Source organism: Electrophorus electricus, chromosome 9 (assembly GCF_041902795.1).
Source record: "Electrophorus electricus isolate QZ-2024a chromosome 9, ASM4190279v1, whole genome shotgun sequence".
NCBI lineage: Eukaryota > Metazoa > Chordata > Actinopteri > Gymnotiformes > Gymnotidae > Electrophorus > Electrophorus electricus.
In genome coordinates this window covers 4,740,253-4,812,341 of record NC_137505.1, presented here as the reverse complement: position 1 = coordinate 4,812,341, position 72,089 = coordinate 4,740,253, and positions in this window count along the sequence as shown.

Sequence of the window (72,089 nt, the reverse complement as noted above, 5' to 3'; positions counted from 1 at the left end):
CTTGATATCTCTTGTCTCATTGGGAGTAGAAAGTCTGTTCATGGCTCTTTGGAAAGGGCTGCATCTCCCCTGTAATCGCCTTCGAGCGGCACGCGGATCGAACCCACGGTTTTCACGCTATGATTTTTTTAAATGTGTTGCGCGTCGGAGAAAATGCGCGCGTCGGACGTCATTGCGGCTTAATATCTCTTGTCTCCTTGGGAGTAGAAAGTCTTTTCATGGCTCTTTGGAAAGGTTTGCATCTCCCCTGTAATCGCCTTTAAGCGGCACGCGGATCGGACCCACCGTTCTTACGCTACGATTTTTTAAATGTGGTGCGCGGCGTAGAAAAGACGCGCGTCGGACGTATTTGCGGCTTAATATCTTTGGGCTCCTTGGGAGTAGGAAGTCTGTTCATGCCTCTTTGGAAAGGGCTCCATCTCCCCTGTAATCGCCTTCGAGCGGCACGCGGATGGAACCCACGGTTTTCACGCTATGATTTTTTTAAATGTGCTGCGCGGCGGAGAAAATGCGCGCGTCGGACGTCATTGCGGCTTAATATCTCTTGTCTCCTTGGGAGTAGAAAGTCTTTTCATGGTTCTTTGGAAAGGGTTGCATCTCCCCTGTAATCGCCTTTAAGCGGCACGCGGATCGGACCCACCGTTCTCACGCTACGATTTTTTAAACGTGGTGCGCGTCGGAGAAAATGCGCGTAATATCTCTTGTCTCCTTGGGAGTAGAAAGTCTGTTCATGGCTCTTTGGAAAGGGCTGTATCTCCCCTGTAATCGCCTTCGAGCGGCACGCGCATCGGAACCATCGTTATCACGCTTCGATTTTTTAATGCCGCCAGGGATAGGCCGAAAGCGTGGCAGGTGGCGTTCGTTAGCGACAGTCATGGAGGTGATGCGCACCGAGTTGCACGCCATTTGGAGTTGGCCCGGCCTAGATGTGAGCGTTCAAAGTCAGCGCGTTTGTTTAAACTTTCTCCTCCAATTCGTTGCAATTGTACAAGCGTTTCTCGTTCATCCGACTGGAGCGTAACGATTTATATGTTAATATTTCTGGTCTCCTTGGGAGTAGAAAGTCTGTTCATGGCTCTTTTGAAAGGGATGCATCTCCCCTGTAATCGCCTTCGAGCGGCACGCGGATCGAACCCACGTTTTTCACGCTACGATTTTTTTTAAATGTGTTGCGCGGCGGAGAAAAGACGCGCGCCGGACGTATTTGCGGCTTAATATCTCTTGTCTCATTGGGTGTAGAAAGTCTGTTCATGGCTCTTTGGAAAGGGCTGCATCTCCCCTGTAATCGCCTTCGAGCGGCACGCGGATCGAACCCACGGTTTTCACGCTGTGATTTTTTTAAATGTGCTGCGCGGCGGAGAAAATGCGCGCGTCGGATGTCATTGCGGCTTAATATCTCGTTTCCTTGGGAGTAGAAAGTCTTTTCATGGTTCTTTGGAAAGGGTTGCATCTCCCCTGTAATCGCCTTTAAGCGGCACGCGGATCGGACCCATCGTTCTCACGCTACGATTTTTTAAAATCCGCCAGGGACGGAACGAACGCTTGGCAGGTGGCGTTCGTGACGGACAGTCAAGCAGTTAATGCGCACCGAGCTGCAGGCCATTTGGACCTGGCCCAGCCTAGATGTGAGTATTCAAAGTCAGCACGTTTGTTTCAAAGTTCTCCACCAATTCGTTGTAATTGCGTGTGTGCGCGTGAACACCAGGTTTGTGGAGGAGTTCGTCCTTGGACTGTACAAGGGGAGACAGTGTGTGGCCTGGCTGCGTGAGGTTGCAGTTTGCTGGGCATGAGAGATTGGCATGTGGTGCCCTGGAGGTGTGGTTGTTCCAGGACGGGCAAGGTGGGGTAGTGTGGCTGGGTGACGGTGCGCTTCACTGGGGATGTGGTTGTGAGTTGCAGGCCCATTCCTTTGAATGACAGAAAGGATCTGATTTGTTTCCAGGTTTAAACGTACTTTGCTGGGTATGACTGTGACCTCTTGGGCCAGGAAGTCTGTTTCTAGTTTTATTTAAACGGTCAAACTGCGTGAAGTGTGCCCAGGCCCAGAGCTACTTTGCTGGGCATGGCTGTGTGACCTCTTGGGCCTGGAAGTCTGGTTGTAGTATGATTTTAAAGGGTCAAATGCTCTCCATTGTGTGTCCAGGTTTAAGGCTACTTTGCTGGGCATGTGATTTGGACCGATCGGGTACGGAAGCCTTTCCGTCACGTGCTCGTTTTCCACGCCTTCAGCGCAGGTAGCCTGCGAATTTAAAACCGACGTGCATTTTATTCTTTTCCCCTTTTATCCTTTCATATCTCTCCGCTACCTTGGAGAAGAGAGACGCACGCGGGTAAATAAAATGTAAATATCTCTAAATATCTGTATAATATGTAAATAAAAGGAAGATGTGGTTGTGTAGTGTAGTCGTTTGATTATAAATAATCTCATAATAATTTTATCCACAAATTCTTATACATTTATACATGTTTATCTCTCTCTTTGTGTGTGTGTGTGTGTGTGTGTGGTTCTGTGTCACTAGTGGGGCCTGTGGCCCGATTGGAGTGTTTGCGGTGTGAGAAGGAGGAGTTGGAGAACAGTTTGTTGGAGCAGCTGAAGGAGTTGAGGTTGCAGAAGCAGAAGGAGCTGCAGGTTCTTCAGGAGATGCTGAAACACAAGCAGCATGAGGAGACAGAGCTCCTGCAGAAACAGCAGGAGGAGGAGGAGCATAACAGGTCCATCAAGAGTAAGTACTATGGAAATGCAATAATACTAACATAACTAATAATGAATGTTAGCCTTTAGGCTCCAATAAAAGTGATACTAATATATGTATAGTACTATATATATTATATTTTATATATTCAGTAGTAATTATGTAGTATATACAATCTATGTTATATCCAGCAGTAATGATACTTGCTCTGGCAGATATGAAAATGGCCTGTGAACAGGAGAAGAAATCTCTGGAGGAAGAACTTGAGAAGCTCAGACTGTCACTGCAGGTAGAGATCCCTTATAGTGTCAGTACACATCCACCAGTACCACCACCTCTCACTTATAACGTCAGTACACATTCAGTACACATTCCCACCTTTCCATTGTACCTGCTGTAATGATGATTCGTGTCTGTGTTATACCAGCCCATAGAGGAGGACATTATGAGTCTGAAAGTGGCGCTGGAGATGAAGAACCAGGAGATCAAAGATCAGCACGATCTTTTGGTCAAACTATATACTCTGTATGTATACTATATCGAACCCACGGTTTTCACGCTACGATTTTTTTAAATGTGGTGAGCTGCGGAGAAAAGACGCGGTCCGGACGTATTTGTGGCTTAATATCTCTTGTCTCCTAGGGAGTAGGAAGTCTGTTCATGGCTCTTTGGAAAGGGCTGCATCTCCCCTCTAATCGCCTTCGAGCTTCAAGCGGATTGGACCCACGGTTATCACGCTACGATTTTTTAAAGCCGCCAGGGACGGGCCGAAAGCGTGGCAGGTGGCGTTCGTTAGGGACAGTCATGGAGGTGATGCGCACCGAGTTGCACGCCATTTGGACTTGGCCAGACCTAGATGTGAGCGTTCAAAGTCAGCGCGTTTGTTTAAACTTTCTCCTCCAATTCGTTGCAACTGCTCAAGCGTTTCTCGCTCATCCGACTGGAGCGTAACGCTTTATATGTTAATATCTCTTGTCTCCTTGGGAGTAGGAAGTCTGTTCATGGATCTTTGGAAAGGGCTGCATCTCCCCTGTAATCGCCTTCGAGCGGCACGCGGATCGAACACACGGTTTTCACGCTAAGATTTTTTAAATGTGGTGCGCGGCGGAGAAAATGCGCGCGTCGGACGTCATTGCGGCTTAATATCTCTTGTCTCCTTGGGAATAGAAAGTCTTTTCATGGCTCTTTGGAAAGGGTTGCATCTCCCCTGTAATCGCCTTTAAGCGGCACGCGGATCGGACCCACCGTTCTTACGCTACGATTTTTTAAATGTGGTGCGCGTCGTAGAAAAGACGCGCGTAGGACTTATTTGCGGCTTAATATCTTTGGGCTCCTTGGGAGTAGAAAGTCTGTTCATGGCTCTTTGGAAAGGGCTGCATCTCCCCTGTAATCGCCTTCGCGCGGCACGCGGATCGGAACCATCGTTATCACGCTACGATTTTTTAATGCCGACAGGGACGGGCCGAAAGCTTGGCAGGTGGCGTTCGTTAGGAAAAGTCATGGACGTGATGCGGACCGAGTTGCAGGCCATTTGGACCTGGCCCGGCCTAGATGTGAGCCTTCAAAGTCAGAGCGTTTGTTTAAACTTTCTCCTCCAATTCGTTGCAATTGTACAAGCGTTTCTCGCTCATCCGACTGGAGCGTAACGCTTTATCTGTTAATATCTCTGGTCTCCTTGGGAGTAGAAAGTCTGTTCATGGCTCTTTGGAAAGGGATGCATCTCCCCTGTAATCGCCTTTAAGCGGCACGCGGATCGGACCCACCGTTCTCACGCTACGATTTTTTAAACGTGGTGCGCGTCGGAGAAAATGCGCGTAATATCTCTTGTCTCCTTGGGAGTAGAAAGTCTGTTCATGGCTCTTTGGAAAGGGCTGTATCTCCCCTGTAATCGCCTTCGAGCGGCACGCGCATCGGAACCATCGTTATCACGCTACGATTTTTTAATGCCGCCAGGGATAGGCCGAAAGCGTGGCAGGTGGCGTTCGTTAGCGACAGTCATGGAGGTGATGCGCACCGAGTTGCACGCCATTTGGAGTTGGCCCGGCCTAGATGTGAGCGTTCAAAGTCAGCGCGTTTGTTTAAACTTTCTCCTCCAATTCGTTGCAATTGTACAAGCGTTTCTCGTTCATCCGACTGGAGCGTAACGATTTATATGTTAATATTTCTGGTCTCCTTGGGAGTAGAAAGTCTGTTCATGGCTCTTTTGAAAGGGATGCATCTCCCCTGTAATCGCCTTCGAGCGGCACGCGGATCGAACCCACGTTTTTCACGCTACGATTTTTTTTAAATGTGTTGCGCGGCGGAGAAAAGACGCGCGCCGGACGTATTTGCGGCTTAATATCTCTTGTCTCATTGGGTGTAGAAAGTCTGTTCATGGCTCGTTGGAAAGGGCTGCATCTCCCCTGTAATCGCCTTCGAGCGGGACGCGGATCGATCCCACGGTTTTCACGCTATGATTTTTTTAAATGTGGTGCGCGGCGGAGGAAATGCGCGCGTCGGACGTCATTTCGGCTTAATATCTCTTGTCTCCTTGGGAGTAGAAAGTCTTTTCATGGCTCTTTGGAAAGGGCTGCATCTCCGCTGTAATCGCCTTCGAGCGGCACGCGGATCGATCCCACGGTTTTCACGCTATGATTTTTTTAAATGTGGTGCGCGGCGGAGAAAATGCGCGCGTCGGACGTCATTTCGGCTTAATATCTATTGTCTCCTTGGGAGTAGAAAGTCTTTTCATGGCTCTTTGGAAAGGTTTGCATCTCCCTTGTAATCGCCTTTAAGCGGCACGCGGATTGGACCCACCGTTCTTCCGATACGATTTTTTAAATGTGGTGCGCGGCGTAGAAAAGACGCGCGTAGGACGTATTTGCGGCTTAATATCTTTGGGCTCCTTGGGAGTAGGAAGTCTGTTCATGCCTCTTTGGAAAGGGCTGCATCTCCCCTGTAATCGCCTTCGAGCGGCACGCGGATCGAACCCACGGTTTTCACGCTATGATTTTTTTAAATGTGGTGCGCGGCGGAGGAAATGCGCGCGTCGGACGTCATTTCGGCTTAATATCTCTTGTCTCCTTGGGAGTAGAAAGTCTTTTCATGGCTCTTTGGAAAGGGCTGCATCTCCCCTGTAATCGCCTTTAAGCGGCACGCGGATCGAACCCACGGTTTTCACGTTACGATTTTTTAAATGTGGTGCGAGGCGTAGAAATGACGCGCGTAGGACTTATTTGCGGCTTAATATCTTTGGGCTCCTTGGGAGTAGAAAGTCTGTTCATGGCTCTTTGGAAAGGGCTGCATCTCCCCTGTAATCGCCTTCGCGCGGCACGCGGATCGGAACCATTGTTATCACGCTACGATTTTTTAATGCCGACAGGGACGGGCCGAAAGCTTGGCAGGTGGCGTTCGTTAGGAAAAGTCATGGACGTGATGCGGACCGAGTTGCAGGCCATTTGGACCTGGCCCGGCCTAGATGTGAGCCTTCAAAGTCAGCGCGTTTGTTTAAACTTTCTCCTCCAATTCGTTGCAATTGTACAAGCGTTTCTCGCTCATCCGACTGGAGCGTAACGCTTTATCTGTTAATATCTCTGGTCTCCTTGGGAGTAGAAAGTCTTTTCATGGTTCTTTGGAAAGGGTTGCATCTCCCCTGTAATCGCCTTTAAGCGGCACGCGGATCGGACCCATCGTTCTCACGCTACGATTTTTTAAAATCCGCCAGGGACGGAACGAACGCTTGGCAGGTGGCGTTCGTGACGGACAGTCAAGCAGTTAATGCGCACCGAGCTGCAGGCCATTTGGACCTGGCCCAGCCTAGATGTGAGTATTCAAAGTCAGCACGTTTGTTTCAAAGTTCTCCACCAATTCGTTGTAATTGCGTGTGTGCGCGTGAACACCAGGTTTGTGGAGGAGTTCGTCCTTGGACTGTACAAGGGGAGACAGTGTGTGGCCTGGCTGCGTGAGGTTGCAGTTTGCTGGGCATGAGAGATTGGCATGTGGTGCCCTGGAGGTGTGGTTGTTCCAGGACGGGCAAGGTGGGGTAGTGTGGCTGGGTGACGGTGCGCTTCACTGGGGATGTGGTTGTGAGTTGCAGGCCCATTCCTTTGAATGACAGAAAGGATCTGATTTGTTTCCAGGTTTAAACGTACTTTGCTGGGTATGACTGTGACCTCTTGGGCCAGGAAGTCTGTTTCTAGTTTTATTTAAACGGTCAAACTGCGTGAAGTGTGCCCAGGCCCAGAGCTACTTTGCTGGGCATGGCTGTGTGACCTCTTGGGCCTGGAAGTCTGGTTGTAGTATGATTTTAAAGGGTCAAATGCTCTCCATTGCGTGTCCAGGTTTAAGGCTACTTTGCTGGGCATGTGATTTGGACCCATCGGGTACGGAAGCCTTTCCGTCACGTGCTCGTTTTCCACGCCTTCAGCGCAGGTAGCCTGCGAATTTAAAACCGACGTGCATTTTATTCTTTTCCCCTTTTATCCTTTCATATCTCTCCGCTACCTTGGAGAAGAGAGACGCACGCGGGTAAATAAAATGTAAATATCTCTAAATATCTGTATAATATGTAAATAAAAGGAAGATGTGGTTGTGTAGTGTAGTCGTTTGATTATAAATAATCTCATAATAATTTTATCCACAAATTCTTATACATTTATACATGTTTATCTCTCTCTTTGTGTGTGTGTGTGTGTGTGTGTGGTTCTGTGTCACTAGTGGGGCCTGTGGCCCGATTGGAGTGTTTGCGGTGTGAGAAGGAGGAGTTGGAGAACAGTTTGTTGGAGCAGCTGAAGGAGTTGAGGTTGCAGAAGCAGAAGGAGCTGCAGGTTCTTCAGGAGATGCTGAAACACAAGCAGCAGGAGGAGACAGAGCTCCTGCAGAAACAGCAGGAGGAGGAGGAGCATAACAGGTCCATCAAGAGTAAGTACTATGGAAATGCAATAATACTAACATAACTAATAATGAATGTTAGCCTTTAGGCTCCAATAAAAGTGATACTAATATATGTATAGTACTATATATATTATATTTTATATATTCAGTAGTAATTATGTAGTATATACAATCCATGTTATATCCAGCAGTAATGATACTTGCTCTGGCAGATATGAAAATGGCCTGTGAACAGGAGAAGAAATCTCTGGAGGAAGAACTTGAGAAGCTCAGACTGTCACTGCAGGTAGAGATCCCTTATAGTGTCAGTACACATCCACCAGTAGCTCCACCTTTCACTTATAACGTCAGTACACATTCAGTACACATTCCCACCTTTCCATTGTACTGGCTGTAGTGATGATTCGTGTGTGTGTTATACCAGCCCATAGAGGAGGACATTATGAGTCTGAAAGTGGCGCTGGAGATGAAGAACCAGGAGATCAAAGATCAGCACGATCTTTTGGTCAAACTATATACTCTGTATGTATACTATATACTCTGTATGTAGTACCTGGTTTAACACTATATCCTCTGTATATATACTATATACTGTTTATGTAGTACCTGGTTTAACACTATACCCTCAGCTTACTCTAGTCTGCAGATGTGAAGAAATTAAACAGAATGTGTATCTGTGTATATGTGCGCACCTGTATGTGTCTGGTTGTAGTATTATTTAAAGGGTCAAACTGCGTGAAGTGTGCCCAGGCCCAGAGCTACTTTGATGGGCATGATTCTGTGACCCCTTGGGCCTTGAAATGTGGTGCTTTGAATGATTTAAAGAGTGAAACGGTCTGAAGTGTGCCCACGTTTAAAGCAACCTTGCTGGGCATGACTGTGTGACCTCTTGGGCCAGGAAGTCTGTTTCTAGTTTTATTTAAACGGTCAAACTGCGTGAAGGGTGCCCAGGCCCAGAGCTACTTTGCTGGGCATGACTGTGTGACCTCTTGGGCCTGGAAGTCTGGTTGTAGTATGATTTTAAAGGGTCAAATGGTCTCCATTGTGTGTCCAGGTTTAAGGCTACTTTGCTGGGCATGTGATTTGGACCCATCGGGTACGGAAGCCTTTCCGTCACGTGCTCGTTTTCCACGCCTTCAGCGCAGGTAGCCTGCGAATTTAAAACCGACGTGCATTTTATTCTTTTCCCCTTTTATCCCTTCATATCTCTCCGCTACCTTGGAGAAGAGAGACGCACGCGGGTAAATAAAATGTAAATATCTCTAAATATCTGTATAATATGTAAATAAAAGGAAGAAGTGGTTGTGTAGTGTAGTCGTTTCATTATAAATAATCTCATAATAATTTTATCCACAAATTCTTATACATTTATACATGTTTATCTCTCTCTGTGTGTGTGTGTGTGTGTGTGTGTGTGTGTGTGTGTGTGTGTGTGTGTGGTTCTGTGTCACTAGTGGGGCCTGTGGCCCGATTGGAGTGTTTGCGGTGTGAGAAGGAGGAGTTGGAGAACAGTTTGTTGGAGCAGCTGAAGGAGTTGAGGTTGCAGAAGCAGAAGGAGCTGCAGGTTCTTCAGGAGATGCTGAAACACGAGCAGCATGAGGAGACAGAGCTCCTGCAGAAACAGCAGGAGGAGGAGGAGCATAACAGGTCCATCAAGAGTAAGTACTATGGAAATGCAATAATACTAACATAACTAATAATGAATGCTAGCCTTTAGGCTCCAATAAAAGTGATACTAATATATGTATAGTACTATATATATTATATTTTATATATTCAGTAGTAATTATGTAGTATATACAATCTATGTTATATCCAGCAGTAATGATACTTGCTCTGGCAGATATGAAAATGGCCTGTGAACAGGAGAAGAAATCTCTAGAGGAAGAACTTGAGAAGCTCAGACTGTCACTGCAGGTAGAGATCCCTTATAGTGTCAGTACACATCCACCAGTACCTCCACCTTTCACTTATAACGTCAGTACACATTCAGTACACATTCCCACCTTTCCATTGTACTGGCTGTAGTGATGATTCGTATGTGTGGGTTATACCAGCCCATAGAGGAGGACATTATGAGTCTGAAAGTGGCGCTGGAGATGAAGAACCAGGAGATCAAAGATCAGCACGATCTTTTGGTCAAACTATATACTCTGTATGTATACTATATCGAACCCACGGTTTTCTCGCTACGATTTTTTTAAATGTGGTGAGCTGCGGAGAAAAGTCGCGGTCCGGACGTATTTGTGGCTTAATATCTTTGGGCTCCTTGGGAGTAGGAAGTCTGTTCATGCCTCTTTGGAAAGGGCTGCATCTCCCCTGTAATCGCCTTCGAGCGGCACGCGGATCGAACCCACGGTTTTCACGCTATGATTTTTTTAAATGTGCTGCGCAGCGGAGAAAATGCGCGCGTCGGACGTCATTGCGGCTTAATATCTCTTGTCTCCTTGGGAATAGAAAGTCTGTTCATGGCTCTTAGGAAAGGGCTGCATCTCCCCTGTAATCGCCTTCGAGCGGCACGCGGATGGAACCCACGGTTTTCACGCTATGATTTTTTTAAATGTGGTGCGCGGCGGAGAAAATGCGCGCGTCGGACGTCATTGCGGCTTAATATCTCTTGTCTCCTTGGGAGTAGAAAGTCTGTTCATGGCTCTTTGGAAAGGGCTGCATCTCCCCTGTAATCGCCTTTAAGCGGCACGCGGATCGGACCCACCGTTCTCACGCTACGATTTTTTAAATGTGGTGCGCGGCGCAATAAATGCGCGCGTCGGACGTCATTGCGGCTTAATATCTCTTGTCTCGTTGGGAGTAGGAAGTCTGTTCATGGCTCTTTGGAAAGGGCTGCATCTCCCCTGTAATCGCCTTCGAGCGGCACGCGGATCGAACCCACGGTTTTCACGCTATGATTTTTTAAAATGTGTTGCGCGGCGGAGAAAATGCGCGCGTCGGACGTCATTGCGGCTTAATATCTCTTGTCTCCTTGGGAGTAGAAAGTCTTTTCATGGCTCTTTGGAAAGGGCTGCATTTCCCTTGTAATCGCCTTTAAGCGGCACGCGGATCGGACCCACCGTTCTCACGCTAAGATTTTTTAAATGTGGTGCGCGGCGTAGAAAAGACGCGCGTAGGACGTATTTGCGGCTTAATATCTTTGGGCTCCTTGGGAGTAGAAAGTCTGTTCATGGCTCTTTGGAAAGGGCTGCATCTCCCCTGTAATCGCCTTGGCGCGGCACGCGGATCGGAACCATCGTTATCACGCTACGATTTTTTAATGCCGACAGGGACGGGCCGAAAGCTTGGCAGGTGGCGTTCGTTAGGAAAAGTCATGGACGTGATGCGAACCGAGTTGCAGGCCATTTGGACCTGGCCCGGCCTAGATGTGAGCCTTCAAAGTCAGCGCGTTTGTTTAAACTTTCTCCTCCAATTCGTTGCAATTGTACAAGCGTTTCTCGCTCATCCGACTGGAGCGTAACGCTTTATATGTTAATATTTCTGGTCTCCTTGGGAGTAGAAAGTCTGTTCATGGCTCTTTGGAAAGGGCTGCATCTCCCCTGTAATCGCCTTCGAGCGGCACGCGGATCGAACCCACGGTTTTCACGCTATGATTTTTTTAAATGTGGTGCGCGGCGGAGGAAATGCGCGCGTCGGACGTCATTTCGGCTTAATATCTCTTGTCTCCTTGGGAGTAGAAAGTCTTTTCATGGCTCTTTGGAAAGGGCTGCATCTCCCCTGTAATCGCCTTTAAGCGGCACGCGGATCGAACCCACGGTTTTCACGCTACGATTTTTTTTAAATGTGTTGCGCGGCGGAGAATAGACGCGCGCCGGACGTATTTGCGGCTTGATATCTCTTGTCTCATTGGGTGTAGAAAGTCTGTTCATGGCTCTTTGGAAATGGCTGCATCTCCCCTGTAATCGCCTTCGAGCGGCACGCGGATCGAACCCACGGTTTTCACGCTGTGATTTTTTTAAATGTGCTGCGCGGCGGAGAAAATGCGCGCGTCGGATGTCATTGCGGCTTAATATCTCGTTTCCTTGGGAGTAGAAAGTCTTTTCATGGTTCTTTGGAAAGGGTTGCATCTCCCCTGTAATCGCCTTTAAGCGGCACGCGGATCGGACCCATCGTTCTCACGCTACGATTTTTTAAAATCCGCCAGGGACGGAACGAACGCTTGGCAGGTGGCGTTCGTGACGGACAGTCAAGCAGTTAATGCGCACCGAGCTGCAGGCCATTTGGACCTGGCCCAGCCTAGATGTGAGTTTTCAAAGTCAGCACGTTTGTTTCAAAGTTCTCCACCAATTCGTTGTAATTGCGTGTGTGCGCGTGAACACCAGGTTTGTGGAGGAGTTCGTCCTTGGACTGTACAAGGGGAGACAGTGTGTGGCCTGGCTGCGTGAGGTTGCAGTTTGCTGGGCATGAGAGATTGGCATGTGGTGCCCTGGAGGTGTGGTTGTTCCAGGACGGGCAAGGTGGGGTAGTGTGGCTGGGTGACGGTGCGCTTCACTGGGGATGTGGTTGTGAGTTGCAGGCCCATTCCTTTGAATGACAGAAAGGATCTGATTTGTTTCCAGGTTTAAACGTACTTTGCTGGGTATGACTGTGACCTCTTGGGCCAGGAAGTCTGTTTCTAGTTTTATTTAAACGGTCAAACTGCGTGAAGTGTGCCCAGGCCCAGAGCTACTTTGCTGGGCATGGCTGTGTGACCTCTTGGGCCTGGAAGTCTGGTTGTAGTATGATTTTAAAGGGTCAAATGCTCTCCATTGTGTGTCCAGGTTTAAGGCTACTTTGCTGGGCATGTGATTTGGACCCATCGGGTACGGAAGCCTTTCCGTCACGTGCTCGTTTTCCACGCCTTCAGCGCAGGTAGCCTGCGAATTTAAAACCGACGTGCATTTTATTCTTTTCCCCTTTTATCCTTTCATATCTCTCCGCTACCTTGGAGAAGAGAGACGCACACGGGTAAATAAAATGTAAATATCTCTAAATATCTGTATAATATGTAAATAAAAGGAAGATGTGGTTGTGTAGTGTAGTCGTTTGATTATAAATAATCTCATAATAATTTTATCCACAAATTCTTATACATTTATACATGTTTATCTCTCTCTTTGTGTGTGTGTGTGTGTGTGTGTGGTTCTGTGTCACTAGTGGGGCCTGTGGCCCGATTGGAGTGTTTGCGGTGTGAGAAGGAGGAGTTGGAGAACAGTTTGTTGGAGCAGCTGAAGGAGTTGAGGTTGCAGAAGCAGAAGGAGCTGCAGGTTCTTCAGGAGATGCTGAAACACAAGCAGCAGGAGGAGACAGAGCTCCTGCAGAAACAGCAGGAGGAGGAGGAGCATAACAGGTCCATCAAGAGTAAGTACTATGGAAATGCAATAATACTAACATAACTAATAATGAATGTTAGCCTTTAGGCTCCAATAAAAGTGATACTAATATATGTATAGTACTATATATATTATATTTTATATATTCAGTAGTAATTATGTAGTATATACAATCTATGTTATATCCAGCAGTAATGATACTTGCTCTGGCAGATATGAAAATGGCCTGTGAACAGGAGAAGAAATCTCTGGAGGAAGAACTTGAGAAGCTCAGACTGTCACTGCAGGTAGAGATCCCTTATAGTGTCAGTACACATCCACCAGTAGCTCCACCTTTCACTTATAACGTCAGTACACATTCAGTACACATTCCCACCTTTCCATTGTACTGGCTGTAGTGATGATTCGTGTGTGTGTTATACCAGCCCATAGAGGAGGACATTATGAGTCTGAAAGTGGCGCTGGAGATGAAGAACCAGGAGATCAAAGATCAGCACGATCTTTTGGTCAAACTATATACTCTGTATGTATACTATATACTCTGTATGTAGTACCTGGTTTAACACTATATCCTCTGTATATATACTATATACTGTTTATGTAGTACCTGGTTTAACACTATACCCTCAGCTTACTCTAGTCTGCAGATGTGAAGAAATTAAACAGAATGTGTATCTGTGTATATGTGCGCACCTGTATGTGTCTGGTTGTAGTATTATTTAAAGGGTCAAACTGCGTGAAGTGTGCCCAGGCCCAGAGCTACTTTGATGGGCATGATTCTGTGACCTCTTGGGCCTTGAAATGTGGTGCTTTGAATGATTTAAAGAGTGAAACGGTCTGAAGTGTGCCCACGTTTAAAGCAACCTTGCTGGGCATGACTGTGTGACCTCTTGGGCCAGGAAGTCTGTTTCTAGTTTTATTTAAACGGTCAAACTGCGTGAAGTGTGCCCAGGCCCAGAGCTACTTTGCTGGGCATGACTGTGTGACCTCTTGGGCCTGGAAGTCTGGTTGTAGTATGATTTTAAAGGGTCAAATGGTCTCCATTGTGTGTCCAGGTTTAAGGCTACTTTTCTGGGCATGTGATTTGGACCCATCGTGTACGGAAGCCTTTCCGTCACGTGCTCGTTTTCCACGCCTTCAGCGCAGGTAGCCTGCGAATTTAAAACCGACGTGCATTTTATTCTTTTCCCCTTTTATCCCTTCATATCTCTCCGCTACCTTGGAGAAGAGAGACGCACGCGGGTAAATAAAATGTAAATATCTCTAAATATCTGTATAATATGTAAATAAAAGGAAGAAGTGGTTGTGTAGTGTAGTCGTTTCATTATAAATAATCTCATAATAATTTTATCCACAAATTCTTATACATTTATACATGTTTATCTCTCTCTGTGTGTGTGTGTGTGTGTGTGTGTGTGTGTGTGTGTGTGTGTGTGTGTGTGGTTCTGTGTCACTAGTGGGGCCTGTGGCCCGATTGGAGTGTTTGCGGTGTGAGAAGGAGGAGTTGGAGAACAGTTTGTTGGAGCAGCTGAAGGAGTTGAGGTTGCAGAAGCAGAAGGAGCTGCAGGTTCTTCAGGAGATGCTGAAACACAAGCAGCATGAGGAGACAGAGCTCCTGCAGAAACAGCAGGAGGAGGAGGAGCATAACAGGTCCATCAAGAGTAAGTACTATGGAAATGCAATAATACTAACATAACTAATAATGAATGCTAGCCTTTAGGCTCCAATAAAAGTGATACTAATATATGTATAGTACTATATATATTATATTTTATATATTCAGTAGTAATTATGTAGTATATACAATCTATGTTATATCCAGCAGTAATGATACTTGCTCTGGCAGATCTGAAAATGGCCTGTGAACAGGAGAAGAAATCTCTGGAGGAAGAACTTGAGAAGCTCAGACTGTCACTGCAGGTAGAGATCCCTTATAGTGTCAGTACACATCCACCAGTACGTCCACCTTTCACTTATAACGTCAGTACACATTCAGTACACATTCCCACCTTTCCATTGTACTGGCTGTAGTGATGATTCGTATGTGTGGGTTATACCAGCCCATAGAGGAGGACATTATGAGTCTGAAAGTGGCGCTGGAGATGAAGAACCAGGAGATCAAAGATCAGCACGATCTTTTGGTCAAACTATATACTCTGTATGTATACTATATACTCTGTATGTAGTACCTGGTTTAACACTATATCCTCTTTATATATACTATATACTGTTTATGTAGCTCCTGGTTTAACACTATACCCTCAGCTTACTCTAGTCTGCAGATGTGAAGAAATTAAACAGAATGTGTATCTGTGTATATGTGCGCACCTGTATGTGTCTGGTTGTAGTATTATTTAAAGGGTCAAACTCCGTAAAGTGTGCCCAGGCCCAGAGCTACTTTGATGGGCATGATTCTGTGACCTCTTGGGCCTTGAAATGTGGTGCTTTGAATGATTTAAAGAGTGAAACGGTCTGAAGTGTGCCCACGTTTAAAGCAACCTTGCTGGGCATGACTGTGTGACCTCTTGGGCCAGGAAGTCTGTTTCTAGTTTTATTTAAACGGTCAAACTGCGTGAAGTGTGCCCAGGCCCAGAGCTACTTTGCTGGGCATGACTGTGTGACCTCTTGGGCCTGGAAGTCTGGTTGTAGTATGATTTTAAAGGGTCAAATGGTCTCCATTGTGTGTCCAGGTTTAAGGCTACTTTGCTGGGCATGTGATTTGGACCCATCGGGTACGGAAGCCTTTCCGTCACGTGCTCGTTTTCCACGCCTTCAGCGCAGGTAGCCTGCGAATTTAAAACCGACGTGCATTTTATTCTTTTCCCCTTTTATCCTTTCATATCTCTCCGCTACCTTGGAGAAGAGAGACGCACGCGGGTAAATAAAATGTAAATATCTCTAAATATCTGTATAATATGTAAATAAAAGGAAGATGTGGTTGTGTAGTGTAGTCGTTTGATTATAAATAATCTCATAATAATTTTATCCACAAATTCTTATACATTTATACATGTTTATCTCTCTCTGTGTGTGTGTGTGTGTGTGTGTGTCTGTGTGTGTGTGTGTGTGGTTCTGTGTCACTAGTGGGGCCTGTGGCCCGATTGCAGTGTTTGCGGTGTGAGAAGGAGGAGTTGGAGAACAGTTTGTTTGAGCAGCTGAAGGAGTTGAGGTTGCAGAAGCAGAAGGAGCTGCAGGTTCTTCAGGAGATGCTGAAACACAAGCAGCAGGAGGAGACAGAGCTCCTGCAGAAACAGCAGGAGGAGGAGGAGCATAACAGGTCCATCAAGAGTAAGTACTATGGAAATGCAATAATACTAACATAACTAATAATGAATGTTAGCCTTTAGGCTCCAATAAAAGTGACACTAATATATGTATAGTACTATATATATTATATTTTATATATTCAGCAGTAATTATGTAGTATATACAATCTGTGTTATATCCAGCAGTAATGATACTTGCTCTGGCAGATATGAAAATGGCCTGTGAACAGGAGAAGAAATCTCTGGAGGAAGAACTTGAGAAGCTCAAACTGTCACTGCAGGTAGAGATCCCTTATAGTGTCAGTACACATCCACCAGTACCACCACCTCTCACTTATAACGTCAGTACACATTCAGTACACATTCCCACCTTTCCATTGTACTGGCTGTAGTGATGATTCGTGTCTGTGTTATACCAGCCCATAGAGGAGGACATTATGAGTCTGAAAGTGGCGCTGGAGATGAAGAACCAGGAGATCAAAGATCAGCACGATCTTTTGGTCAAACTATATACTCTGTATGTATACTATATCGAACCCACGGTTTTCACGCTACGATTTTTTTAAATGTGGTGAGCTGCGGAGAAAAGACGCGGTCCGGACGTATTTGTGGCTTAATATCTCTTGTCTCCTTGGGAGTAGGAAGTCTGTTCATGGCTCTTTGGAAAGGGCTGCATCTCCCCTCTAATCGCCTTCGAGCTTCAAGCGGATTGGACCCACGGTTATCACGCTACGATTTTTTAAAGCCGCCAGGGACGGGCCGAAAGCGTGGCAGGTGGCGTTCGTTAGGGACAGTCATGGAGGTGATGCGCACCGAGTTGCACGCCATTTGGACTTGGCCAGACCTAGATGTGAGCGTTCAAAGTCAGCGCGTTTGTTTAAACTTTCTCCTCCAATTCGTTGCAACTGTTCAAGCGTTTCTCGCTCATCCGACTGGAGCGTAACGCTTTATATGTTAATATCTCTTGTCTCCTTGGGAGTAGGAAGTCTGTTCATGGATCTTTGGAAAGGGCTGCATCTCCCCTGTAATCGCCTTCGAGCGGCACGCGGATCGAACCCACGGTTTTCACGCTATGATTTTTTTAAATGTGGTGCGCGGCGGAGAAAATGCGCGCGTCGGACGTCATTTCGGCTTAATATCTCTTGTCTCCTTGGGAGTAGAAAGTCTTTTCATGGCTCTTTGGAAAGGGCTGCATCTCCCCTGTAATCGCCTTTAAGCGGCACGCGGATCGGACCCACCGTTCTCACGCTAAGATTTTTTAAATGTGGTGCGCGGCGGAGAAAATGCGCGTGTCGGACATCATTGCTGCTTAATATCTCTTGTCTCCTTGGGAGTAGAAAGTCTTTTCATGGCTCTTTGGAAAGGGCTGCATCTCCCCTGTAATCGCCTTTAAGCGGCACGCGGATCTGACCCACCGTTCTTACGCTACGATTTTTTAAATGTGGTGCGCGGCGTAGAAAAGACGTGCGTAGGACGTATTTGCGGCTTAATATCTTTGGGCTCCTTGGGAGTAGGAAGTCTGTTCATGCCTCTTTGGAAAGGGCTCCATCTCCCCTGTAATCGCCTTCGAGCGGCACGCGGATCGAACCCACGGTTTTCACGCTATGATTTTTTTAAATGTGCTGCGCGGCGGAGAAAATGCGCGCGTCGGACGTCATTGCGGCTTAATATCTCTTGTCTCCTTGGGAGTAGGAAGTCTGTTCATGCCTCTTTGGAAAGGGTTGCATCTCCCCTGTAATCGCCTTTAAGCGGCACGCGGATCGGACCCACCGTTCTCACGCTACGATTTTTTAAACGTGGTGCGCGTCGGAGAAAATGCGCGTAATATCTCTTGTCTCCTTGGGAGTAGAAAGTCTGTTCATGGCTCTTTGGAAAGGGCTGTATCTCCCCTGTAATCGCCTTCGAGCGGCACGCGCATCGGAACCATCGTTATCACGCTACGATTTTTTAATGCCGCCAGGGATAGGCCGAAAGCGTGGCAGGTGGCGTTCGTTAGGGACAGTCATGGAGGTGATGCACACCGAGTTGCACGCCATTTGGAGTTGGCCCGGCCTAGATGTGAGCGTTCAAAGTCAGCGCGTTTGTTTAAACTTTCTCCTCCAATTCGTTGCAATTGTACAAGCGTTTCTCGTTCATCCGACTGGAGCGTAACGCTTTATAAGTTAATATTTCTGGTCTCCTTGGGAGTAGAAAGTCTGTTCATGGCTCTTTGGAAAGGGCTGCATCTCCCCTGTAATCGCCTTCGAGCGGCACGCGGATCGAACCCACGGTTTTCACGCTATGATTTTTTTAAATGTGGTGCGCGGCGGAGGAAATGCGCGCGTCGGACGTCATTTCGGCTTAATATCTCTTGTCTCCTTGGGAGTAGAAAGTCTTTTCATGGCTCTTTGGAAAGGGCTGCATCTCCGCTGTAATCGCCTTCGAGCGGCACGCGGATCGAACCCACGGTTTTCACGCTATGATTTTTTTAAATGTGGTGCGCGGCGGAGAAAATGCGCGCTTCGGACGTCATTTCGGCTTAATATCTCTTGTCTCCTTGGGAGTAGAAAGTCTTTTCATGGCTCTTTGGAAAGGGCTGCATCTCCGCTGTAATCGCCTTCGAGCGGCACGCGGATCGAACCCACGGTTTTCACGCTATGATTTTTTTTAAATGTGGTGCGCGGCGGAGAAAATGCGCGCGTCGGACGTCATTTCGGCTTAATATCTATTGTCTCCTTGGGAGTAGAAAGTCTTTTCATGGCTCTTTGGAAAGGGCTGCATCTCCCTTGTAATCGCCTTTAAGCGGCACGCGGATCGAACCCACGGTTTTCACGCTACGATTTTTTTTAAATGTGTTGCGCGGCGGAGAATAGACGCGCGCCGGACGTATTTGCGGCTTGATATCTCTTGTCTCATTGGGAGTAGAAAGTCTGTTCATGGCTCTTTGGAAAGGGCTGCATCTCCCCTGTAATCGCCTTCGAGCGGCACGCGGATCGAACCCACGGTTTTCACGCTATGATTTTTTTAAATGTGTTGCGCGTCGGAGAAAATGCGCGCTTCGGACGTCATTTCGGCTTAATATCTATTGTCTCCTTGGGAGTAGAAATTCTTTTCATGGCTCTTTGGAAAGGTTTGCATCTCCCCTGTAATCGCCTTTAAGCGGCACGCGGATCGGACCCACCGTTCTCACGCTACGATTTTTTAAACGTGGTGCGCGTCGGAGAAAATGCGCGTAATATCTCTTGTCTCCTTGGGAGTAGAAAGTCTGTTCATGGCTCTTTGGAAAGGGCTGCATCTACCTTGTAATCGCCTTTAAGCGGCACGCGGATTGGACCCACCGTTCTTCCGATACGATTTTTTAAATGTGGTGCGCGGCGTAGAAAAGACGCGCGTAGGACGTATTTGCGGCTTAATATCTTTGGGCTCCTTGGGAGTAGGAAGTCTGTTCATGGCTCTTTGGAAAGGGCTGTATCTCCCCTGTAATCGCCTTCGAGCGGCACGCGCATCGGAACCATCGTTATCACGCTACGATTTTTTAATGCCGCCAGGGATAGGCCGAAAGCGTGGCAGGTGGCGTTCGTTAGGGACAGTCATGGAGGTGATGCACACCGAGTTGCACGCCATTTGGAGTTGGCCCGGCCTAGATGTGAGCGTTCAAAGTCAGCGCGTTTGTTTAAACTTTCTCCTCCAATTCGTTGCAATTGTACAAGCGTTTCTCGTTCATCCGACTGGAGCGTAACGCTTTATATGTTAATATTTCTGGTCTCCTTGGGAGTAGAAAGTCTGTTCATGGCTCTTTTGAAAGGGATGCATCTCCCCTGTAATCGCCTTCGAGCGGCACGCGGATCGAACCCACGTTTTTCACGCTACGATTTTTTTAAATGTGGTGCGCGGCGGAGGAAATGCGCGCGTCGGACGTCATTTCGGCTTAATATCTCTTGTCTCCTTGGGAGTAGAAAGTCTTTTCATGGCTCTTTGGAAAGGGCTGCATCTCCCCTGTAATCGCCTTTAAGCGGCACGCGGATCGGACCCACCGTTCTTACGCTACGATTTTTTAAATGTGGTGCGAGGCGTAGAAAAGACGCGCGTAGGACTTATTTGCGGCTTAATATCTTTGGGCTCCTTGGGAGTAGAAAGTCTGTTCATGGCTCTTTGGAAAGGGCTGCATCTCCCCTGTAATCGCCTTCGAGCGGCACGCGGATCGAACCCACGGTTTTCACGCTATGATTTTTTTAAATGTGGTGCGCGGCGGAGGAAATGCGCGCGTCGGACGTCATTTCGGCTTAATATCTCTTGTCTCCTTGGGAGTAGAAAGTCTTTTCATGGCTCTTTGGAAAGGGCTGCATCTCCCCTGTAATCGCCTTTAAGCGGCACGCGGATCGAACCCACGGTTTTCACGCTACGATTTTTTTTAAATGTGTTGCGCGGTGGAGAATAGACGCGCGCCGGACCTATTTGCGGCTTGATATCTCTTGTCTCATTGGGAGTAGAAAGTCTGTTCATGGCTCTTTGGAAAGGGCTGCATCTCCCCTGTAATCGCCTTCGAGCGGCACGCGGATCGAACCCACGGTTTTCACGCTATGATTTTTTTAAATGTGTTGCGCGTCGGAGAAAATGCGCGCGTCGGACGTCATTGCGGCGTAATATCTCTTGTCTCCTTGGGAGTAGAAAGTCTTTTCATGGCTCTTTGGAAAGGTTTGCATCTCCCCTGTAATCGCCTTTAAGCGGCACGCGGATCGGACCCACCGTTCTTACGCTACGATTTTTTAAATGTGGTGCGCGGCGTAGAAAAGACGCGCGTTGACGTATTTGCGGCTTAATATCTTTGGGCTCCTTGGGAGTAGGAAGTCTGTTCATGCCTCTTTGGAAAGGGCTCCATCTCCCCTGTAATCGCCTTCGAGCGGCACGCGGATCGAACCCACGGTTTTCACGCTATGATTTTTTTAAATGTGGTGCGCGGCGGAGGAAATGCGCGCGTCGGACGTCATTTCGGCTTAATATCTCTTGTCTCCTTGGGAGTAGAAAGTCTTTTCATGGCTCTTTGGAAAGGGCTGCATCTCCGCTGTAATCGCCTTCGAGCGGCACGCGGATCGAACCCACGGTTTTCACGCTATGATTTTTTTAAATGTGGTGCGCGGCGGAGAAAATGCGCGCGTCGGACGTCATTTCGGCTTAATATCTATTGTCTCCTTGGGAGTAGAAAGTCTTTTCATGGCTCTTTGGAAAGGTTTGCATCTCCCTTGTAATCGCCTTTAAGCGGCACGCGGATTGGACCCACCGTTCTTCCGATAAGATTTTTTAAATGTGGTGCGCGGCGTAGAAAAGACGCGCGTAGGACGTATTTGCGGCTTAATATCTTTGGGCTCCTTGGGAGTAGGAAGTCTGTTCATGCCTCTTTGGAAAGGGTTGCATCTCCCCTGTAATCGTCTTTAAGCGGCACGCGGATCGGACCCACCGTTCTCACGCTACGATTTTTTAAACGTGGTGCGCGTCGGAGAAAATGCGCGTAATATCTCTTGTCTCCTTGGGAGTAGAAAGTCTGTTCATGGCTCTTTGGAAAGGGCTGTATCTCCCCTGTAATCGCCTTCGAGCGGCACGCGCATCGGAACCATCGTTATCACGCTACGATTTTTTAATGCCGCCAGGGATAGGCCGAAAGCGTGGCAGGTGGCGTTCGTTAGGGACAGTCATGGAGGTGATGCACACCGAGTTGCACGCCATTTGGAGTTGGCCCGGCCTAGATGTGAGCGTTCAAAGTCAGCGCGTTTGTTTAAACTTTCTCCTCCAATTCGTTGCAATTGTACAAGCGTTTCTCGTTCATCCGACTGGAGCGTAACGCTTTATATGTTAATATTTCTGGTCTCCTTGGGAGTAGAAAGTCTGTTCATGGCTCTTTTGAAAGGGATGCATCTCCCCTGTAATCGCCTTCGAGCGGCACGCGGATCGAACCCACGTTTTTCACGCTACGATTTTTTTAAATGTGGTGCGCGGCGGAGGAAATGCGCGCGTCGGACGTCATTTCGGCTTAATATCTCTTGTCTCCTTGGGAGTAGAAAGTCTTTTCATGGCTCTTTGGAAAGGGCTGCATCTCCGCTGTAATCGCCTTCGAGCGGCACGCGGATCGAACCCACGGTTTTCACGCTATGATTTTTTTAAATGTGGTGCGCGGCGGAGAAAATGCGCGCGTCGGACGTCATTTCGGCTTAATATCTATTGTCTCCTTGGGAGTAGAAAGTCTTTTCATGGCTCTTTGGAAAGGTTTGCATCTCCCTTGTAATCGCCTTTAAGCGGCACGCGAATTGGACCCACCGTTCTTCCGATACGATTTTTTAAATGTGGTGCGCGGCGTAGAAAAGACGCGCGTAGGACGTATTTGCGGCTTAATATCTTTGGGCTCCTTGGGAGTAGGAAGTCTGTTCATGCCTCTTTGGAAAGGGCTGCATCTCCCCTGTAATCGCCTTTAAGCGGCACGCGGATCGGACCCACCGTTCTTACGCTACGATTTTTTAAATGTGGTGCGAGGCGTAGAAAAGACGCGCGTAGGACTTATTTGCGGCTTAATATCTTTGGGCTCCTTGGGAGTAGAAAGTCTGTTCATGCCTCTTTGGAAAGGGCTGCATCTCCCCTGTAATCGCCTTCGAGCGGCACGCGGATCGAACCCACGGTTTTCACGCTATGATTTTTTTAAATGTGGTGCGCGGCGGAGGAAATGCGCGCGTCGGACGTCATTTCGGCTTAATATCTCTTGTCTCCTTGGGAGTAGAAAGTCTTTTCATGGCTCTTTGGAAAGGGCTGCATCTCCCCTGTAATCGCCTTTAAGCGGCACGCGGATCGAACCCACGGTTTTCACGCTACGATTTTTTTTAAATGTGTTGCGCGGCGGAGAATAGACGCGCGCCGGACCTATTTGCGGCTTGATATCTCTTGTCTCATTGGGAGTAGAAAGTCTGTTCATGGCTCTTTGGAAAGGTTTGCATCTCCCCTGTAATCGCCTTTAAGCGGCACGCGGATCGGACCCACGGTTTTCACGCTATGATTTTTTTAAATGTGGGGCGCGTCGGAGAAAATGCGCGCGTCGGACGTCATTTCGGCTTAATATCTATTGTCTCCTTGGGAGTAGAAAGTCTTTTCATGGCTCTTTGGAAAGGGCTGCATCTCCGCAGTAATCGCCTTCGAGCGGCACGCGGATCGAACCCACGGTTTTCACGCTATGATTTTTTTAAATGTGTTGCGCGTCGGAGAAAATGCGCGCGTCGGACGTCATTTCGGCTTAATATCTCTTGTCTCCTTGGGAGTAGAAAGTCTTTTCATGGCTCTTTGGAAAGGGCTGCATCTCCTCTGTAATCGCCTTCGAGCGGCACGCGGATCGAACCCACGGTTTTCACGCTATGATTTTTTTAAATGTGGGGCGCGTCGGAGAAAATGCGCGCGTCGGACGTCATTTCGGCTTAATATCTATTGTCTCCTTGGGAGTAGAAAGTCTTTTCATGGCTCTTTGGAAAGGGCTGCATCTCCGCTGTAATCGCCTTCGAGCGGCACGCGGATCGAACCCACGGTTTTCACGCTATGATTTTTTTAAATGTGTTGCGCGTCGGAGAAAATGCGCGCGTCGGACGTCATTGCGGCTTAATATCTCTTGTCTCCTTGGGAGTAGAAAGTCTTTTCATGGCTCTTTGGAAAGGTTTGCATCTCCCCTGTAATCGCCTTCGAGCGGCACGCGGATCGAACCCACGGTTTTCACGCTATGATTTTTTTAAATGTGGTGCGCGGCGGAGAAAATGCGCGCGTCGGACGTCATTTCGGCTTAATATCTATTGTCTCCTTGGGAGTAGAAAGTCTTTTCATGGCTCTTTGGAAAGGTTTGCATCTCCCTTGTAATCGCCTTTAAGCGGCACGCGGATTGGACCCACCGTTCTTCCGATAAGATTTTTTAAATGTGGTGCGCGGCGTAGAAAAGACGCGCGTAGGACGTATTTGCGGCTTAATATCTTTGGGCTCCTTGGGAGTAGGAAGTCTGTTCATGCCTCTTTGGAAAGGGTTGCATCTCCCCTGTAATCGCCTTTAAGCGGCACGCGGATCGGACCCACCGTTCTCACGCTACGATTTTTTAAACGTGGTGCGCGTCGGAGAAAATGCGCGTAATATCTCTTGTCTCCTTGGGAGTAGAAAGTCTGTTCATGGCTCTTTGGAAAGGGCTGTATCTCCCCTGTAATCGCCTTCGAGCGGCACGCGCATCGGAACCATCGTTATCACGCTACGATTTTTTAATGCCGCCAGGGATAGGCCGAAAGCGTGGCAGGTGGCGTTCGTTAGGGACAGTCATGGAGGTGATGCACACCGAGTTGCACGCCATTTGGAGTTGGCCCGGCCTAGATGTGAGCGTTCAAAGTCAGCGCGTTTGTTTAAACTTTCTCCTCCAATTCGTTGCAATTGTACAAGCGTTTCTCGTTCATCCGACTGGAGCGTAACGCTTTATATGTTAATATTTCTGGTCTCCTTGGGAGTAGAAAGTCTGTTCATGGCTCTTTTGAAAGGGATGCATCTCCCCTGTAATCGCCTTCGAGCGGCACGCGGATCGAACCCACGTTTTTCACGCTACGATTTTTTTAAATGTGGTGCGCGGCGGAGGAAATGCGCGCGTCGGACGTCATTTCGGCTTAATATCTCTTGTCTCCTTGGGAGTAGAAAGTCTTTTCATGGCTCTTTGGAAAGGGCTGCATCTCCGCTGTAATCGCCTTCGAGCGGCACGCGGATCGAACCCACGGTTTTCACGCTATGATTTTTTTAAATGTGGTGCGCGGCGGAGAAAATGCGCGCGTCGGACGTCATTTCGGCTTAATATCTATTGTCTCCTTGGGAGTAGAAAGTCTTTTCATGGCTCTTTGGAAAGGTTTGCATCTCCCTTGTAATCGCCTTTAAGCGGCACGCGAATTGGACCCACCGTTCTTCCGATACGATTTTTTAAATGTGGTGCGCGGCGTAGAAAAGACGCGCGTAGGACGTATTTGCGGCTTAATATCTTTGGGCTCCTTGGGAGTAGGAAGTCTGTTCATGCCTCTTTGGAAAGGGCTGCATCTCCCCTGTAATCGCCTTTAAGCGGCACGCGGATCGGACCCACCGTTCTTACGCTACGATTTTTTAAATGTGGTGCGAGGCGTAGAAAAGACGCGCGTAGGACTTATTTGCGGCTTAATATCTTTGGGCTCCTTGGGAGTAGAAAGTCTGTTCATGCCTCTTTGGAAAGGGCTGCATCTCCCCTGTAATCGCCTTCGAGCGGCACGCGGATCGAACCCACGGTTTTCACGCTATGATTTTTTTAAATGTGGTGCGCGGCGGAGGAAATGCGCGCGTCGGACGTCATTTCGGCTTAATATCTCTTGTCTCCTTGGGAGTAGAAAGTCTTTTCATGGCTCTTTGGAAAGGGCTGCATCTCCCCTGTAATCGCCTTTAAGCGGCACGCGGATCGAACCCACGGTTTTCACGCTACGATTTTTTTTAAATGTGTTGCGCGGCGGAGAATAGACGCGCGCCGGACCTATTTGCGGCTTGATATCTCTTGTCTCATTGGGAGTAGAAAGTCTGTTCATGGCTCTTTGGAAAGGGCTGCATCTCCCCTGTAATCGCCTTCGAGCGGCACGCGGATCGAACCCACGGTTTTCACGCTATGATTTTTTTAAATGTGTTGCGCGTCGGAGAAAATGCGCGCGTCGGACGTCATTGCGGCGTAATATCTCTTGTCTCCTTGGGAGTAGAAAGTCTTTTCATGGCTCTTTGGAAAGGTTTGCATCTCCCCTGTAATCGCCTTCGAGCGGCACGCGGATCGAACCCACGGTTTTCACGCTATGATTTTTTTAAATGTGGTGCGCGGCGGAGAAAATGCGCGCGTCGGACGTCATTTCGGCTTAATATCTATTGTCTCCTTGGGAGTAGAAAGTCTTTTCATGGCTCTTTGGAAAGGTTTGCATCTCCCTTGTAATCGCCTTTAAGCGGCACGCGGATTGGACCCACCGTTCTTCCGATAAGATTTTTTAAATGTGGTGCGCGGCGTAGAAAAGACGCGCGTAGGACGTATTTGCGGCTTAATATCTTTGGGCTCCTTGGGAGTAGGAAGTCTGTTCATGCCTCTTTGGAAAGGGTTGCATCTCCCCTGTAATCGCCTTTAAGCGGCACGCGGATCGGACCCACCGTTCTCACGCTACGATTTTTTAAACGTGGTGCGCGTCGGAGAAAATGCGCGTAATATCTCTTGTCTCCTTGGGAGTAGAAAGTCTGTTCATGGCTCTTTGGAAAGGGCTGTATCTCCCCTGTAATCGCCTTCGAGCGGCACGCGCATCGGAACCATCGTTATCACGCTACGATTTTTTAATGCCGCCAGGGATAGGCCGAAAGCGTGGCAGGTGGCGTTCGTTAGGGACAGTCATGGAGGTGATGCACACCGAGTTGCACGCCATTTGGAGTTGGCCCGGCCTAGATGTGAGCGTTCAAAGTCAGCGCGTTTGTTTAAACTTTCTCCTCCAATTCGTTGCAATTGTACAAGCGTTTCTCGTTCATCCGACTGGAGCGTAACGCTTTATATGTTAATATTTCTGGTCTCCTTGGGAGTAGAAAGTCTGTTCATGGCTCTTTTGAAAGGGATGCATCTCCCCTGTAATCGCCTTCGAGCGGCACGCGGATCGAACCCACGTTTTTCACGCTACGATTTTTTTAAATGTGGTGCGCGGCGGAGGAAATGCGCGCGTCGGACGTCATTTCGGCTTAATATCTCTTGTCTCCTTGGGAGTAGAAAGTCTTTTCATGGCTCTTTGGAAAGGGCTGCATCTCCGCTGTAATCGCCTTCGAGCGGCACGCGGATCGAACCCACGGTTTTCACGCTATGATTTTTTTAAATGTGGTGCGCGGCGGAGAAAATGCGCGCGTCGGACGTCATTTCGGCTTAATATCTATTGTCTCCTTGGGAGTAGAAAGTCTTTTCATGGCTCTTTGGAAAGGTTTGCATCTCCCTTGTAATCGCCTTTAAGCGGCACGCGAATTGGACCCACCGTTCTTCCGATACGATTTTTTAAATGTGGTGCGCGGCGTAGAAAAGACGCGCGTAGGACGTATTTGCGGCTTAATATCTTTGGGCTCCTTGGGAGTAGGAAGTCTGTTCATGCCTCTTTGGAAAGGGCTGCATCTCCCCTGTAATCGCCTTTAAGCGGCACGCGGATCGGACCCACCGTTCTTACGCTACGATTTTTTAAATGTGGTGCGAGGCGTAGAAAAGACGCGCGTAGGACTTATTTGCGGCTTAATATCTTTGGGCTCCTTGGGAGTAGAAAGTCTGTTCATGCCTCTTTGGAAAGGGCTGCATCTCCCCTGTAATCGCCTTCGAGCGGCACGCGGATCGAACCCACGGTTTTCACGCTATGATTTTTTTAAATGTGGTGCGCGGCGGAGGAAATGCGCGCGTCGGACGTCATTTCGGCTTAATATCTCTTGTCTCCTTGGGAGTAGAAAGTCTTTTCATGGCTCTTTGGAAAGGGCTGCATCTCCCCTGTAATCGCCTTTAAGCGGCACGCGGATCGAACCCACGGTTTTCACGCTACGATTTTTTTTAAATGTGTTGCGCGGCGGAGAATAGACGCGCGCCGGACCTATTTGCGGCTTGATATCTCTTGTCTCATTGGGAGTAGAAAGTCTGTTCATGGCTCTTTGGAAAGGGCTGCATCTCCCCTGTAATCGCCTTCGAGCGGCACGCGGATCGAACCCACGGTTTTCACGCTATGATTTTTTTAAATGTGTTGCGCGTCGGAGAAAATGCGCGCGTCGGACGTCATTGCGGCGTAATATCTCTTGTCTCCTTGGGAGTAGAAAGTCTTTTCATGGCTCTTTGGAAAGGTTTGCATCTCCCCTGTAATCGCCTTTAAGCGGCACGCGGATCGGACCCACCGTTCTTACGCTACGATTTTTTAAATGTGGTGCGCGGCGTAGAAAAGACGCGCGTAGGACGTATTTGCGGCTTAATATCTTTGGGCTCCTTGGGAGTAGGAAGTCTGTTCATGCCTCTTTGGAAAGGGCTCCATCTCCCCTGTAATCGCCTTCGAGCGGCACGCGGATCGAACCCACGGTTTTCACGCTATGATTTTTTTAAATGTGCTGCGCGGCGGAGAAAATGCGCGCGTCGGACGTCATTGCGGCTTAATATCTCTTGTCTCCTTGGGAGTAGGAAGTCTGTTCATGCCTCTTTGGAAAGGGTTGCATCTCCCCTGTAATCGCCTTTAAGCGGCACGCGGATCGGACCCACCGTTCTCACGCTACGATTTTTTAAACGTGGTGCGCGTCGGAGAAAATGCGCGTAATATCTCTTGTCTCCTTGGGAGTAGAAAGTCTGTTCATGGCTCTTTGGAAAGGGCTGTATCTCCCCTGTAATCGCCTTCGAGCGGCACGCGCATCGGAACCATCGTTATCACGCTACGATTTTTTAATGCCGCCAGGGATAGGCCGAAAGCGTGGCAGGTAGCGTTCGTTAGGGACAGTCATGGAGGTGATGCACACCGAGTTGCACGCCATTTGGAGTTGGCCCGGCCTAGATGTGAGCGTTCAAAGTCAGCGCGTTTGTTTAAACTTTCTCCTCCAATTCGTTGCAATTGTACAAGCGTTTCTCGTTCATCCGACTGGAGCGTAACGCTTTATATGTTAATATTTCTGGTCTCCTTGGGAGTAGAAAGTCTGTTCATGGCTCTTTTGAAAGGGATGCATCTCCCCTGTAATCGCCTTCGAGCGGCACGCGGATCGAACCCACGTTTTTCACGCTACGATTTTTTTTAAATGTGGTGCGCGGCGGAGAAAAGTCGCGCGCCGGACGTATTTGCGGCTTAATATCTCTTGTCTCATTGGGTGTAGAAAGTCTGTTCATGGCTCTTTGGAAAGGGCTGCATCTCCCCTGTAATCGCCTTCGAGCGGCACGCGGATCGAACCCACAGTTTTCACGCTATGATTTTTTTAAATGTGGTGCGCGGCGGAGGAAATGCGCGCGTCGGACGTCATTTCGGCTTAATATCTCTTGTCTCCTTGGGAGTAGAAAGTCTTTTCATGGCTCTTTGGAAAGGGCTGCATCTCCGCTGTAATCGCCTTCGAGCGGCACGCGGATCGAACCCACGGTTTTCACGCTATGATTTTTTTAAATGTGGTGCGCGGCGGAGAAAATGTGCGCGTCGGACGTCATTTCGGCTTAATATCTATTGTCTCCTTGGGAGTAGAAAGTCTTTTCATGGCTCTTTGGAAAGGTTTGCATCTCCCTTGTAATCGCCTTTAAGCGGCACGCGGATTGGACCCACCGTTCTTCCGATAAGATTTTTTAAATGTGGTGCGCGGCGTAGAAAAGACGCGCGTAGGACGTATTTGCGGCTTAATATCTTTGGGCTCCTTGGGAGTAGGAAGTCTGTTCATGCCTCTTTGGAAAGGGTTGCATCTCCCCTGTAATCGCCTTTAAGCGGCACGCGGATCGGACCCACCGTTCTCACGCTACGATTTTTTAAACGTGGTGCGCGTCGGAGAAAATGCGCGTAATATCTCTTGTCTCCTTGGGAGTAGAAAGTCTGTTCATGGCTCTTTGGAAAGGGCTGTATCTCCCCTGTAATCGCCTTCGAGCGGCACGCGCATCGGAACCATCGTTATCACGCTACGATTTTTTAATGCCGCCAGGGATAGGCCGAAAGCGTGGCAGGTGGCGTTCGTTAGGGACAGTCATGGAGGTGATGCACACCGAGTTGCACGCCATTTGGAGTTGGCCCGGCCTAGATGTGAGCGTTCAAAGTCAGCGCGTTTGTTTAAACTTTCTCCTCCAATTCGTTGCAATTGTACAAGCGTTTCTCGTTCATCCGACTGGAGCGTAACGCTTTATATGTTAATATTTCTGGTCTCCTTGGGAGTAGAAAGTCTGTTCATGGCTCTTTTGAAAGGGATGCATCTCCCCTGTAATCGCCTTCGAGCGGCACGCGGATCGAACCCACGTTTTTCACGCTACGATTTTTTTAAATGTGGTGCGCGGCGGAGGAAATGCGCGCGTCGGACGTCATTTCGGCTTAATATCTCTTGTCTCCTTGGGAGTAGAAAGTCTTTTCATGGCTCTTTGGAAAGGGCTGCATCTCCGCTGTAATCGCCTTCGAGCGGCACGCGGATCGAACCCACGGTTTTCACGCTATGATTTTTTTAAATGTGGTGCGCGGCGGAGAAAATGCGCGCGTCGGACGTCATTTCGGCTTAATATCTATTGTCTCCTTGGGAGTAGAAAGTCTTTTCATGGCTCTTTGGAAAGGTTTGCATCTCCCTTGTAATCGCCTTTAAGCGGCACGCGGATTGGACCCACCGTTCTTCCGATAAGATTTTTTAAATGTGGTGCGCGGCGTAGAAAAGACGCGCGTAGGACGTATTTGCGGCTTAATATCTTTGGGCTCCTTGGGAGTAGGAAGTCTGTTCATGCCTCTTTGGAAAGGGCTGCATCTCCCCTGTAATCGCCTTCGAGCGGCACGCGGATCGAACCCACGGTTTTCACGCTATGATTTTTTTAAATGTGGTGCGCGGCGGAGGAAATGCGCGCGTCGGACGTCATTTCGGCTTAATATCTCTTGTCTCCTTGGGAGTAGAAAGTCTTTTCATGGCTCTTTGGAAAGGGCTGCATCTCCCCTGTAATCGCCTTTAAGCGGCACGCGGATCGAACCCACGGTTTTCACGCTACGATTTTTTTTAAATGTGTTGCGCGGCGGAGAATAGCCGCGCGCCGGACGTATTTGCGGCTTGATATCTCTTGTCTCATTGGGAGTAGAAAGTCTGTTCATGGCTCTTTGGAAAGGGCTGCATCTCCCCTGTAATCGCCTTCGAGCGGCACGCGGATCGAACCCACGGTTTTCACGCTATGATTTTTTTAAATGTGTTGCGCGTCGGAGAAAATGCGCGCGTCGGACGTCATTGCGGCTTAATATCTCTTGTCTCCTTGGGAGTAGAAAGTCTTTTCATGGCTCTTTGGAAAGGTTTGCATCTCCCCTGTAATCGCCTTTAAGCGGCACGCGGATCGGACCCACCGTTCTTACGCTACGATTTTTTAAATGTGGTGCGCGGCGTAGAAAAGACGCGCGTCGGACGTATTTGCGGCTTAATATCTTTGGGCTCCTTGGGAGTAGGAAGTCTGTTCATGCCTCTTTGGAAAGGGCTCCATCTCCCCTGTAATCGCCTTCGAGCGGCACGCGGATGGAACCCACGGTTTTCACGCTATGATTTTTTTAAATGTGCTGCGCGGCGGAGAAAATGCGCGCGTCGGACGTCATTGCGGCTTAATATCTCTTGTCTCCTTGGGAGTAGAAAGTCTTTTCATGGTTCTTTGGAAAGGGTTGCATCTCCCCTGTAATCGCCTTTAAGCGGCACGCGGATCGGACCCACCGTTCTCACGCTACGATTTTTTAAACGTGGTGCGCGTCGGAGAAAATGCGCGTAATATCTCTTGTCTCCTTGGGAGTAGAAAGTCTGTTCATGGCTCTTTGGAAAGGGCTGTATCTCCCCTGTAATCGCCTTCGAGCGGCACGCGCATCGGAACCATCGTTATCACGCTTCGATTTTTTAATGCCGCCAGGGATAGGCCGAAAGCGTGGCAGGTGGCGTTCGTTAGCGACAGTCATGGAGGTGATGCGCACCGAGTTGCACGCCATTTGGAGTTGGCCCGGCCTAGATGTGAGCGTTCAAAGTCAGCGCGTTTGTTTAAACTTTCTCCTCCAATTCGTTGCAATTGTACAAGCGTTTCTCGTTCATCCGACTGGAGCGTAACGATTTATATGTTAATATTTCTGGTCTCCTTGGGAGTAGAAAGTCTGTTCATGGCTCTTTTGAAAGGGATGCATCTCCCCTGTAATCGCCTTCGAGCGGCACGCGGATCGAACCCACGTTTTTCACGCTACGATTTTTTTTAAATGTGTTGCGCGGCGGAGAAAAGACGCGCGCCGGACGTATTTGCGGCTTAATATCTCTTGTCTCATTGGGTGTAGAAAGTCTGTTCATGGCTCTTTGGAAAGGGCTGCATCTCCCCTGTAATCGCCTTCGAGCGGCACGCGGATCGAACCCACGGTTTTCACGCTGTGATTTTTTTAAATGTGCTGCGCGGCGGAGAAAATGCGCGCGTCGGATGTCATTGCGGCTTAATATCTCGTTTCCTTGGGAGTAGAAAGTCTTTTCATGGTTCTTTGGAAAGGGTTGCATCTCCCCTGTAATCGCCTTTAAGCGGCACGCGGATCGGACCCATCGTTCTCACGCTACGATTTTTTAAAATCCGCCAGGGACGGAACGAACGCTTGGCAGGTGGCGTTCGTGACGGACAGTCAAGCAGTTAATGCGCACCGAGCTGCAGGCCATTTGGACCTGGCCCAGCCTAGATGTGAGTATTCAAAGTCAGCACGTTTGTTTCAAAGTTCTCCACCAATTCGTTGTAATTGCGTGTGTGCGCGTGAACACCAGGTTTGTGGAGGAGTTCGTCCTTGGACTGTACAAGGGGAGACAGTGTGTGGCCTGGCTGCGTGAGGTTGCAGTTTGCTGGGCATGAGAGATTGGCATGTGGTGCCCTGGAGGTGTGGTTGTTCCAGGACGGGCAAGGTGGGGTAGTGTGGCTGGGTGACGGTGCGCTTCACTGGGGATGTGGTTGTGAGTTGCAGGCCCATTCCTTTGAATGACAGAAAGGATCTGATTTGTTTCCAGGTTTAAACGTACTTTGCTGGGTATGACTGTGACCTCTTGGGCCAGGAAGTCTGTTTCTAGTTTTATTTAAACGGTCAAACTGCGTGAAGTGTGCCCAGGCCCAGAGCTACTTTGCTGGGCATGGCTGTGTGACCTCTTGGGCCTGGAAGTCTGGTTGTAGTATGATTTTAAAGGGTCAAATGCTCTCCATTGTGTGTCCAGGTTTAAGGCTACTTTGCTGGGCATGTGATTTGGACCGATCGGGTACGGAAGCCTTTCCGTCACGTGCTCGTTTTCCACGCCTTCAGCGCAGGTAGCCTGCGAATTTAAAACCGACGTGCATTTTATTCTTTTCCCCTTTTATCCTTTCATATCTCTCCGCTACCTTGGAGAAGAGAGACGCACGCGGGTAAATAAAATGTAAATATCTCTAAATATCTGTATAATATGTAAATAAAAGGAAGATGTGGTTGTGTAGTGTAGTCGTTTGATTATAAATAATCTCATAATAATTTTATCCACAAATTCTTATACATTTATACATGTTTATCTCTCTCTTTGTGTGTGTGTGTGTGTGTGTGTGGTTCTGTGTCACTAGTGGGGCCTGTGGCCCGATTGGAGTGTTTGCGGTGTGAGAAGGAGGAGTTGGAGAACAGTTTGTTGGAGCAGCTGAAGGAGTTGAGGTTGCAGAAGCAGAAGGAGCTGCAGGTTCTTCAGGAGATGCTGAAACACAAGCAGCATGAGGAGACAGAGCTCCTGCAGAAACAGCAGGAGGAGGAGGAGCATAACAGGTCCATCAAGAGTAAGTACTATGGAAATGCAATAATACTAACATAACTAATAATGAATGTTAGCCTTTAGGCTCCAATAAAAGTGATACTAATATATGTATAGTACTATATATATTATATTTTATATATTCAGTAGTAATTATGTAGTATATACAATCTATGTTATATCCAGCAGTAATGATACTTGCTCTGGCAGATATGAAAATGGCCTGTGAACAGGAGAAGAAATCTCTGGAGGAAGAACTTGAGAAGCTCAGACTGTCACTGCAGGTAGAGATCCCTTATAGTGTCAGTACACATCCACCAGTACCTCCACCTCTCACTTATAACGTCAGTACACATTCAGTACACACTCCCACCTTTCCATTGTACTGGCTGTAGTGATGATTCGTGTGTGTGTTATACCAGCCCATAGAGGAGGACATTATGAGTCTGAAAGTGGTGCTGGAGATGAAGAACCAGGAGATCAAAGATCAGCACGATCTTTTGGTCAAACTATATACTCTGTATGTATACTATATACTCTGTATGTAGTACCTGGTTTAACACTATATCCTCTGTATATATACTATATACTGTTTATGTAGTACCTGGTTTAACACTATACCCTCAGCTTACTCTAGTCTGCAGATGTGAAGAAATTAAACAGAATGTGTATCTGTGTATATGTGCGCACCTGTATGTGTCTGGTTGTAGTATTATTTAAAGGGTCAAACTGCGTGAAGTGTGCCCAGGCCCAGAGCTACTTTAATGGGCATGATTCTGTGACCTCTTGGGCCTTGAAATGTGGTGCTTTGAATGATTTAAAGAGTGAAACGGTCTGAAGTGTGCCCACGTTTAAAGCAACCTTGCTGGGCATGACTGTGTGACCTCTTGGGCCAGGAAGTCTGTTTCTAGTTTTATTTAAACGGTCAAACTGCGTGAAGTGTGGCCAGGCCCAGAGCTACTTTGCTGGGCATGACTGTGTGACCTCTTGGGCCTGGAAGTCTGGTTGTAGTATGATTTTAAAGGGTCAAATGGTCTCCATTGTGTGTCCAGGTTTAAGGCTACTTTGCTGGGCATGTGATTTGGACCCATCGGGTACGGAAGCCTTTCCGTCACGTGCTCGTTTTCCACGCCTTCAGCGCAGGTAGCCTGCGAATTTAAAACCGACGTGCATTTTATTCTTTTCCCCTTTTATCCCTTCATATCTCTCCGCTACCTTGGAGAAGAGAGACGCACGCGGGTAAATAAAATGTAAATATCTCTAAATATCTGTATAATATGTAAATAAAAGGAAGAAGTGGTTGTGTAGTGTAGTCGTTTCATTATAAATAATCTCATAATAATTTTATCCACAAATTCTTATACATTTATACATGTTTATCTCTCTCTGTGTGTGTGTGTGTGTGTGTGTGTGTCTGTGTGTGTGTGTGTGTGGTTCTGTGTCACTAGTGGGGCCTGTGGCCCGATTGCAGTGTTTGCGGTGTGAGAAGGAGGAGTTGGAGAACAGTTTGTTTGAGCAGCTGAAGGAGTTGAGGTTGCAGAAGCAGAAGGAGCTGCAGGTTCTTCAGGAGATGCTGAAACACAAGCAGCAGGAGGAGACAGAGCTCCTGCAGAAACAGCAGGAGGAGGAGGAGCATAACAGGTCCATCAAGAGTAAGTACTATGGAAATGCAATAATACTAACATAACTAATAATGAATGTTAGCCTTTAGGCTCCAATAAAAGTGACACTAATATATGTATAGTACTATATATATTATATTTTATATATTCAGCAGTAATTATGTAGTATATACAATCTGTGTTATATCCAGCAGTAATGATACTTGCTCTGGCAGATATGAAAATGGCCTGTGAACAGGAGAAGAAATCTCTGGAGGAAGAACTTGAGGAGCTCAAACTGTCACTGCAGGTAGAGATCCCTTATAGTGTCAGTACACATCCACCAGTACCACCACCTCTCACTTATAACGTCAGTACACATTCAGTACACATTCCCACCTTTCCATTGTACTGGCTGTAGTGATGATTCGTGTCTGTGTTATACCAGCCCATAGAGGAGGACATTATGAGTCTGAAAGTGGCGCTGGAGATGAAGAACCAGGAGATCAAAGATCAGCACGATCTTTTGGTCAAACTATATACTCTGTATGTATACTATATCGAACCCACGGTTTTCACGCTACGATTTTTTTAAATGTGGTGAGCTGCGGAGAAAAGACGCGGTCCGGACGTATTTGTGGCTTAATATCTCTTGTCTCCTTGGGAGTAGGAAGTCTGTTCATGGCTCTTTGGAAAGGGCTGCATCTCCCCTCTAATCGCCTTCGAGCTTCAAGCGGATTGGACCCACGGTTATCACGCTACGATTTTTTAAAGCCGCCAGGGACGGGCCGAAAGCGTGGCAGGTGGCGTTCGTTAGGGACAGTCATGGAGGTGATGCGCACCGAGTTGCACGCCATTTGGACTTGGCCAGACCTAGATGTGAGCGTTCAAATCAGCGCGTTTGTTTAAACTTTCTCCTCCAATTCGTTGCAATTGTACAAGCGTTTCTCGCTCATCCGATTGGAGCGTAACGCTTTATATGTTAATATTTCTGGTCTCCTTGGGAGTAGAAAGTCTGTTCATGGCTCTTTGGAAAGGGATGCATCTCCCCTGTAATCGCCTTCGAGCGGCACGCGGATGGAACCCACGGTTTTCACGCTATGATTTTTTTAAATGTGGTGCGCGGCGGAGAAAATGCGCGCGTCGGACGTCATTTCGGCTTAATATCTCTTGTCTCCTTGGGAGTAGAAAGTCTTTTCATGGCTCTTTGGAAAGGGCTGCATCTCCCCTGTAATCGCCTTTAAGCGGCACGCGGATTGGACCCACCGTTCTCACGCTACGATTTTTTAAATGTGGTGCGCGGCGCAATAAATGCGCGCGTCGGACGTCATTGCGGCTTAATATCTCTTGTCTCGTTGGGAGTAGGAAGTCTGTTCATGGCTCTTTGGAAAGGGATGCATCTCCCCTGTAATCGCCTTCGAGCGGCACGCGGATCGGAACCATCGTTATCACGCTACGATTTTTTAATGCCGCCAGGGACGGGCCGAAAGCGTGGCAGGTGGTGTTCGTTAGGGACCGTCATGGAGGTGATGCGCACCGAGTTGCAGGCCATTTGGACCTGGCCCGGCCTAGATGTGAACGTTCAAAGTCAGCGCGTTTGTTTAAACTTTCTCCTCCAATTCGTTGCAATTGTACAAGCGTTTCTCGCTCATCCGACTGGAGCGTAACGCTTTATCTGTTAATATCTCTGGTCTCCTTGGGAGTAGAAAGTCTGTTCATGGCTCTTTGGAAAGGGCTGCATCTCCCCTGTAATCGCCTTCGAGCGGCACGCGGATCGAACCCACGGTTTTCACGATACGATTTTTTAAATGTGGTGCGCGGCGGAGAAAATGCGCGCGTCGGACGTCATTGCGGCTTAATATCTCTTGTCTCCTTGGGAGTAGAAAGTCTTTTCATGGCTCTTTGGAAAGGGTTGCATCTCCCCTGTAATCGCCTTTAAGCGGCACGCGGATCGGACCCACCGTTCTTACGCTACGATTTTTTAAATGTGGTGCGCGGCGTAGAAAAGACGCGCGTAGGACGTATTTGCGGCTTAATATCTTTGGGCTCCTTGGGAGTAGAAAGTCTGTTCATGGCTCTTTGGAAAGGGCTGCATCTACCCTGTAATAGGCTTCGCGCGGCACGCGGATCGGAACCATCGTTATCACGCTACGATTTTTTAATGCCGACAGGGACGGGCCGAAAGCGTGGCAGGTGGCGTTCGTTAGGGACAGTCATGGAGGTGATGCGCGCCGAGTTGCAGGCCATTTGGACCTGGCCCGGCCTAGATGTGAGCGTTCAAAGTCAGCGCGTTTGTTTAAACTTTCTCCTCCAATTCGTTGCAATTGTACAAGCGTGTCTCGCTCATCCGACTGGAGCGTAACGCTTTATCTGTTAATATCTCTGGTCTCCTTGGGAGTAGAAAGTCTGTTCATGGCTCTCTGGAAAGGGCTGCATCTCCCCTGTAATCGCCTTCGAGCGGCACGCGGATCGAACCCACGGTTTTCACGCTATGATTTTTTTAAATGTGTTGCGCGTCGGAGAAAATGAGCGCGTCGGACGTCATTGCGGCTTAATATCTCTTGTCTCCTTGGGAGTAGAATGTCTTTTCATGGCTCTTTGGAAAGGGCTGCATCTCCCCTGCAATCGCCTTCGAGCGGCACGCGGATCGAACCCACGGTTTTCACGCTATGATTTTTTTAAATGTGTTGCGCGTCGGAGAAAATGCGCGCGTCGGACGTCATTGCGGCTTAATATCTCTTGTCTCCTTGGGAGTAGAAAGTCTTTTCATGGCTCTTTGGAAAGGGTTGCATCTCCCCTGTAATCGCCTTTAAGCGGCACGCGGATCGGACCCACCGTTCTTACGCTACGATTTTTTAAATGTGGTGCGCGGCATAGAAAAGACGCGCGTCGGACGTCATTTCGGCTTAATATCTCTTGTCTCCTTGGGAGTAGAAAGTCTTTTCAGGGCTCTTTGGAAAGGGTTGCATCTCCCCTGTAATCGCCTTTAAGCGGCATGCGGATCGGACCCACCGTTCTTACGCTACGATTTTTTAAATGTGGTGCGCGGCGTAGAAAAGACGCGCGTAGGACGTATTTGCGGCATAATATCTTTGGGCTCCTTGGGAGTAGAAAGTCTGTTCATGGCTCTTTGGAAAGGGCTGCATCTCCCCTGTAATCGCCTTTAAGCGGCACGCGGATCGGACCCACCGTTCTCACGCTATGATTTTTTAAATGTGGTGCGCGGCGCAATAAATGCGCGCGTCGGACGTCATTGCGGCTTAATATCTCTTGTCTCCTTGGGAGTAGAAAGTCTGTTGATGGCTCTTTGGAAAGGGCTGCATCTCCCCTGTAATCGCCTTCGAGCCGCACGCGGATCGAACCCACGGTTTTCACGCTATGATTTTTTAAAATGTGGTGCGCGGCGGAGAAAATGCGCGCGTCGGACGTCATTTCGGCTTAATATCTCTTGTCTCCTTGGGACTAGAATGTCTTTTCATGGCTCTTTGGAAAGGGCTGCATCTCCCCTGTAATGGCCTTTAAGCGGCACGCGGATCGGACCCACCGTTCTCACGCTAAGATTTTTTAAATGTGGTGCGCGGCGGAGAAAATGCGCGCGTCGGACATCATTGCGGCTTAATATCTCTTGTCTCCTTGGGAGTAGAAAGTCTGTTCATGGCTCTTTGGAAAGGGATGCATCTCCCCTGTAATCGCTTTTAAGCGGCACGCGGATCGGACCCACCGTTCCCACGCTACGATTTTTTAAACGTGGTGCGTGTCGGAGAAAATGCGCGCGTATGACGTATTTGCGGCTTAATATCTTTGAGCTCCTTGGGAGTAGAAAGTCTGTTCATGGCTATTTGGAAAGGGCTGCATCTCCACTGTTATCGCCTTCGAGCGGCACGCGGATCGGAACCATCGTTATCACGCTACGATTTTTTAATGCCGCCAGGGACGGGCCGAAAGCGTGGCAGGTGGCGTTCGTTAGGGACCGTCATGGAGGTGATGCGCACCGAGTTGCAGGCCATTTGGACCTGGCCCGGCCTAGATGTGAGCGTTCAAATCAGCGCGTTTGTTTAAACTTTCTCCTCCAATTCCTTGCAATTGTACAAGCGTTTCTCGCTCATCCGATTGGAGCGTAACGCTTTATATGTTAATATTTCTGGTCTCCTTGGGAGTAGAAAGTCTGTTCATGGCTCTTTGGAAAGGGATGCATCTCCCCTGTAATCGCCTTCGAGCGGCACGCGGATGGAACCCACGGTTTTCACGCTATGATTTTTTTAAATGTGGTGCGCGGCGGAGAAAATGCGCGCGTCGGACGTCATTTCGGCTTAATATCTCTTGTCTCCTTGGGAGTAGAAAGTCTTTTCATGGCTCTTTGGAAAGGGCTGCATCTCCCCTGTAATCGCCTTTAAGCGGCACGCGGATTGGACCCACCGTTCTCACGCTACGATTTTTTAAATGTGGTGCGCGGCGCAATAAATGCGCGCGTCGGACGTCATTGCGGCTTAATATCTCTTGTCTCGTTGGGAGTAGGAAGTCTGTTCATGGCTCTTTGGAAAGGGATGCATCTCCCCTGTAATCGCCTTCGAGCGGCACGCGGATCGGAACCATCGTTATCACGCTACGATTTTTTAATGCCGCCAGGGACGGGCCGAAAGCGTGGCAGGTGGTGTTCGTTAGGGACCGTCATGGAGGTGATGCGCACCGAGTTGCAGGCCATTTGGACCTGGCCCGGCCTAGATGTGAACGTTCAAAGTCAGCGCGTTTGTTTAAACTTTCTCCTCCAATTCGTTGCAATTGTACAAGCGTTTCTCGCTCATCCGACTGGAGCGTAACGCTTTATCTGTTAATATCTCTGGTCTCCTTGGGAGTAGAAAGTCTGTTCATGGCTCTTTGGAAAGGGCTGCATCTCCCCTGTAATCGCCTTCGAGCGGCACGCGGATCGAACCCACGGTTTTCACGCTATGATTTTTTTAAATGTGTTGCGCGTCGGAGAAAATGCGCGCGTCGGACGTCATTGCGGCTTAATATCTCTTGTCTCCTTGGGAGTAGAAAGTCTGTTCATGGCTCTTTGGAAAGGGCTGCATCTCCCCTGTAATCGCCTTTAAGCGGCACGCGGATCGGACCCACCGTTCTCACGATACGATTTTTTAAATGTGGTGCGCGGCGGAGAAAATGCGCGCGTCGGACGTCATTGCGGCTTAATATCTCTTGTCTCCTTGGGAGTAGAAAGTCTTTTCATGGCTCTTTGGAAAGGGTTGCATCTCCCCTGTAATCGCCTTTAAGCGGCACGCGGATCGGACCCACCGTTCTTACGCTACGATTTTTTAAATGTGGTGCGCGGCGTAGAAAAGACGCGCGTAGGACGTATTTGCGGCTTAATATCTTTGGGCTCCTTGGGAGTAGAAAGTCTGTTCATGGCTCTTTGGAAAGGGCTGCATCTACCCTGTAATAGGCTTCGCGCGGCACGCGGATCGGAGCCATCGTTTTCACGCTACGATTTTTTAATGCCGACAGGGACGGGCCGAAAGCGTGGCAGGTGGCGTTCGTTAGGGACAGTCATGGAGGTGATGCGCGCCGAGTTGCAGGCCATTTGGACCTGGCCCGGCCTAGATGTGAGCGTTCAAAGTCAGCGCGTTTGTTTAAACTTTCTCCTCCAATTCGTTGCAATTGTACAAGCGTGTCTCGCTCATCCGACTGGAGCGTAACGCTTTATCTGTTAATATCTCTGGTCTCCTTGGGAGTAGAAAGTCTGTTCATGGCTCTTTGGAAAGGGCTGCATCTCCCCTGTAATCGCCTTCGAGCGGCACGCGGATCGAACCCACGGTTTTCACGCTATGATTTTTTTAAATGTGTTGCGCGTCGGAGAAAATGAGCGCGTCGGACGTCATTGCGGCTTAATATCTCTTGTCTCCTTGGGAGTAGAATGTCTTTTCATGGCTCTTTGGAAAGGGCTGCATCTCCCCTGCAATCGCCTTCGAGCGGCACGCGGATCGGACCCACGGTTTTCACGCTATGATTTTTTTAAATGTGTTGCGCGTCGGAGAAAATGCGCGCGTCGGACGTCATTGCGGCTTAATATCTCTTGTCTCCTTGGGAGTAGAAAGTCTTTTCATGGCTCTTTGGAAAGGGTTGCATCTCCCCTGTAATCGCCTTTAAGCGGCACGCGGATCGGACCCACCGTTCTTACGCTACGATTTTTTAAATGTGGTGCGCGGCATAGAAAAGACGCGCGTCGGACGTCATTGCGGCTTAATATCTCTTGTCTCCTTGGGAGTAGAAAGTCTTTTCATGGCTCTTTGGAAAGGGTTGCATCTCCCCTGTAATCGCCTTTAAGCGGCACGCGGATCGGACCCACCGTTCTTACGCTACGATTTTTTAAATGTGGTGCGCGGCGTAGAAAAGACGCGCGTAGGACGTATTTGCGGCTTAATATCTTTGGGCTCCTTGGGAGTAGAAAGTCTGTTCATGGCTCTTTGGAAAGGGCTGCATCTACCCTGTAATCGCCTTCGCGCGGCACGCGGATCGGAACCATCGTTATCACGCTACGATTTTTTAATGCCGACAGGGACGGGCCGAAAGCGTGGCAGGTGGCGTTCGTTAGGGACAGTCATGGAGGTGATGCGCGCCGAGTTGCAGGCCATTTGGACCTGGCCCGGCCTAGATGTGAGCGTTCAAAGTCAGCGCGTTTGTTTAAACTTTCTCCTCCAATTCGTTGCAATTGTACAAGCGTTTCTCGCTCATCCGACTGGAGCGTAACGCTTTATCTGTTAATATCTCTGGTCTCCTTGGGAGTAGAAAGTCTGTTCATGGCTCTTTGGAAAGGGCTGCATCTCCCCTGTAATCGCCTTCGAGCGGCACGCGGATCGAACCCACGGTTTTCACGCTATGATTTTTTTAAATGTGTTGCGCGTCGGAGAAAATGCGCGCGTCGGACGTCATTGCGGCTTAATATCTCTTGTCTCCTTGGGAGTAGAAAGTCTTTTCATGGCTCTTTGGAAAGGGTTGCATCTCCCCTGTAATCGCCTTTAAGCGGCACGCGGATCGGACCCACCGTTCTTACGCTACGATTTTTTAAATGTGGTGCGCGGCATAGAAAAGACGCGCGTCGGACGTCATTGCGGCTTAATATCTCTTGTCTCCTTGGGAGTAGAAAGTCTTTTCATGGCTCTTTGGAAAGGGTTGCATCTCCCCTGTAATCGCCTTTAAGCGGCACGCGGATCGGACCCACCGTTCTTACGCTACGATTTTTTAAATGTGGTGCGCGGCGTAGAAAAGACGCGCGTAGGACGTATTTGCGGCTTAATATCTTTGGGCTCCTTGGGAGTAGAAAGTCTGTTCATGGCTCTTTGGAAAGGGCTGCATCTCCCCTGTAATCGCCTTCGAGCGGCACGCGGATCGGAACCATCGTTATCACGCTACGATTTTTTAATGCCGCTAGGGACGGGCCGAAAGCGTGGCAGGTGGCGTTCGTTACGGACAGTCATGGAGGTGATGCGCACCGAGTTGCAGGCCATTTGGACCTGGCCCGGCCTAGATGTGAGCGTTCAAAGTCAGCGCGTTTGTTTAAATTTTCTCCTCCAATTCGTTGCAATTGTACAAGCGTTTCTCGCTCATCCGACTGGAGCGTAACGCTTTATATGTTAATATTTCTGGTCTCCTTGGGAGTAGAAAGTCTGTTCATGGCTCTTTTGAAAGGGATGCATCTCCCCTGTAATCGCCTTCGAGCGGCACGCGGATCGAACCCTTGGTTTTCACGCTATGATTTTTTTAAATGTGGTGCGCGGCGGAGAAAATGCGCGCGTCGGACGTCATTGCGGCTTAATATCTCTTGTCTCATTGGGAGTAGAAAGTCTGTTCATGGCTCTTTGGAAAGGGCTGCATCTCCCCTGTAATCGACTTTAAGCGGCACGCGGATCGGACCCACCGTTCTCACGCTAAGATTTTTTAAATGTGGTGCGCGGCGGAGAAAATGCGCGCGTCGGACATCATTGCGGCTTAATATCTCTTGTCTCCTTGGGAGTAGGAAGTCTGTTCATGGCTCTTTAGAAAGGGCTGCATCTCCCCTGTAATCGCCTTCGAGCGGCACGCGGATCGAACCCACGGTTTTCACGCTATGATTTTTTTAAATGTGGTGCGCGGCGGAGAAAATGCGCGCGTCGGACGTCATTTCGGCTTAAATCTCTTGTCTCCTTGGGAGTAGAAAGTCTTTTCATGGCTCTTTGGAAAGGGTTGCATCTCCCCTGTAATCGCTTTTAAGCGGCACGCGGATCGGACCCACCGTTCTCACGCTACGATTTTTTAAACGTGGTGCGTGTCGGAGAAAATGCGCGCGTCGGACGTCATTGTTGCTTAATATCTCTTGTCTCCTTGGGAGTAGAAAGTCTGTTCATGGCTCTTTGGAAAGGGCTGCATCTCCCCTGTAATTGCCTTTAAGCGGCACGCGGATCGGACCCACCGTTCTTACGATACGATTTTTTAAATGTGGTGCGCGGCGTAGAAAAGACGCGCGTAGGACGTATTTGCGGCTTAATATCTTTGGGCTCCTTGGGAGTAGAAAGTCTGTTCATGGCTCTTTGGAAAGGGCTGCATCTCCCCTGTAATCGGCTTCGCGCGGCAAGCGGATCGGAACCATCGTTATCACGCTACGATTTTTTAATGCCGACAGGGACCGGCCGAAAGCGTGGCAGGTGGCGTTCGTTAGGGACAGTCATGGAGGTGATGCGCGCCGAGTTGCAGGCCATTTGGAGCTGGCCCGGCCTAGATGTGAGCGTTCAAAGTCAGCGCGTTTGTTTAAACTTTCTCCTCCAATTCGTTGCAATTGTACAAGCGTTTCTCGCTCATCCGACTGGAGCGTAACGCTTTATCTGTTAATATCCCTGGTCTCCTTGGGAGTAGAAAGTCTGTTCATGGCTCTTTGGAAAGGAATGCATCTCTCCTGTAATCGCCTTTAAGCGGCACGCGGATCGGACCCACCGTTCTCACGCTACGATTTTTTAAACGTGGTGCGCGTCGGAGAAAATGCGCGCGTCGGACGTCATTGCGGCTTAATATCTCTTGTCTCCTTGGGAGTAGAAAGTCTGTTCATGGCTCTTTGGAAAGGGTTGCATCTCCCTTGTAATCGCCTTTAAGCGGCACGCGGATCGGACCCACCGTTCTCACGCTACGATTTTTTAAACGTGGTGCGCGTCGGAGAAAATGCGCGCGTCGGACGTCATTGCGGCTTAATATCTCTGGTCTCCTTGGGAGTAGAAAGTCTTTTCATGGCTCTTTGGAAAGGGTTGCATCTCCCCTGTAATCGCCTTTAAGCGGCACGCGGATCGGACCCACCGTTCTTACGCTACGATTTTTTAAATGTGGTGCGCGGCGTAGAAAAGACGCGCGTAGGACGTATTTGCGGCTTAATATCTTTGGGCTCCTTGGGAGTAGAAAGTCTGTTCATGGCTCTTTGGAAAGGGATGCATCTCCCCTGTAATCGCTTTTAAGCGGCACACGTATCGAACCCACGGTTTTCACGCTACGATTTTTTATAAATGTGGTGCGCGGCGTAGAAAAGACGCGCTTCGGACGTCATTGCGGCTTAATATCTCTTGTCTCCTTGGGAGTAGGAAGTCTGTTCATGGCTCTGTGGAAAGGGCTGCATCTCCCCTGTAATCGCCTTCGAGCGGCACGCGGATCGAACCCACGGTTTTCACGCTATGATTTTTTTAAATGTGGTGCGCGCCGGAGAAAATGCGCGCGTCGGACGTCATTTCGGCTTAATGTCTCTTGTCTCATTGGGAGTAGAAAGTCTTTTCATGGCTCTTTGGAAAGGGCTGCATCTCCCCTGTAATCGCCTTTAAGCGGCACGCGGATCGGAACCATCGTTCTCACGCTACGATTTTTTAAAATCCGCCAGGGACGGAACGAACGCTTGGCAGGTGGTGTTCGTGACGGACAGTCAAGCAGTTAATGCGCACCGAGCTGCAGGCCATTTGGACCTGGCCCAGCCTAGATGTGAGTATTCAAAGTCAGCACGTTTGTTTCAAAGTTCTCCACCAATTCGTTGTAATTGCGTGTGTGCGCGTGAACACCAGGTTTGTGGAGGAGTTCGTCCCTGGACGGTACAAGGGGAGACAGTGTGTGGCCTGGCTGCGTGAGGTTGCAGTTTGCTGGGCATGAGAGATTGGCATGTGGTGCCCTGGAGGTGTGGTTGTTCCAGGACGGGCAAGGTGGGGTAGTGTGGCTGGGTGACGGTGCGCTTCACTGGGGATGTGGTTGTGAGTTGCAGGCCCATTCCTTTGAATGACAGAAAGGATCTGATTTGTTTCCAGGTTTAAACGTACTTTGCTGGGTATGACTGTGACCTCTTGGGCCAGGAAGTCTGTTTCTAGTTTTATTTAAACGGTCAAACTGCGTGAAGTGTGCCCAGGCCCAGAGCTACTTTGATGGGCATGATTCTGTGACCTCTTGGGCCTTGAAATGTGGTGCTTTGAATGATTTAAAGAGTGAAACGGTCTGAAGTGTGCCCACGTTTAAAGTAACCTTGCTGGGCATGACTGTGTGACCTCTTGTGCCTGGAAGTCTGGTTGTAATATTATTTAAAGGGTCAAATTGCATGAAGTGTGCCCAGGCCCAGAGCTACTTTGCTGGGCATGACTGTGTGACCTCTTGGGCCTTGAAATGTGGTGCTTTGAACGATTTAAAGAGTGAAACGGTCTGAAGTGTGCTCACGTTTAAAGTAACCTTGCTGGGCATGACTGTGTGACCTCTTGGGCCAGGAAGTCTGTTTCTAGTTTTATTTAAACGGTCAAACTGCGTGAAGTGTGCCCAGGCCCAGAGCTACTTTGCTGGGCATGACTGTGTGACCTCTTGGGCCTGGAAGTCTGGTTGTAGTATGATTTTAAAGGGTCAAATGGTCTCCATTGTGTGTGCAGGTTTAAGGCTACTTTGCTGGGCATGTGATTTGGACCCATCGGGTACGGAAGCCTTTCCGTCACGTGCTCGTTTTCCACGCCTTCAGCGCAGGTAGCCTGCGAATTTAAAACCGACGTGCATTTTATTCTTTTCCCCTTTTATCCTTTCATATCTCTCCGCTACCTTGGAGAAGAGAGACGCACGCGGGTAAATAAAATGTAAATATCTGTAAATATCTGTATAATATGTAAATAAAAGGAAGAAGTGGTTGTGTAGTGTAGTCGTTTGATTATGAATAATCTCATAATAATTTTATCCACAAATTCTTATACATTTATACATGTTTATCTCTCTCTTTGTGTGTGTGTGTGTGTGTGTGTGTGTGTGTGTTTGTGTGTGTGTGTGGTTCTGTGTCACTAGTGGGGCCTGTGGCCCGATTGGAGTGTTTGCGGAGTGAGAAGGAGGAGTTGGAGAACAGTTTGTTGGAGCAACTGAAGGAGTTGAGGTTGCAGAAGCAGAAGGAGCTGCAGGTTCTTCAGGAGATGCTGAAACACAAGCAGCAGGAGGAGACAGAGCTCCTGCAGAAACAGCAGGAGGAGGAGGAGCATAACAGGTCCATCAAGAGTAAGTACTATGGAAATGCAATAATACTAACATAACTAATAATAAATGTTAGCCTTTAGGCTCCAATAAAAGTGATACTAATATATGTATAGTACTATATATATTATATTTTATATATTCAGTAGTAATTACGTAGTATATACAATCTGTGTGATGTCCAGCAGTAATGATACTTGCTCTGGCAGATATGAAAATGGCCTGTGAACAGGAGAAGAAATCTCTGGAGGAAGAACTTGAGAAGCTCAGACTGTCACTGCAGGTAGAGATCCCTTATAGTGTCAGTACACATCCACCAGTACCTCCACCTCTCACTTATAACGTCAGTACACATTCAGTACACATTCCCACCTTTCCATTGTACTGGCTTTAGTGATGATTCGTGTGTGTGTTATACCAGCCCATAGAGGAGGACTTTATGAGTCTGAAAGTGGCGCTGGAGATGAAGAACCAGGAGATCAAAGATCAGCACGATCTTTTGGTCAAACTATATACTCTGTATGTATACTATATACTCTGTATGTAGTACCTGGTTTAACACTATATCCTCTGTATATATACTATATACTGTTTATGTAGTACCTGGTTGAACACTATACCCTCAGCTTACTCTAGTCTGCAGATGTGAAGAAATTAAACAGAATGTGTATCTGTGTATATGTGCCCACCTGTATGTGTCTGGTTGTAGTATTATTTAAAGGGTCAAACTGCGTGAAGTGTGCCCAGGCCCAGAGCTACTTTGCTGGGCATGACTGTGTGACCTCTTGGGCCTGGAAGTCTGGTTGTAGTATGATTTTAAAGGGTCAAATGGTCTCCATTGTGTGTCCAGGTTTAAGGCTACTTTGCTGGGCATGTGATTTGGACCCATCGGGTACGGAAGCCTTTCCGTCACGTGCTCGTTTTACACGCCTTCAGCGCAGGTAGCCTGCGAATTTAAAACCGACGTGCATTTTATTCTTTTCCCCTTTTATCCTTTCATATCTCTCCGCTACATTGGAGAAGAGAGACGCACGCGGGTAAATAAAATGTAAATATCTGTATAATATGTAAATAAAAGGAAGAAGTGGTTGTGTAGTGTAGTCGTTTGATTATAAATAATCTCATAATAATTTTATCCACAAATTCTCTATTTTATCGTTTTTTCCTGATCAATAATAGAAGAAAAGAAAAAAAAAGATGAACAGCACCCTCTAGCGATGAACCTCAATTATTTCAAGATATCTGTAAAACATGGCTAGGTTAAGTCGGCGTTAGAACAAAAAATGCTCAGATTAACTTGTGTCTCATGGTACGCAGCTGAGTTTAAAATTAAACACAATGAAATCAAATTAAATTGACCCAGCTGCAACAGGCTCAGCAACCACATTTAATTTCACTGATTGGTCAGTTAGCCAGGCTATACAAAACAGGCTATTGTTAGAAATTCTGCACATGTGCTTCGCTTAGCTTCACATCTCACACTGCTTATAATTATAAGATAACGTATCCACGTTCGTAATAACGTGGTGAAATCTGCCAAAAATGGTGAGACTGAGCATAATAAGTAATAAGACAATCTGAGCACTTAGTCCACATATTTCTAAATGAGAAGAAAAAGTTCCTCCAAACAATATAAGGCACACAATTCTATATGGGAAAACAGTTACAGTTGTCATTAAGAGAAGCACTACTCATTACACAGATGTCAATAACCGTCCTAATATTAATAGTTCAACAGTCTTCCTCTGTCTATTATACGCACTGTACACATGTTAAATATCTGCCTTGAAATGACAATGAAATGACTTCCGGGCGCACTGAAAATTGTTATATACACACAGACACCCCCATACCAACATAAGCATAGTGCAACTCTTTGTTTACGCACCAGAGATTGAGTGGGCAAGTGCGTGTATATGCGAGTTTAAATTATTATACACAAATGTAAGTAGTAGGCTATTTATGTGAAAATGTTTCATATGTATGTACAAGTAGTGTTTCCCTGATTTCTCCCTAAATGGCCCCTCATAGTTCAGCAGTAATGAGGCTAGTTAGATTTTGCTCAGAATTAAGTACACTTTGGGATGTTATACGTATCACAGTCTCCGGTGAGCCGTACATGGTTGATCAATCCAGGTTGAGGTAGAGTCACTGCATTAATGACACGTCTGTTTGCATTGCCAGTTGTTGCTATGGCAGCAATGAAATTAGGAAATTCAAAGAAAAACAACTCATCTACGCTCTTGGAACTTTAGAACCCCATATGTCCTGTGGCCCGATGTCACACGTGAGGGGAATCCCATGAACACCTTTACAGATCAGTCTGTGGAAAGACACTGAAGAGGACAGAGGAAAAATGAGGCGTTTCTGGAGCTGGTGTGCTGGACGCATCGAGGACGAATACACAGACACAAAGGATGTGGAGGGTAAATGTAAATATAATGCCACTCACACCTGCGGTTGCTGGTGCTGGCACTCATACCTGTGGTTAAAATACCTTTTTTGTCTTTAGCGCTGCATTGTCGCCTCTATCTCCCAATAATTCATACTCGAGGCTTTAGAAATCTAAGTTTTTGGGGGGTATATGCCATTTCCTGTTATTTGTGCAGAATACACACACTTTCACTTTGGAATCCACAAAGTTTTATAAATGAGGTCCCTGAATAACATCTATCTATTTCTACACTATATGGCTTGCTAATTTGTGTGTGTGTGTGTGTGTGTGTGTGTGTGTGTGTGTGTGTGTTATACCAGCCCATAGAGGAGGACATGAGTCTGAAAGTGGTGCTGGAGATGAAGAACCAGGAGATCAAAGATCAGCACGATCTTTTGGTCAAACTATATACTCTGTATGTAGTACCTGGTTTAACATTATATCCTCTGTATATATATTATATACTGTTTATGTAGTACCTGGTTTAACACTATACCCTCAGCTTACTCTAGTCTGCAGATGTGAAGAAATTAAACAGAATGTGTATCTGTGTATATGTGCGCACCTGTATGTGTCTGGTTGTAGTTTTATTTAAAGGGTCAAACTGCGTGAAGTGTGCCCAGACCCAGGCATGACTCTGTGACCTCTTGGGCCAGGAAGTCTGTTTCTAGTTTTATTTAAACGGTCAAACTGCGTGAAGTGTGCCCAGGCCCAGAGCTACTTTGCTGGGCATGACTGTGTGACCTCTTGGGCCTGGAAGTCTGGTTTTAGTATGATTTTAAAGGGTCAAATGGTCTCCATTGTGTGTCCAGGTTTAAGGCTAGTTTGCTGGGCATGTGATTTGGACCCATCGGGTACGGAAGCCTTTCCCTCAAGTGCTCGTTTTATTCGCCTTCAGCGCAGGTAGCCTGCGAATTTAAAACCGACGTGCATTTTATTCTTTTCCCCTTTTATCCTTTCATATCTCTCCGCTACCTTGGAGAAGAGAGACGCACGCGGGTAAATAAAATGTAAATATCTGTAAATATCTGTATAATATGTAAATAAAAGGAAGAAGTGGTTGTGTAGTGTAGTCGTTTGATTATAAATAATCTCATAATAATTTTATCCACAAATTCTTATACATTTATACATGTTTATCTCTCTCTCTGTGTGTGTGTGTGTGTGTGTGTCTGTGTGTGTGTGTGGTTCTGTGTCACTAGTTGTGCCTGTGGCCCGATTGGAGTGTTTGCGGTGTGAGAAGGAGGAGTTGGAGAACAGTTTGTTGGAGCAGCTGAAGGATGTGAGGTTGCAGAAGCAGAAGGAGCTGCAGGTTCTTCAGGAGATGCTGAAACACAAGCAGCAAAAGGAGACAGAGCTCCTGCAGAAACAGCAGGAGGAGGAGGAGCATAACAGGTCCATCAAGAGTAAGTACTATGGAAATGCAATAATACTAACATAACTAATAATGAATGTTAGCCTTTAGGCTCCAATAAAAGTGATACTAATATATGTATAGTACTATATATATTATATTTTATATATTCAGTAGTAATTACGTAGTATATACAATCTGTGTGATGTCCAGCAGTAATGATACTTGCTCTGGCAGATATGAAAATGGCCTGTGAACAGGAGAAGAAATCTCTGGAGGAAGAACTTGAGAAGCTCAGACTGTCACTGCAGGTAGAGATCCCTTATAGTGTCAGTACACATCCACCAGTACCTCCACCTCTCACTTATAACGTCAGTACACATTCAGTACACATTCCCACCTTTCCATTGTACTGGCTGTAGTGATGATTCGTGTGTGTGTTATACCAGCCCATAGAGGAGGACTTTATGAGTCTGAAAGTGGCGCTGGAGATGAAGAACCAGGAGATCAAAGATCAGCACGATCTTTTGGTCAAACTATATACTCTGTATGTATACTATATACTCTGTATGTAGTACCTGGTTTAACACTATATCCTCTGTATATATACTATATACTGTTTATGTAGTACCTGGTTTAACACTATACCCTCAGCTTACTCTAGTCTTCAGATGTGAAGAAATTTAAACAGAATGTGTATCTGTGTATATGTGCGCACCTGTATGTGTCTGGTTGTAGTATTATTTAAAGGGTCAAACTGCGTGAAGTGTGCCCAGGCCCAGAGCTACTTTGATGGGCATGATTCTGTGACCTCTTGGGCCTTGAAATGTGGTGCTTTGAATGATTTAAAGAGTGAAACGGTCTGAAGTGTGCCCACGTTTAAAGCAACCTTGCTGGGCATGACTGTGTGACCTCTTGGGCCAGGAAGTCTGTTTCTAGTTTTATTTAAACGGTCAAACTGCGTGAAGTGTGCCCAGGCCCAGAGGTACTTTGCTGGGCATGACTGTGTGACCTCTTGGGCCTGGAAGTCTGCTTGTAGTATGATTTTAAAGGGTCAAATGGTCTCCATTGTGTGTCCAGGTTTAAGGCTACTTTGCTGGGCATGTGATTTGGACCCATCGGGTACGGAAGCCTTTCCGTCACGTGCTCGTTTTCCACGCCTTCAGCGCAGGTAGCCTGCGAATTTAAAACCGACGTGCATTTTATTCTTTTCCCCTTTTATCCTTTCATATCTCTCCGCTACCTTGGAGAAGAGAGACGCACGCGGGTAAATAAAATGTAAATATCTGTAAATATCTGTATAATATGTAAATAAAAGGAAGAAGTGGTTGTGTAGTGTAGTCGTTTGATTATAAATAATCTCATAATAATTTTATCCACAAATTATTATACATTTATACATGTTTATCTCTCTGTGTGTGTGTGTGTGTGTGTGTGTGTGTGTGTGTGTGTGTCTGTGTCTGTGTGTGTGTGTGGTTCTGTGTCACTAGTGGGGCCTGTGGCCCGATTGGAGTGTTTGCGGTGTGAGAAGGAGGAGTTGGAGAACAGTTTGTTGGAGCAGCTGAAGGAGTTGAGGTTGCAGAAGCAGAAGGAGCTGCAGGTTCTTCAGGAGATGCTGAAACACAAGCAGCAGGAGGAGACAGAGCTCCTGCAGAAACAGCAGGAGGAAGAGGAGCATAACAGGTCCATCAAGAGTAAGTACTATGGAAATGCAATAATACTAACATAACTAATAATGAATGTTAGCCTTTAGGCTCCAATAAAAGTGACACTAATATATGTATAGTACTATATATATTATATTTTATATATTCAGTAGTAATTATGTAGTATATACAATCTGTGTTATATCCAGCAGTAATGATACTTGCTCTGGCAGATATTAAAATGTCCTGTGAACAGGAGAAGAAATCTCTGGAGGAAGAACTTGAGAAGCTCAAACTGTCACTGCAGGTAGAGATCCCTTATATTGTCAGTACACATCCACCAGTACCACCACCTCTCACTTATAACGTCAGTACACATTCAGTACACATTCCCACCTTTCCATTGTACTGGCTGTAGTGATGATTCGTGTCTGTGTTATACCAGCCCATAGAGGAGGACATTATGAGTCTGAAAGTGGCGCTGGAGATGAAGAACCAGGAGATCAAAGATCAGCACGATCTTTTGGTCAAACTATATACTCTGTATGTAGTACCTGGTTTAACATTATATCCTCTGTATATATACTATATACTGTTTATGTAGTACCTGGTTTAACACTATACCCTCAGCTTACTCTAGTCTGCAGATGTGAAGAAATTAAACAGAATGTGTATCTGTGTATATGTGCGCACCTGTATGTGTCTGGTTGTAGTATTATTTAAAGGGTCAAACTGCGTGAAGTGTGCCCAGGCGCAGAGCTACTTTGATGGGCATGATTCTGTGACCTCTTGGGTCTTGAAATGTGGTGCTTTGAATGATTTAAAGAGTGAAACGGTCTGAAGTGTGCCCACGTTTAAAGCATCCTTGCTGGGCATGACTGTGTGACCTCTTGGGCCTGGAAGTCTGGTTGTAGTATGATTTTAAAGGGTCAAATGGTCTCCATTGTGTGTCCAGGTTTAAGGCTACTTTGCTGGGCATGTGATTTGGACCCATCGGGTACGGAAGCCTTTCCGTCACGTGCTCGTTTTCCACGCCTTCAGTGCAGGTAGCCTGCGAATTTAAAACCGACGTGCATTTTATTCTTTTCCCCTTTTATCCTTTCATATCTCTCCGCTACCTTGGAGAAGAGAGACGCATGCGGGTAAATAAAATGTAAATATCTGTAAATATCTGTATAATATGTAAATAAAAGGAAGAAGTGGTTGTGTAGTGTAGTCGTTTGATTATGAATAATCTCATAATAATTTTATCCACAAATTCTTATACATTTATACATGTTTATCTCTCTCTTTGTGTGTGTGTGTGTTTGTGTGTGTGTGTGTGGTTCTGTGTCACTAGTGGGGCCTGTGGCCCGATTGGAGTGTTTGCGGTGTGAGAAGGAGGAGTTGGAGAACAGTTTGTTGGAGCAGCTGAAGGAGTTGAGGTTGCAGAAGCAGAAGGAGCTGCAGGTTCTTCAGGAGATGCTGAAACACAAGCAGCAGGAGGAGACAGAGCTCCTGCAGAAACAGCAGGAGGAGGAGGAGCATAACAGGTCCATCAAGAGTAAGTACTATGGAAATGCAATAATACTAACATAACTAATAATGAATGTTAGCCTTTAGGCTCCAATAAAAGCGATACTAATATATGTATAGTACTATATATATTATATTTTATATATTCAGTAGTAATTATGTAGTATATACAATCTGTGTTATATCCAGCAGTAATGATACTTGCTCTGGCAGATATGAAAATGGCCTGTGAACAGGAGAAGAAATCTCTGGAGGAAGAACTTGAGAAGCTCAGACTGTCACTGCAGGTAGAGATCCCTTATAGTGTCAGTACACATCCACCAGTACCTCCACCTTTCACTTATAACGTCAGTACACATTCAGTACACATTCCCACCTTTCCATTGTACTGGCTGTAGTGATGATTCGTGTGTGTGGGTTATACCAGCCCATAGAGGAGGACATTATGAGTCTGAAAGTGGCGCTGGAGATGAAGAACCAGGAGATCAAAGATCAGCACGATCTTTTGGTCAAACTATATACTCTGTATGTATACTATATACTCTGTATGTAGTACCTGGTTTAACACTATATCCTCTGTATATATACTATATACTGTTTATGTAGTACCTGGTTGAACACTATACCCTCAGCTTACTCTAGTCTGCAGATGTGAAGAAATTTAAACAGAATGTGTATCTGTGTATATGTGCGCACCTGTATGTGTCTGGTTGTAGTATTATTTAAAGGGTCAAACTGCGTGAAGTGTGCCCAGGCCCAGAGCTACTTTGATGGGCATGATTCTGTGACCTCTTGGGCCTTGAAATGTGGTGCTTTGAATGATTTAAAGAGTGAAACGGTCTGAAGTGTGCCCACGTTTAAAGCAACCTTGCTGGGCATGACTGTGTGACCTCTTGGGCCAGGAAGTCTGTTTCTAGTTTTATTTAAACGGTCAAACTGCGTGAAGTGTGCCCAGGCCCAGAGGTACTTTGCTGGGCATGACTGTGTGACCTCTTGGGCCTGGAAGTCTGCTTGTAGTATGATTTTAAAGGGTCAAATGGTCTCCATTGTGTGTCCAGGTTTAAGGCTACTTTGCTGGGCATGTGATTTGGACCCATCGGGTACGGAAGCCTTTCCGTCACGTGCTCGTTTTCCACGCCTTCAGCGCAGGTAGCCTGCGAATTTAAAACCGACGTGCATTTTATTCTTTTCCCCTTTTATCCTTTCATATCTCTCCGCTACCTTGGAGAAGAGAGACGCATGCGGGTAAATAAAATGTAAATATCTGTAAATATCTGTATAATATGTAAATAAAAGGAAGAAGTGGTTGTGTAGTGTAGTCGTTTGATTATAAATAATCTCATAATAATTTTATCCACAAATTCTTATACATTTATACATGTTTATCTCTCTCTGTGTGTGTGTGTGTGTGTGTGTGTGTGTGTGTGTGTGTGTGTGTGTGTGTGTGTGTGTGTGTGTGTGTGTGTGTCTGTGTCTGTGTGTGTGTGTGGTTCTGTGTCACTAGTGGGGCCTGTGGCCCGATTGGAGTGTTTGCGGTGTGAGAAGGAGGAGTTGGAGAACAGTTTGTTGGAGCAGCTGAAGGAGTTGAGGTTGCAGAAGCAGAAGGAGCTGCAGGTTCTTCAGGAGATGCTGAAACACAAGCAGCAGGAGGAGACAGAGCTCCTGCAGAAACAGCAGGAGGAGGAGGAGCATAACAGGTCCATCAAGAGTAAGTACTATGGAAATGCAATAATACTAACATAACTAATAATGAATGCTAGCCTTTAGGCTCCAATAAAAGTGATACTAATATATGTATAGTACTATATATATTATATTTTATATATTCAGTAGTAATTATGTAGTATATACAATCTATGTTATATCCAGCAGTAATGATACTTGCTCTGGCAGATATGAAAATGGCCTGTGAACAGGAGAAGAAATCTCTGGAGGAAGAACTTGAGAAGCTCAGACTGTCACTGCAGGTAGAGATCCCTTATAGTGTCAGTACACATCCACCAGTACCTCCACCTTTCACTTATAACGTCAGTACACATTCAGTACACATTCCCACCTTTCCATTGTACTGGCTGTAGTGATGATTCGTGTGTGTGGGTTATACCAGCCCATAGAGGAGGACATTATGAGTCTGAAAGTGGCGCTGGAGATGAAGAACCAGGAGATCAAAGATCAGCACGATCTTTTGGTCAAACTATATACTCTGTATGTATACTATATACTCTGTATGTAGTACCTGGTTTAACACTATATCCTATGTATATATACTATATACTGTTTATGTAGTACCTGGTTTAACACTATACCCTCAGCTTACTCTAGTCTGCAGATGTGAAGAAATTAAACAGAATGTGTATCTGTGTATATGTGCGCACCTGTATGTGTCTGGTTGTAGTATTATTTAAAGGGTCAAACTGCGTGAAGTGTGCCCAGGCCCAGAGCTACTTTGATGGGCATGATTCTGTGACCTCTTTGGCCTTGAAATGTGGTGCTTTGAATGATTTAAAGAGTGAAACGGTCTGAAGTGTGCCCACGTTTAAAGCAACCTTGCTGGGCATGACTGTGTGACCTCTTGGGCCAGGAAGTCTGTTTCTAGTTTTATTTAAACGGTCAAACTGCGTGAAGTGTGCCCAGGCCCAGAGCTACTTTGCTGGGCATGACTGTGTGACCTCTTGGGCCTGGAAGTCTGGTTGTAGTATGATTTTAAAGGGTCAAATGGTCTACATTGTGTGTCCAGGTTTAAGGCTACTTTGCTGGGCATGTGATTTGGACCCATCGGGTACGGAAGCCTTTCCGTCACGTGCTCGTTTTCCACGCCTTCAGCGCAGGTAGCCTGCGAATTTAAAACCGACGTGCATTTTATTCTTTTCCCCTTTTATCCCTTCATATCTCTCCGCTACCTTGGAGAAGAGAGACGCACGCGGGTAAATAAAATGTAAATATCTCTAAATATCTGTATAATATGTAAATAAAAGGAAGAAGTGGTTGTGTAGTGTAGTCGTTTCATTATAAATAATCTCATAATAATTTTATCCACAAATTCTTATACATTTATACATGTTTATCTCTCTCTTTGTCTGTGTGTGTGTGTGTGTGTGTGTGTGTGTGTGTGTGTGTGTGTGTGTGGTTCTGTGTCACTAGTGGGGCCTGTGGCCCGATTGGAGTGTTTGCGGTGTGAGAAGGAGGAGTTGGATAACAGTTTCTTGGAGCAGCTGAAGGAGTTGAGGTTGCAGAAGCAGAAGGAGCTGCAGGTTCTTCAGGAGATGCTGAAACACAAGCAGCAGGAGGAGACAGAGCTCCTGCAGAAACAGCAGGAGGAGGAGGAGCATAACAGGTCCATCAAGAGTAAGTACTATGGAAATGCAATAATACTAACATAACTAATAATGAATGCTAGCCTTTAGGCTCCAATAAAAGTGATACTAATATATGTATAGTACTATATATATTATATTTTATATATTCAGTAGTAATTATGTAGTATATACAATCTATGTTATATCCAGCAGTAATGATACTTGCTCTGGCAGATATGAAAATGGCCTGTGAACAGGAGAAGAAATCTCTGGAGGAAGAACTTGAGAAGCTCAGACTGTCACTGCAGGTAGAGATCCCTTATAGTGTCAGTACACATCCACCAGTACCTCCACCTTTCACTTATAACGTCAGTACACATTCAGTACACATTCCCACCTTTCCATTGTACTGGCTGTAGTGATGATTCGTATGTGTGGGTTATACCAGCCCATAGAGGAGGACATTATGAGTCTGAAAGTGGCGCTGGAGATGAAGAACCAGGAGATCAAAGATCAGCACGATCTTTTGGTCAAACTATATACTCTGTATGTATACTATATACTCTGTATGTAGTACATGGTTTAACACTATATCCTCTTTATATATACTATATACTGTTTATGTAGCTCCTGGTTTAACACTATACCCTCAGCTTACTCTAGTCTGCAGATGTGAAGAAATTTAAACAGAATGTGTATCTGTGTATATGTGCGCACCTGTATGTGTCTGCTTGTAGTATTATTTAAAGGGTCAAATGGTCTCCATTGTGTGTCCAGGTTTAAGGCTACTTTGCTGGGCATGTGATTTGGACCCATCGGGTACGGAAGCCTTTCCGTCACGTGCTCGTTTTCCACGCCTTCAGCGCAGGTAGCCTGCGAATTTAACACCGACGTGCATTTTATTCTTTTCCCCTTTTATCCCTTCATATCTCTCCGCTACCTTGGAGAAGAGAGACGCACGCGGGTAAATAAAATGTAAATATCTCTAAATATCTGTATAATATGTAAATAAAAGGAAGAAGTGGTTGTGTAGTGTAGTCGTTTGATTATAAATAATCTCATAATAATTTTATCCACAAATTCTTATACATTTATACATGTTTATCTCTCTCTGTGTGTGTGTGTGTGTGTGTGTGTGTGTGTGTGTGTGTGTGTGTGTGTGGTTCTGTGTCACTAGTGGGGCCTGTGGCCCGATTGGAGTGTTTGCGGTGTGAGAAGGAGGAGTTGGAGAACAGTTTGTTGGAGCAGCTGAAGGAGTTGAGGTTGCAGAAGGAGCTGCAGGTTCTTCAGGAGATGCTGAAACACAAGCAGCAGGAGGAGACAGAGCTCCTGCAGAAACAGCAGGAGGAGGAGGAGCATAACAGGTCCCTCAAGGGTAAGTACTATGGAAATGCAATAATACTAACATAACTAATAATGAATGTTAGCCTTTAGGCTCCAATAAAAGTGATACTAATATATGTATAGTACTATATATATTATATTTTATATATTCAGTAGTAATTATGTAGTATATACAATCTGTGTTATATCCAGCAGTAATGATACTTGCTCTGGCAGATATGAAAATGGCCTGTGAACAGGAGAAGAAATCTCTGGAGGAAGAACTTGAGAAGCTGAGACTGTCACTGCAGGTAGAGATCCCTTATAGTGTCAGTACACATCCACCAGTAGCTCCACCTTTCACTTATAACGTCAGTACACATTCAGTACACATTCCTACCTTTCCATTGTACTCGCTGTAGTGATGATTCGTGTGTGTGTTATACCAGCCCATAGAGGAGGACATTATGAGTCTGAAAGTGGCGCTGGAGATGAAGAACCAGGAGATCAAAGATCAGCACGATCTTTTGGTCAAACTATATACTCTGTATGTATACTATATACTCTGTATGTAGTACCTGGTTTAACACTATATCCTCTGTATATATACTATATACTGTTTATGTAGCACCTGGTTTAACACTATACCCTCAGCTTACTCTAGTCTGCAGATGTGAAGAAATTAAACAGAATGTGTATCTGTGTATATGTGCGCACCTGTATGTGTCTGGTTGTAGTATTATTTAAAGGGTCAAACTCCGTAAAGTGTGCCCAGGCCCAGAGCTACTTTGATGGGCATGATTCTGTGACCTCTTGGGCCTTGAAATGTGGTGCATTGAATGATTTAAAGAGTGAAACGGTCTGAAGTGTGCCCACGTTTAAAGCAACCTTGCTGGGCATGACTGTGTGACCTCTTGGGCCAGGAAGTCTGTTTCTAGTTTTATTTAAACGGTCAAACTGCGTGAAGTGTGCCCAGGCCCAGAGCTACTTTGCTGGGCATGACTGTGTGACCTCTTGGGCCTGGAAGTCTGGTTGTAGTATGATTTTAAAGGGTCAAATGGTCTCCATTGTGTGTCCAGGTTTAAGGCTACTTTGCTGGGCATGTGATTTGGACCCATCGGGTACGGAAGCCTTTCCGTCACGTGCTCGTTTTCCACGCCTTCAGTGCAGGTAGCCTGCGAATTTAAAACCGACGTGCATTTTATTCTTTTCCCCTTTTATCCTTTCATATCTCTCCGCTACCTTGGAGAAGAGAGACGCACGCGGGTAAATAAAATGTAAATATCTGTAAATATCTGTATAATATGTAAATAAAAGGAAGAAGTGGTTGTGTAGTGTAGTCGTTTGATTATAAATAATCTCATAATAATTTTATCCACAAATTATTATACATTTATACATGTTTATCTCTGTGTGTGTGTGTGTGTGTGTGTGTGTGTGTGTGTGTGTGTGTGTCTGTGTGTGTGTGTGGTTCTGTGTCACTAGTGGGGCCTGTGGCCCGATTGGAGTGTTTGCGGTGTGAGAAGGAGGAGTTGGAGAACAGTTTGTTGGAGCAGCTGAAGGAGTTGAGGTTGCAGAAGCAGAAGGAGCTGCAGGTTCTTCAGGAGATGCTGAAACACAAGCAGCAGGAGGAGACAGAGCTCCTGCAGAAACAGCAGGAGGAGGAGGAGCATAACAGGTCCATCAAGAGTAAGTACTATGGAAATGCAATAATACTAACATAACTAATAATGAATGTTAGCCTTTAGGCTCCAATAAAAGTGATACTAATATATGTATAGTACTATATATATTATATTTTATATATTCAGTAGTAATTATGTAGTATATACAATCTGTGTTATATCCAGCAGTAATGATACATGCTCTGGCAGATATGAAAATGGCCTGTGAACAGGAGAAGAAATCTCTGGAGGAAGAACTTGAGAAGCTCAGACTGTCACTGCAGGTAGAGATCCCTTATAGTGTCAGTACACATCCACCAGTAGCTCCACCTTTCACTTATAACGTCAGTACACATTCAGTACACATTCCCACCTTTCCATTGTACTGGCTGTAGTGATGATTCGTGTGTGTGTTATACCAGCCCATAGAGGAGGACATTATGAGTCTGAAAGTGGCGCTGGAGATGAAGAACCAGGAGATCAAAGATCAGCACGATCTTTTGGTCAAACTATATACTCTGTATGTAGTACCTGGTTTAACATTATATCCTCTGTATATATACTATATACTGTTTATGTAGTACCTCGTTTAACACTATACCCTCAGCTTACTCTAGTCTGCAGATGTGAAGAAATTAAACAGAATGTGTATCTGTGTATATGTGCGCACCTGTATGTGTCTGGTTGTAGTATTATTTAGAGGGTCAAACTGCGTGAAGTGTGCCCAGGCGCAGAGCTACTTTGATGGGCATGATTCTGTGACCTCTTGGGTCTTGAAATGTGGTGCTTTGAATGATTTAAAGAGTGAAACGGTCTGAAGTGTGCCCACGTTTAAAGCATCCTTGCTGGGCATGACTGTGTGACCTCTTGGGCCTGGAAGTCTGGTTGTAGTATGATTTTAAAGGGTCAAATGGTCTCCATTGTGTGTCCAGGTTTAAGGCTACTTTGCTGGGCATGTGATTTGGACCCATCGGGTACGGAAGCCTTTCCGTCACGTGCTCGTTTTCCACGCCTTCAGTGCAGGTAGCCTGCGAATTTAAAACCGACGTGCATTTTATTCTTTTCCCCTTTTATCCTTTCATATCTCTCCGCTACCTTGGAGAAGAGAGACGCATGCGGGTAAATAAAATGTAAATATCTGTAAATATCTGTATAATATGTAAATAAAAGGAAGAAGTGGTTGTGTAGTGTAGTCGTTTGATTATGAATAATCTCATAATAATTTTATCCACAAATTCTTATACATTTATACATGTTTATCTCTCTCTTTGTGTGTGTGTGTGTGTGTGTGTGTGTGTGTGTGTGTTTGTGTGTGTGTGTGTGTGTGTGTGGTTCTGTGTCACTAGTGGGGCCTGTGGCCCGATTGGAGTGTTTGCGGTGTGAGAAGGAGGAGTTGGAGAACAGTTTGTTGGAGCAGCTGAAGGAGTTGAGGTTGCAGAAGCAGAAGGAGCTGCAGGTTCTTCAGGAGATGCTGAAACACAAGCAGCAGGAGGAGATAGAGCTCCTGCAGAAACAGCAGGAGGAGGAGGAGCATAACAGGTCCATCAAGAGTAAGTACTATGGAAATGCAATAATACTAACATAACTAATAATGAATGTTAGCCTTTAGGCTCCAATAAAAGTGACACTAATATATGTATAGTACTATATATATTATATTTTATATATTCAGTAGTAATTATTTAGTATATACAATCTGTGTTATATCCAGCAGTAATGATACTTGCTCTGGCAGATATGAAAATGGCCTGTGAACAGGAGAAGAAATCTCTGGAGGAAGAACTTGAGAAGCTCAAATTGTCACTGCAGGTAGAGATCCCTTATAGTGTCAGTACACATCCACCAGTACCACCACCTCTCACTTATAACGTCAGTACACATTCAGTACACATTCCCACCTTTCCATTGTACTGGCTGTAGTGATGATTCGTGTCTGTGTTATACCAGCCCATAGAGGAGGACATTGAGTCTGAAAGTGGCGCTGGAGATGAAGAACCAGGAGATCAAAGATCAGCACGATCTTTTGGTCAAACTATATACTCTGTATGTATACTATATCGAACCCACGGTTTTCACGCTTCGATTTTTTTAAATGTGGTGAGCTGCGGAGAAAAGACGCGCGTCGGACGTCATTGCGGCTTAATATCTCTTGTCTCCTTGGGAGTAGGAAGTCTGTTCATGGCTCTTTGGAAAGGGATGCATCTCCCCTGTAATCGCCTTCGAGCGGCACGCGGATCGAACCCACTGTTTTCACGCTACGATTTTTTATATGTGGTGCGCGGCGGAGAAAATGCGCGCGTCGGACGTCATTGCGGCTTAATATCTCTTGTGTCCTTGGGAGTAGAAAGTATGTTCATGGCTCTTTGGAGAGGGTTGCATCTCCCCTGTAATCGCCTTCGAGCGGCACGCGGATTGGAACCATCGTTATCACGCTACGATTTTTTAATGCCGCCAGGGACGGGCCGAAAGCGTGGCAGGTGGCGTTCGTTAGGGACAGTCATGGAGGTGATGGGCACCGAGCTGCAGGCCGTTTGGACCTGGCCCAGCCTAGATGTGAGTATTCAAAGTCAGCACGTTTGTTTCAAAGTTCTCCACCAATTCGTTGTAATTGCGTGTGTGTGCATGAACACCAGGTTTGTGGAGGAGTTCGTCCCTGGACGGTACAAGGGGCGACAGTGTGTGGCCTGGCTGCGTGAGGTTGCAGTTTGCTGGGCATGAGAGATTGGCATGTGGTGCCCTGGAGGTGTGGTTGTTCCAGGACGGGCAAGGTGGCGTAGTGTGGCTGGGTGACGGTGCGCTTCACTGGGGATGTGGTTGTGAGTTGCAGGCCCATTCCTTTGAATGACAGAAAGGATCTGATTTGTTTCCAGGTTTAAACGTACTTTGCTGGGTATGACTGTGACCTCTTGGGCCAGGAAGTCTGTTTCTAGTTTTATTTAAACGGTCAAACTGCGTGAAGTGTGCCCAGGCCCAGAGCTACTTTGCTGGGCATGACTGTGTGACCTCTTGGGCCTGGAAGTCTGGTTGTAGTATGATTTTAAAGGGTCAAATGGTCTCCATTGTGTGTCCAGGTTTAAGGCTACTTTGCTGGGCATGTGATTTGGACCCATCGGGTACGGAAGCCTTTCCGTCACGTGCTCGTTTTCCACGCCTTCAGCGCAGGTAGCCTGCGAATTTAAAACCGACGTGCATTTTATTCTTTTCCCCTTTTATCCTTTCATATCTCTCCGCTACCTTGGAGAAGAGAGACGCACGCGGGTAAATAAAATGTAAATATCTGTACATATCTGTATAATATCTAAATAAAAGGAAGAAGTGGTTGTATAGTGTAGTCGTTTGATTATAAATAATCTCATAATAATTTTATCCTCAAATTCTTATACATTTATACATGTTTATCTCTCTCTCTGTGTGTGTGTGTGTGTGTGTGTGTGTGTGTGTGTGTGTGTGTGTGTGTGTGTGTGTGTGTGTGTGTGTGGGGTTCTGTGTCACTAGTGGGGCCTGTGGCCCGATTGGAGTGTTTGCGGTGTGAGAAGGAGGAGTTGGAGAACAATTTGTTGGAGCAGCTGAAGGAGTTGAGGTTGCAGAAGCAGAAGGAGCTGCAGGTTCTTCAGGAGATGCTGAAACACAAGCAGCAGGAGGAGACTGAGCTCCTGCAGAAACAGCAGGAGGAGGAGGAGCATAACAGGTCCATCAAGAGTAAGTACTATGGAAATGCAATAATACTAACATAACTAATAATGAATGTTAGCCTTTAGGCTCCAATAAAAGTGATACTAATATATGTATAGTACTATATATATTATATTTTGTATATTCAGTAGTAATTATGTAGTATATACAATCTGTGTTATATCCAGCAGTAATGATACTTGCTCTGGCAGATATGAAAATGGCCTGTGAACAGGAGAAGAAATCTCTGGAGGAAGAACTTGAGAAGCTCAGACTGTCACTGCAGGTAGAGATCCCTTATAGTGTCAGTACACATCCACCAGTAGCTCCACCTTTCACTTATAACGTCAGTACACATTCAGTACACATTCCCACCTTTCCATTGTACTGGCTGTAGTGATGATTTGTGTGTGTGTTATACCAGCCCATAGAGGAGGACATTATGAGTCTGAAAGTGGCGCTGGAGATGAAGAACCAGGAGATCAAAGATCAGCACGATCTTTTGGTCAAACTATATACTCTTTATGTATACTATATACTCTGTATGTAGTACCTGGTTTAACACTATATCCTCTGTATATATACTATATACTGTTTATGTAGTACCTGGTTTAACACTATACCCTCAGCTTACTCTAGTCTGCAGATGTGAAGAAATTAAACAGAATGTGTATCTGTGTATATGTGCCCACCTGTATGTGTCTGGTTGTAGTATTATTTAAAGGGTCAAACTGCGTGAAGTGTGCCCAGGCCCAGAGCTACTTTGCTGGGAATGACTATGTGACCTCTTGGGCCTGGAAGTCTGGTTGTAGTATGATTTTAAAGGGTCAAATGGTCTCCATTGTGTGTCCAGGTTTAAGGCTAGTTTGCTGGGCATGTGATTTGGACCCATCGGGTACGGAAGCCTTTCCGTCACGTGCTTGTTTTCCACGCCTTCAGCGCAGGTAGCTTGCAAATTTAAAACCGACGTGCATTTTATTCTTTTCCCCTTTTATCCTTTCATATCTCTCTGCTACCTTGGAGAAGAGAGACGCACGCGGGTAAATAAAATGTAAATATCTCTAAATGTCTGTATAATATGTAAATAAAAGGAAGATGTGGTTGTATAGTGTAGTCGTTTGATTATAAATAATCTCATAATAATTTTATCCACAAATTCTTATACATTTATACATGTTTATCTCTCTCTCTGTGTGTGTGTGTGTGTCTGTGTGTGTGTGTGTGTGGTTCTGTGTCACTAGTGGGGCCTGTGGCCCGATTGGAGTGTTTGCGGTGTGAGAAGGAGGAGTTGGAGAACAATTTGTTGGAGCAGCTGAAGGAGTTGAGGTTGCAGAAGCAGAAAGAGCTGCAGGTTCTTCAGGAGATGCTGAAACACAAGCAGCAAGAGGAGACAGAGCTCCTGCAGAAACAGCAGGAGGAGGAGGAGCATAACAGGTCCATCAAGAGTAAGTACTATGGAAATGCAATAATACTAACATAACTAATAATGAATGTTAGCCTTTAGGCTCCAATAAAAGTGATACTAATATATGTATAGTACTATATATATTATATTTTATATATTCAGTAGTAATTATGTAGTATATACAATCTGTGTTATATCCAGCAGTAATGATACTTGCTCTGGCAGATATGAAAATGGCCTGTGAACAGGAGAAGAAATCTCTGGAGGAAGAACTTGAGAAGCTCAGACTGTCACTGCAGGTAGAGATCCCTTATAGTGTCAGTACACATCCACCAGTAGCTCCACCTTTCACTTATAACGTCAGTACACATTCAGTACACATTCCCACCTTTCCATTGTACTGGCTGTAGTGATGATTCGTGTGTGTGTTATACCAGCCCATAGAGGAGGACATTATGAGTCTGAAAGTAGCGCTGGAGATGAAGAACCAGGAGATCAAAGATCAGCACGATCTTTTGGTCAAACTATATACTCTGTATGTATACTATATACTCTGTATGTAGTACCTGGTTTAACACTATATCCTCTGTATATATACTATATACTGTTTATGTAGTACCTGGTTTAACACTATACCCTCAGCTTACTCTAGTCTGCAGATGTGAAGAAATTAAACAGAATGTGTATCTGTGTATATGTGCGCACCTGTATGTGTCTGGTTGTAGTATTATTTAAAGGGTCAAACTGCGTCAAGTGTGCCCAGGCCCAGAGCTACTTTGATGGGCATGATTCTGTGACCTCTTGGGCCTCGAAATGTGGTGCTTTGAATGATTTAAAGAGTGAAACGGTCTGAAGTGTGCCCACGTTTAAAGTAACCTTACTGGGCATGACTGTGTGACCTCTTGGGCCTGGAAGTCTGGTTGTAGAATGATTTTAAAGGGTCAAATGGTCTCCATTGTGTGTCCAGGTTTAAGGCTACTTTGCTGGGCATGTGATTTGGACCCATCGGGTACGGAAGCCTTTCCGTCATGTGCTCGTTTTCCACGCCTTCAGCGCAGGTAGCCTGCGAATTTAAAACCGACGTGCATTTTATTCTTTTCCCCTTTTATCCCTTCATATCTCTCCGCTACCTTGGAGAAGAGAGACGCACGCGGGTAAATAAAATGTAAATATCTGTATAATATGTAAATAAAAGGAAGAAGTGGTTGTGTAGTGTAGTCGTTTGATTATAAATAATCTCATAATAATTTTATCCACAAATTCTTATACATTTATACATGTTTATCTCTCTCTCTGTGTGTTTGTGTGTGTGTGTGTGTGTGTGTGTGGTTCTGTGTCACTAGTGGGGCCTGTGGCCCGATTGGATTGTTTTCGGTGTGAGAAGGAGGAGTTGGAGAACAATTTGTTGGAGCAGCTGAAGGAGTTGAGGTTGCAGAAGCAGAAGGAGCTGCAGGTTCTTCAGGAGATGCTGAAACACAAGCAGCAGGAGGAGACAGAGCTCCTGCAGAAACAGCAGGAGGAGGAGGAGCATAACAGGTCCATCAAGAGTAAGTACTATGGAAATGCAATAATACTAACATAATTAATAATGAATGTTAGCCTTTAGGCTCCAATAAAAGTGATACTAATAGATGTATAGTACTATATATATTATATTTTATATATTCAGTAGTAATTATGTAGTATATACAATCTGTGTTATATCCAGCAGTAATGATACTTGCTCTGGCAGATATGAAAATGGCCTGTGAACAGGAGAAGAAATCTCTGGAGGAAGAACTTGAGAAGCACAGACTGTCACTGCAGGTAGAGATCCCTTATAGTGTCAGTACACATCCACCAGTACTTCCACCTTTCACTTATAACGTCAGTACACATTCAGTACACATTCCCACCTTTCCATTGTACTGGCTGTAGTGATGATTCGTGTGTGTGTTATACCAGCCCATAGAGGAGGACATTATAATTCTGAAAGTGGCGCTGGAGATGAAGAACCAGGAGATCAAAGATCAGCACGATCTTTTGGTCAAACTATATACTCTGTATGTAGTACCTGGTTTAACACTATATCCTCTGTATATATACTATATACTGTTTATGTAGTACCTGGTTTAACACTATACCCTCAGCTTACTCTAGTCTGCAGATGTGAAGAAATTAAACAGAATGTGTATCTGTGTATATGTGCGCACCTGTATGTGTCTGGTTGTAGTATTATTTAAAGGGTCAAACTGCGTCAAGTGTGCCCAGGCCCAGAGCTACTTTGATGGGCATGATTCTGTGACCTCTTGGGCCTCGAAATGTGGTGCTTTGAATGATTTAAAGAGTGAAACGGTCTGAAGTGTGCCCACGTTTAAAGTAACCTTGCTGGGCATGACTGTGTGACCTCTTGGGCCAGGAAGTCTGTTTCTAGTTTTATTTAAATGGTCAAACTGCGTAAAGTGTGCCCAGGCCCAGAGCTACTTTGCTGGGCATGACTGTGTGACCTCTTGGGCCTGGAAGTCTGCTTGTAGTATGATTTTAAAGGGTCAAATGGTCTCCATTGTGTATCCAGGTTTAAGTCTACTTTGCTGGGCATGTGATTTGGACCCATCGGGTACGGAAGCCTTTCCGTCACGTGCTCGTTTTCCACGCCTTCAGCGCAGGTAGCCTGCGAATTTAAAACCGACGCGCATTTTATTCTTTTCCCTTTTTATCCTTTCATATCTCTCCGCTACCTTGGAGAAGAGAGACGCACGCGGGTAAATAAAATGTAAATATCTCTAAATATCTGTATAATATGTAAATAAAAGGAAGGTGTGGTTGTGTAGTGTAGTCGTTTGATTATAAATAATCTCATAATAATTTTATCCACAAATTCTTATACATTTATACATGTTTATCTCTCTCTTTGTGTGTGTGTGTGTGGTTCTGTGTCACTCGTGGGGCCTGTGGCCCGATTGGAGTGTTTGCGGTGTGAGAAGGAGGAGTTGGAGAACAATTTGTTGGAGCAGCTGAAGGAGTTGAGGTTGCAGAAGCAGAAAGAGCTGCAGGTTCTTCAGGAGATGCTGAAACACAAGCAGCAAGAGGAGACAGAGCTCCTGCAGAAACAGCAGGAGGAGGAGGAGCATAACAGGTCCATCAAGAGTAAGTACTATGGAAATGCAATAATACTAACATAACTAATAATGAATGTTAGCCTTTAGGCTCCAATAAAAGTGATACTAATATATGTATAGTACTATATATATTATATTTTATATATTCAGTAGTAATTATGTAGTATATACAATCTGTGTTATATCCAGCAGTAATGATACTTGCTCTGGCAGATATGAAAATGGCCTGTGAACAGGAGAAGAAATCTCTGGAGGAAGAACTTGAGAAGCTCAGACTGTCACTGCAGGTAGAGATCCCTTATAGTGTCAGTACACATCCACCAGTAGCTCCACCTTTCACTTATAACGTCAGTACACATTCAGTACACATTCCCACCTTTCCATTGTACTGGCTGTAGTGATGATTCGTGTGTGTGTTATACCAGCCCATAGAGGAGGACATTATGAGTCTGAAAGTAGCGCTGGAGATGAAGAACCAGGAGATCAAAGATCAGCACGATCTTTTGGTCAAACTATATACTCTGTATGTATACTATATACTCTGTATGTAGTACCTGGTTTAACACTATATCCTCTGTATATATACTATATACTGTTTATGTAGTACCTGGTTTAACACTATACCCTCAGCTTACTCTAGTCTGCAGATGTGAAGAAATTAAACAGAATGTATATCTGTGTATATGTGCGCACCTGTATGTGTCTGGTTGTAGTATTATTTAAAGGGTCAAACTGCGTCAAGTGTGCCCAGGCCCAGAGCTACTTTGATGGGCATGATTCTGTGACCTCTTGGGCCTCGAAATGTGGTGCTTTGAATGATTTAAAGAGTGAAACGGTCTGAAGTGTGCCCACGTTTAAAGTAACCTTACTGGGCATGACTGTGTGACCTCTTGGGCCTGGAAGTCTGGTTGTAGAATGATTTTAAAGGGTCAAATGGTCTCCATTGTGTGTCCAGGTTTAAGGCTACTTTGCTGGGCATGTGATTTGGACCCATCGGGTACGGAAGCCTTTCCGTCATGTGCTCGTTTTCCACGCCTTCAGCGCAGGTAGCCTGCGAATTTAAAACCGACGTGCATTTTATTCTTTTCCCCTTTTATCCCTTCATATCTCTCCGCTACCTTGGAGAAGAGAGACGCACGCGGGTAAATAAAATGTAAATATCTGTATAATATGTAAATAAAAGGAAGAAGTGGTTGTGTAGTGTAGTCGTTTGATTATAAATAATCTCATAATAATTTTATCCACAAATTATTATACATTTATACATGTTTATCTCTCTCTCTGTGTGTTTGTGTGTGTGTGTGTGTGTGTGTGGTTCTGTGTCACTAGTGGGGCCTGTGGCCCGATTGGAGTGTTTGCGGTGTGAGAAGGAGGAGTTGGAGAACAATTTGTTGGAGCAGCTGAAGGAGTTGAGGTTGCAGAAGCAGAAGGAGCTGCAGGTTCTTCAGGAGATGCTGAAACACAAGCAGCAGGAGGAGACAGAGCTCCTGCAGAAACAGCAGGAGGAGGAGGAGCATAACAGGTCCATCAAGAGTAAGTACTATGGAAATGCAATAATACTAACATAACTAATAATGAATGCTAGCCTTTAGGCTCCAATAAAAGTGATACTAATAGATGTATAGTACTATATATATTATATTTTATATATTCAGTAGTAATTATGTAGTATATACAATCTGTGTTATATCCAGCAGTAATGATACTTGCTCTGGCAGATATGAAAATGGCCTGTGAACAGGAGAAGAAATCTCTGGAGGAAGAACTTGAGAAGCACAGACTGTCACTGCAGGTAGAGATCCCTTATAGTGTCAGTACACATCCACCAGTACCTCCACCTTTCACTTATAACGTCAGTACACATTCAGTACACATTCCCACCTTTCCATTGTACTGGCTGTAGTGATGATTCGTGTGTGTGTTATACCAGCCCATAGAGGAGGACATTATAATTCTGAAAGTGGCGCTGGAGATGAAGAACCAGGAGATCAAAGATCAGCACGATCTTTTGGTCAAACTATATACTCTGTATGTAGTACCTGGTTTAACACTATATCCTCTGTATATATACTATATACTGTTTATGTAGTACCTGGTTTAACACTATACCCTCAGCTTACTCTAGTCTGCAGATGTGAAGAAATTAAACAGAATGTGTATCTGTGTATATGTGCGCACCTGTATGTGTCTGGTTGTAGTATTATTTAAAGGGTCAAACTGCGTCAAGTGTGCCCAGGCCCAGAGCTACTTTGATGGGCATGATTCTGTGACCTCTTGGGCCTCGAAATGTGGTGCTTTGAATGATTTAAAGAGTGAAACGTTCTGAAGTGTGCCCACGTTTAAAGTAACCTTGCTGGGCATGACTGTGTGACCTCTTGGGCCAGGAAGTCTGTTTCTAGTTTTATTTAAACGGTCAAACTGCGTAAAGTGTGCCCAGGCCGAGAGCTACTTTGCTGGGCATGACTGTGTGACCTCTTGGGCCTGGAAGTCTGCTTGTAGTATGATTTTAAAGGGTCAAATGGTCTCCATTGTGTATCCAGGTTTAAGTCTACTTTGCTGGGCATGTGATTTGGACCCATCGGGTACGGAAGCCTTTCCGTCACGTGCTCGTTTTCCACGCCTTCAGCGCAGGTAGCCTGCGAATTTAAAACCGACGCGCATTTTATTCTTTTCCCTTTTTATCCTTTCATATCTCTCCGCTACCTTGGAGAAGAGAGACGCACGCGGGTAAATAAAATGTAAATATCTCTAAATATCTGTATAATATGTAAATAAAAGGAAGGTGTGGTTGTGTAGTGTAGTCGTTTGATTATAAATAATCTCATAATAATTTTATCCACAAATTCTTATACATTTATACATGTTTATCTCTCTCTTTGTGTGTGTGTGTGTGGTTCTGTGTCACTCGTGGGGCCTGTGGCCCGATTGGAGTGTTTGCGGTGTGAGAAGGAGGAGTTGGAGAACAGTTTGTTGGAGCAGCTGAAGGAGTTGAGGTTGCAGAAGCAGAAGGAGCTGCAGGTTCTTCAGGAGATGCTGAAACACAAGCAGCAAGAGGAGACAGAGCTCCTGCAGAAACAGCAGGAGGAGGAGGAGCATAACAGGTCCATCAAGAGTAAGTACTATGGAAATGCAATAATACTAACATAACTAATAATGAATGTTAGCCTTTAGGCTCCAATAAAAGTGATACTAATATATGTATAGTACTATATATATTATATTTTATATATTCAGTAGTAATTATGTAGTATATACAATCTGTGTTATATCCAGCAGTAATGATACTTGCTCTGGCAGATATGAAAATGGCCTGTGAACAGGAGAAGAAATCTCTGGAGGAAGAACTTGAGAAGCTCAGACTGTCACTGCAGGTAGAGATCCCTTATAGTGTCAGTACACATCCACCAGTACCTCCACCTTTCACTTATAACGTCAGTACACATTCAGTACACATTCCCACCTTTCCATTGTACTGGCTGTAGTGATGATTCGTGTGTGTGTTATACCAGCCCATAGAGGAGGACTTTGAGTCTGAAAGTGGCGCTGGAGATGAAGAACCAGGAGATCAAAGATCAGCACGATCTTTTGGTCAAACTATATACTCTGTATGTAGTACCTGGTTTAACATTATATCCTCTGTATATATACTATATACTGTTTATGCAGTACCTGGTTTAACACTATACCCTCAGCTTACTCTAGTCTGCAGATGTGAAGAAATTAAACAGAATGTGTATCTGTGTATATGTGCGCACCTGTATGTGTCTGTTTCTAGTTTTATTTAAACGGTAAAACTGCGTGAAGTGTGCCCAGGCCCAGAGCTACTTTGCTGGGCATGACTGTGTGACCTCTTGGGCCTGGAAGTCTGGTTGTAGTATGATTTTAAAGGGTCAAATGGTCTCCATTGTGTGTCCAGGTTTAAGGCTACTTTGTTGGGCATGTGATTTGGACCCATCGGGTACGGAAGCCTTTCCGTCACGTGCTCGTTTTCCACGCCTTC